Source organism: Cornus florida, unplaced genomic scaffold, assembly GCF_030987335.1.
Source record: "Cornus florida cultivar Cherokee Brave unplaced genomic scaffold, ASM3098733v1 CherokeeBrave_3.0.0_Hap2_Chr07, whole genome shotgun sequence".
Classification (NCBI taxonomy): domain Eukaryota; kingdom Viridiplantae; phylum Streptophyta; class Magnoliopsida; order Cornales; family Cornaceae; genus Cornus; species Cornus florida.
This window is the reverse complement of record NW_026775577.1, coordinates 22,838,130-22,899,077: the sequence shown is the minus strand read 5'-3', so window position 1 is coordinate 22,899,077 and position 60,948 is coordinate 22,838,130. Positions and strand designations below refer to the sequence as shown.

General features: G+C 34.5%; 4 protein-coding genes across 5 annotated transcripts; 3 read left to right on the top strand and 1 right to left on the bottom strand.

Moving 5' to 3' along the window:
- Nucleotides 1–17,564: 17,564 nt before the first annotated feature.
- Nucleotides 17,565–20,264, top strand: LOC132266791 (cytochrome P450 CYP82D47-like). The gene is made up of 2 exons (XM_059767771.1): nt 17,565–18,856; nt 19,486–20,264. The coding sequence occupies exons 1-2, from the start codon at nt 17,909–17,911 to the stop codon at nt 20,119–20,121; spliced, it is 1,584 nt and encodes a 527-aa protein (XP_059623754.1). The 5' UTR covers nt 17,565–17,908; the 3' UTR covers nt 20,122–20,264.
- Nucleotides 20,265–21,320: 1,056 nt separating this feature from the next.
- Nucleotides 21,321–26,635, top strand: LOC132266794 (protein root UVB sensitive 4). Of its 2 annotated transcripts, none has more exons than XM_059767773.1 (10): nt 21,321–21,970; nt 22,529–22,675; nt 22,946–23,092; nt 23,940–24,002; nt 24,092–24,168; nt 24,528–24,633; nt 25,344–25,446; nt 25,530–25,696; nt 25,808–25,873; nt 26,030–26,635. In XM_059767773.1, the coding sequence occupies exons 1-10, from the start codon at nt 21,476–21,478 to the stop codon at nt 26,267–26,269; spliced, it is 1,611 nt and encodes a 536-aa protein (XP_059623756.1). In that variant the 5' UTR covers nt 21,321–21,475; the 3' UTR covers nt 26,270–26,635. The 2 variants fall into 2 exon arrangements, with proteins under 2 accessions (XP_059623756.1, XP_059623757.1); XM_059767774.1 differs by having other exon boundaries at nt 21,322–21,970; nt 25,545–25,696.
- A 921-nt stretch (nt 26,636–27,556) lies between these two features.
- LOC132266792 (extra-large guanine nucleotide-binding protein 1) lies at nt 27,557–41,608 on the bottom strand. Its single transcript, XM_059767772.1, has 8 exons — nt 39,930–41,608; nt 39,697–39,834; nt 39,507–39,611; nt 39,147–39,332; nt 37,507–37,678; nt 34,967–35,208; nt 29,768–29,931; nt 27,557–28,583 (listed from the first exon to the last, which is right to left on the bottom strand). Exons 1-8 carry the CDS (start codon nt 41,235–41,237, stop codon nt 27,986–27,988), a joined length of 2,913 nt encoding a protein of 970 aa, XP_059623755.1. The 5' UTR covers nt 41,238–41,608; the 3' UTR covers nt 27,557–27,985.
- A 14,433-nt stretch (nt 41,609–56,041) lies between these two features.
- On the top strand, nt 56,042–56,840 carry LOC132267576 (uncharacterized). Its single transcript, XM_059768718.1, has one exon. It carries the CDS (start codon nt 56,360–56,362, stop codon nt 56,675–56,677), a length of 318 nt encoding a protein of 105 aa, XP_059624701.1. The 5' UTR covers nt 56,042–56,359; the 3' UTR covers nt 56,678–56,840.
- Nucleotides 56,841–60,948: the final 4,108 nt, after the last annotated feature.

The following is a 60,948-nucleotide window of genomic DNA, read 5'->3' as shown; positions in this document are numbered from 1 at the left end:
GTTGGTCCATGAGTCCAAAATGACAAAAATGCCTCTTAAACTTTTTTATAACTTCAACCATGCCATAAAATATCACCCTCCATTTAATACCACTAATACAACATACATACATGTAAATAAATACACATACACATGTGAAATGTCGATAACGCCCCTCACTTAAGATGAAAAAATTGGGAGAAGTTCCCGAATGCGAAAATCTTCCCGACTTCCAAAAATTCTAAAAATAATACTGTCGCTTCTAATTGACTAAAATGATTAAAAATACACTTCTAAAACCCTCGGCTCAAAAAAAATGACCAAAACGTCCATCGGGGCCCGCATGGCACGTAAAACGAGACAAGAATTAAAATAATTCAGAAAAATCAAATAAATTCCCGAAATAGAAAATAGAGAAAATCGGTAACATTATAGGATCATTCCATTTTGGGGGAAAAAATACAATAACAATAACAACAGCCAAACCATAGGTAAACCATGCCATGCCAATGGAGTGCAATGTCATGCAATATCGCTCCCCTTTTTCAAAATATTTTTGTTTTACCGTTCCAAACCGTTAATGTAACCCGACCGATAACAGCTCTATAGCATCACAAGAGAAGGATTGGCTAAATATCCCTGACGCAACTCCAGGGTGTCATTTCAGGCCTAGTTAGCTCAACCACGCTAGGGTATCTCTCTAATTCTCTCTAGATCACATTAACACCACGGACCACTAGGCAGCTCTTAGGGGCACAGGTTTTCACAAAGCATTTCAAAACTTTTTCGCAAAATAATTTTTATTGCTGTTTAAAACATTTTTTTTCCCTTATTCATGCCCAATGGTAATGTATGAATTTTTGCAAGCCTTTCAATGCCATGATAATACAAACTTCTATACATAATATCAACATCATGCAAGCATGCTTAGAACATGAATTTTCACACAACATCACATTCTCATATTTATAAATCAGAGCATTTTAATAAGAAAGGCATATAATGATAATTCAATCAAGCTCATATATCTTTACCGCAACTCAACTAAACATGTAATTTAGCATATTCAACACATAGAATACCTCTTCATGCTTGATATACATACAAAATTATAATAGTCATAAAATAATTACACAATTTAGCATGCTTTTAGTCAAATTAAAAGGGAAATCCAAGAAGATGTGGCTTAGAAAACCCCTACCTCACAAATGGAGAGCAAACCAAGGAAAACCCCTAAAATCCGTAGATCTTAAGATTCTCCAAATGGAAGTTTGGTCCGATTAAAACGAAGCCTACGTCGTGCTGGTCAACTTTGCCTTCAGTGTCAAAGTCAAATTCACAATAGCTTGGTGTAGATCTAAGGTTAAATTGGTGGAAGAAAAAGAAAAAATAAAAAAGAAACTATAATAACAGAGGGAAATGACATGGGAGAGAGCTCATGAAAATGATCAACTAATGACCCTTTGGTCATTAGTTAAGGCTAAGGATGTTGGGTACGATGGCTTATATATATAAAAAAATATATCTTCCTTAATATTAATATACATATACACACACACACACACATTAAACACTTGTAATCACATAATTAATCATACAACCAAGTAATCATATACAAAATAATAATGCATGAAATGCAACAAACCCGAAAAATAGTCCCCGTGCGCTACAACTCCGATTGCGGGTCCCGCCTAGGACCTCTCGGCTCGAAAATTAAAAAATGCCGACATGGCCAACAATACATTTCTAAGAGTCTTAAACTCAAATAAATGCCCCAATCAACTCTCAAAACTCACCCGGCACACCCCCCGGTGCCCAACATGCAAAACAAGGCAGAGTCTAAAATAATCCAGACAAATCAAAAAATCCCAGAAAAATGAAAAATCAGAAAAATGGGAAATATTACAAGGTGTGTGAGTACCAACTAGGAAAAAAAAATGACGGTGGTGATGGTGAATCTAAAAGGCGGCGATAGTGTAGATAGTGATATTGGAAAGCAGTGATGGTAGTAGTGGTGGAAGGCGGCAGTGGAGGCTGTGGTGGTAGTGGAAGATAGTAAAGGTGTAAGTGGTGGTGGAAGGTGGTGATGGTGTTGACGACAGCGGCAATGTAGGTGGAAGGTGAAGGTAGTGTTGGCGGTAACAGTGATGATGGTGGTGGGAATGACGATGGTAGAAGGCAATGAAGGTGAAGGTGGCGGAAATCGATGTGGCAGTGGAGCTGGCGGTCAAGGCCAGCCTAAGGCCTCCAATTTGGGCAAAAAAAAAAAATACTAGGCCTAGGGCATCTCAAAATTTTGGGCCTCTCAAATTTAGGATATTAGCCTATGGCCTCCCAAAATATTGGGCCTCTCAGGGCCGACTCTGGTGGCAGTGGTATCGATGGCGAGAGAGGTTTGGTGATGGAGGAGAAAGGCGGCGACAATGGTTGTGGTGGCAATGACAATGGTAGAAATGGCGAATCAATGGTAGTGGAAAGTAGTGGAGGTGGCGATGGTAATTTTTATTCAACGGAAATGATCATTGCCCCTTTAAATTTCATATCAAACATAGAAAAAATTAGAATGGTTCTCCAGTGTACACAACATAAGACTACTATTTATTATCCTCAAAGTTACTGTAGGTAGGTAAAAAAAAAAAAAAAATCTTATGTTTGTATAGTGGAGAAGAAAAGAGAGAATAACAATAGTCATGAAAAAAAAAAAATGAAGTATATGATAATATTAACTACTTATGGTGTTTATGAAGGAAAAGAAATGAAATAATAATAATCATAGAAAGAAAGGAAAGTAAATTATTTTCATAAATTTACAACCATACCCTTTTTTCATAGAGTTCGGCTTTTATAAAAATAATCAAAAATTTGGTATTAATAAAATTTTATTAAAAATACTACTTGAAAATTCCATTAATTGCCTCCTATTTTTTAGAGATAGCAAAAATTACCATTCATATCTTATTATATCCCTCCAAATCTTTCATTCTCCTTCTAATATTTCATATCAAACACAATTTAGCATCACCCTCCATTACCAATCTTTTCATTTCCTTCCATTTCTATTGTACCAAACGTTTCAATTTGTGCTTTAATGCCTTTATAGTTGGGGGCTTTTTTGGTCTTCTATTTTAATTTAAATTTTTTTATTATTCAATTTGTATCCACGTCTTCTACTTTTTTTCTTTCATTTCTTTTTTTTTTTCCTTTGTTTTTTTTTTTTTTCACTTTATAAAATAATAATTACTACACATGCTGGTTAAGCCGCAAAACTCCCTGTTATCCAACAGAAATCATACGACATCGTATATCCAGCATCTTTCTTACACTGCAAATCAGCATTTGCCTCCTTCCTTAAACCCTCCACCAGTTTCATTCAGTTCAAAGAAGACCAAAATTCCTCGGAAAAGCTGTTAGTCTTCTGTTGTCCTTCAACACACAAAACTCTCTCTCTCTCTCTCTCTCTCTCACACGCACAATTTCATCGATTCTCATGCAATCCACCGTATACACTGCTTCCAACTTTGCTCCTCATTTCCAGTATCCATGGAAACCACACAAAACCCACATTCTAATTCCCCAAAAAATCATACCCATTCATTCCAAGTCTTCTCTTATGCCCTTAACTCTCTCAAACTCCTTAAAAACTGAAGAAGAAAAGCTTCACGTAGAAGATAATGCCGCCATTCCGGCACTCCTCCCTGTCGTAATTTGACATTCCAGTGGTGTTTCTCTGTGTTTTGGGGATGGAAAGTAGGTGTTTCTCGGTGTTTTGGGGATGGAAAGGAGTTCAAGTTGGTTTCTGTTGATGGAAATGCATTTTATTTGCGGTATTCCGGTTCGGATTTTAAAGATGAGTTTCGAAAATTGTCGAGGGTGTGTAGTTCTGCAATTAGGAATTTTTTTCTCCCAAGGGAAATTAGTGGGAATTACTTGGAGTATGTGAAGTGGAAATTCTTGCATAGGGATAGGGTCTTCAGTTATGCATTTTAAGTTCTTGCTACTCAGGTAATATTTTGTCCATGATTGAGGTTAAATTTCAGTGCTATAAGTGTGTGTATGTATATAGTACTAGTTTTTGTGTTAAAGAACAGTTTTGGTGTTTTTGATTGCTTAACAATTTGTGAAAGGTTAATGATTAGTTAAAATTTTAAAGATATTTTTTTCTTTTTCCTGAATAATTTTAAAGATACTTTTCCATTAAATGTTTAATAATATGGACTTTTTTTTTTCATTCTTCTTTCAGAAGTCCTTTTGATGGAAAAAAAATGGTATACTTCTAGGCATTGTTTTGAGCAATTGGAATTGGGTACTCCCATTCACTTCCATCAGCTGCCCTGAATTGGGTCTTGAAGGATGGGCTCGGACGGCTAAGCAGGTGCATCTTACTGCCAGCCTAGCATCAGCTTTTGATACCAATTTGAAGGTATGGCTTCTATTCCCATCAAAATGTGAGTCACATACTCTGCTATTACAGTTTACTAGCACATGTTGCAATTGCCAATCACTGCAATTCGTTGTTCTGTTTGGATGATAATCTTGTTATGTCAAAGAAAATATTTGAAAAACCCATTCACTTCCATCAGCTGCCCTGAATTGGGTCTTGAAGGATGGGCTCGGACGGCTAAGCAGGTGCATCTTACTGCCAGCCTAGCTTTTGATACCAATTTGAAGGTATGGCTTCTATTCCCACCAAAATGTGAGTCACATACTCTGCTATTACAGTTTACTAGAACGCACTTGTTGCAATTGCCAATCACTGCAATTCGTTGTTCTGTTTGGATGATAATCTTGTTATGTCAAAGAAAATATTTGAAAAACTCATTAATGATGGTGTAAATGATAATTGCAGAAGAATTGGATGGAAAGACATTGCAAAGTATGTGCCCTAGGAGGCTAGGATATGATGTCTAAAGCTTTTGTAACTAATTGCTTTCTGTTATCTTATTTAAAGAGAGTTGGGTTCTAGACATCCATGCTGTTCAGTTTGAGCATTGGAATTGAGTTGCTGACTCTTGGGTTTTGTTAGAGTGTTTCTCGATTTCATCATAGTGCTTTATTGAGGTAGAGAAATCTTCAGTTAAGGTGGAGCTATGAGGAGATCCCTATTCGAGGTGGAGTTATGGTGGAGCACGTGAACAAATAGTCTGATCACGTGATTGATTATCTGAATGATTTGGGAGATTAAAGTTGCCTATGGACTTTGGCTATTGCCAAAGTTGAACGGGTTCAAATGGGGCTGAACCGGTTCAACTTGGACAGTGAGTTTTGGAAGCTGCGGGAAACAATTTCCTAATCAGTTTTGGAAGCCAGATGACTGGGAAAAGGCTGAAGATTTGGGAAAGAAGTTATACTTACTATTTTACAGTTAAAGACTGATATGATAATTCCTTGTAAGCAAGTTGGGGAATACTTGTCCAACAAAAAATTGAGTTTTGAAGACTATATAAATAGAGATGGGTATGAGGGGTTTAGAGAGAGAGAAAAAAAAGATATAAGGGGTTTAGGGTGAGTGTTGTGAAGAGAGGAGTGAGTATATGTAACTCCCAATTATATAGATGTAGCCTCATAAGAGACGATAAGTGAGTGAGTGAGGTTTTGACATGCTATTGCATATTCTCTTTCTTGATTCATAATAGTGAAATCTCTCTCTCCCATTGACGTAACCCTAGAGTTGGGTGAACCATGTAAAATATTATGTTGTTCATAGATGTGTATAATTGTTATCTCCATATATGCCTGTGTTGATATGATGTAATGATGTTTCCACTGTGTATGATAAAGGAGGGATGTAACTCTCAACAACAGCCAACCGTCGAGTGGGTTGGAAGGAGTTAATTTTATCCCCAACAACTGGTATTAAAGCCGATGGTTAGAGCCGGTCCTGAAGATCAGTTGAAGAAGATTGTTGCAAAGTTTGTCAGAGCAGAAGATGATCGTGAGGTGCTATGGAGATTCAATCAGAGTTGATGATGACACGAAGGTATAAAGAAGGTGATGGTGTGAAGCCCATGAGGAATAAGTCTTGGGAAAAGCCGGATGATGCTCGTTTTCAAGATGGGGCAAAGGTGATAGAGTTGAAGCCCACGAGGAAAAAGTTTTGGGTACAATCTAAGAGTGAGTGCTAGTTCTTAAGTGGGGGCAAGGGGTGTGAAGAATGAAGGAGTTTGCACTAAGCCCGATAAAGAGCAAAGGGGAATATGAAGAGTGAAGATAAGAGGTTTGTTGCTTTGAGCTAGAAAAGCAATTGATGAAGATGAGTTGAAAATTGGTGGGTTGGCATGCGTGAGCAATTGAAACACCAATAGGGTGGCTAGAGAAAAAGAAAAATGATAAAATTTGAGAAAATATGGAGATTGTTAGAGTGTTTCTCAATTCATCATAGTGCTTTATTTGAGGTGGATAAATCTTCAGTTAAGGTGGAGCTATGAAGAGATCCTTGTTCGAGGTAGAGTTATGGTGGAGCACGTGAAGACATAGTCTGATCACGTGATTGATTACGTGAATGATTTGGGATATTAAAGTTGTTGATTCTTGCTATAAACTTTGGCTACTGCCAAAGTTGAACTGGTTCAAGTGGGGTGAACTGGTTACACCTGGGCGTGTAGTTTTTTGGCTTTGGCTACTGCCAAAGTTGAACCGGTTCAACTTGGACAGTGAGTTTTGGAAGTTGCAGGAAACAGTTTCCTAATCAGTTTTGGAAGCCAGAAGACTTGGGGAAAAGGCTGAAGATTTGGGGAAGAAGTTGTACCTACTATTTTAGAGTTGAAGACTGATATGGTAACTCCTTGTAGGCAAGTTGGGGAATACTTGTCCAACAAGGAATTGAGTTTTGAAGACTCTATAAATAAAGATGGGTGTGAGGGGTTTAGTGAGAGAGAAGAGAGAAAAGATGTAAGGGGTTTAAGGGTGAGTGTAGTGAGGAAAGGAGTGAGTATATGTAATTCTCGAGTGTATACATGTTGCCTCATAAGAGATGATGAGTGAGTGAGTGAGGTTTTGACGTGTGGTTGTATATTCTCTTCCTTAATTCATAATAGTGAAATCTCTCTCTCTCATGGACGTAACCCTAGAGTTGGGTGAACCATGTAAAATATTGTGTTGTATATAGATGTGTATGATTGTTATCTCCATATATGCTTCTGTTGATATGATGTGATGATGTTTCCGCTGTATGTGATGAATGAGGGATTTAACTCTCAACAACAGCCGACCGAGTGGGTTGGAAGGAGTTAATTTTATCCCCAACAAGTTTTCCCAATACTTCTTGCTTCTTGCATCTGTAGCCAATATTGCTTCCGAATTATTTTCTGGAAATTGGATTATTCATTAGACATGATATAAACTGGGCACTGGGCAGTACTTTATATCTTAGAATTGATGAAAGATGCTGCTTCTCTATATTATTCATTGCATTTTCTTGTGATGTCAAAGAGTTCAAATGCTAAAAGAAGGCAATTACTTAGTGCTAAGACCCACCTATGTGATTGGTGCGTAAGAGATTGGAGGCATGCTAAACCTTTGTCATTATATTTTGTTTATGAAGTGGTTGTTCTCAGACAAAAACCTAAGTACTTGTGTTTGTTAGCCTGAGCTTTTATCATCCACCGAGTAGTGCCCCCTAATTTAAGTTGCTAAATGCTATTATAGTGCACATAAGCTTTTAGATGAGAAGCGCTACTCCTTGCCTACATGGCTACTTTGTCAATTTCATATAGTATTTAGCTTCTGTTGCTTGATTTTGTCAAATACAGATTGAATCTTAAATTGTGGTTTGGACAGACTTGGATGGTGGATGTATCTTAGTGCATGGTCATCTGCCAACCCTGCTAATGATAAATAAAGGGTTTATTTTCTATAGACTTTTGGTTCTACTTGTGTATTATTTTCTATAGACTTTTGGTTCTACTTGTGTATTATTTTCTATGGACTTTTGGTTCTATTTGTGTATCTGAATGAATTTTCCTGATTCACCTTCACAATTTTTCATTCAAAATGATTTGAGGTTCAGTAAAAATATTGTATTGCTGATGAATAAATTAGGTTGGGATATATAAATATATATGTATATATAATTAGGTTCAACTTTTCATATGGAGTTTGAGTTGTCACATTGGTGTTAACAGTCAGCTGTTCATCGGAGTTTTGCAATAGCTAATAACCTTGGTGTAGTATCTGCAAAGGCATAGGTTCATTATGATTTTTACTAGCATGTTCCTTTTTATCGTGCTTAATTAATTACTATGTACATCATAAAATGATCTTTGGTTCTGGTTTCAGATTCAAGCAGTCTGCTTCGATAATGTTGGTGTAACGACCCGAACCCGGAAGTCCGAATCGTTCACTGGGTCCTTACCCGAACCTGAGGTCATCTAAGGCATTACCGTCCTTTCTATGTCAAAGCATAAAATATATACGTCATCCCAAGACTCATAGTACATCATGTCACTAACATCACAGAAAACTCACAAATGCAGGTAGAATGGCAGCGACGTCTAAGTCCATGGATACAAGTCATACGTCCATACTCCTCCAGTTTCTTGAAATTGTTAAGATAAGGGGTGAGCCAGCTCAGTAGGTAATGCCTAAAACATCGGTTTTGGACTCCCTTGAGCCAACAACCAAAGAACGGGAAAAAAAGATGTTGGGATCATCCACGGAGAATTGTCAAAATCACAATCCACGTCATTCAATTTAAAAGATTATCATCACATAATCAGTTATAATCATAGGTTTCAAAATGCCATGAAATGCAATGCTTTGCATAACCGTTCCCGAGCTTAGTCTCAAACCAACCCCAAATCCCCACCTATGCTAACTGACTTTACCGAGCCGGGATTGGCACTCTTAGTGTCAACTTTTTCACGCCTTACACTGGACTGCGCCCATTCTAAGCCAAGTTAGCCCAGGGCTCGCGATACCCGGTTCGTTTCTAAATCCTTTCCTCACAATCCTTTCCAAACACATCTCTTGAAAAAGAAACATTCCAACCTCACTTTTCCTAAACCATGCCCATGCCATGAATGGAATCATGCATGAATGAAAGTGATGCAAACATGCCTGCACTTTATCAATTTAGCTATATATATTCATCATCATATATATGTAATCTCAAGAAATAAATTCAACGCAAGGCATGTTCATTAAACAACTTTGCAATTAAGCACATATATAAATATACGAAATTAATATCATTTAGGTCATGCTTCGTCACATAAACAAGTAAATACATTATCAACATTAAATCCCGACGTTTATCATTTTAAGCATTGTTATCAAGAAATCAAATAAACGAACTCAACTAAAGTCAAAATGTGATGGTTAAGACATCCCTACCTCAAAAGTAGCCAAAACGCATCCCCGGCCGGAAAAGTCAACGAGGTCAACGACAGTCAACGCCAGCGGAACAAAAAACTGTTTATTGGGAACGTAGCCATCGACGAGGAGATTCTACTGTTCTAAAGGCTCAGCTCTGGAATCCAACTCCAAGTAGCCTAAAACCCACTCCGTAGCCTTAGATCCAAAATTTTTAAAAATTTGTAAAATAATCACCGCTCCTCTGAAAAATAAACCCTTTCACGATATGATAGAGAAAGACGAGAGGAACATTTTCTGTCAAGGAACCAAGACCAAAAACCCGATCGATTGGCCGAAAAATGGAGGAGAATTTTTTAGGCTTAAAAAAAAAAAAAATGAAAAGGAAATGAGGAGAGAGAATCTGATGGGAGAGGGAGAATTAGTGGCTGTGTAATGGCCTTATGGCCATTATAATAGTTGTAAACCAGTGGGTCCCACAAAAGAAAATAATATCTCTTTTAACAATATAATATATATACACCATCACTTACCACATATTAATCATTTAGTCATATAAATATGCATAATAAAACAATGCATGAAATGCAATGGACCCGTGACACAACCCCGTGCACAACAACCCGGGTAGCGAGTCACACCCGGGACTTCCCGGTCTGAAAAACGGAAAAATGCCGAAATGACAACCCTTATATTCCCAAGAGTCCTGAACTCAAGGAAATGCTCCAACCAATTCCCAAACACACCCGGCACACCCACGGTGTCCGGCACGTATATGGAGACAAAACGGAATTAACCTAGAAAATTGAAAAAATCCCAGAAAATGTAAAATGGTAAAAATCAGGATTACAGTTGGCCTTAAACTTGTTGCAGGCTTGAACATTTTGTTGAAAAATAGTCCAAGGTTCTTGTTTTCATTCTCTTAATTTTGAATTGTTGCCATAGCTACTTTTAATGTTCTCAGAATTTATTCTTACTGATTTTCATCTAATTTGCTACTATTGACCCGACAATCTGATGCATCTTATTGTTGCAGTCCGATCAGATTTTAGTGTATTTTTCCTCCCAATCTAAACTTCATTATAATTTGTTACTATAGCAATTCCTGTAGGTACTCTGCAAAACTTCTGTTGATATATACTATTATTTTCTTTTGCCACATTATTATTTATAATTATGTGATTATTGTGACGGCCCAAGTTTTTCAACCCGGTGCGTCAGTGATAAACCGAAAGTTGATCCGATAACGGATCCGAAATGCTGAAGCAAAAGGTAAAACCAAAGTCTACAGAGATATAAATCATCCCCAAGACACCAATGTGATCTTCCATGAAGTCAGGGAACTCAAATGAAACGAAAGCGGAAACAAAGGTCAAAATGGGCAAAATCCATTAACCAAGGGGCAAAATGGTCAATTCACAATTAAGAAGAGAAACTTGACTCTAAACAAGTCAAACAAGGTGAATACAATCGAATCTAGTCATTTTACAACATTCCAAGAGGTTCCGAGAACATTGGACAAGAATCCCATAAAATGCTCTTTCCCGGTTTAAGCGAAAACTGACCCTACCTTACTAAAAACATGAATAACTCCAACTGTAATTTGAATCTGAGAATGGTATTGGTACCATTGGAAATCTGAATCAAAATCCATGAATTTAGGCTCAAGAATCACCCCATTTGGATTAGGAGTAAAGGAGATATGACCGTTTGAAGTCGGAACAACAGTGCTGAAACAGAACTGAAGAAGCTGGAATATGGAAGCTATTTAGGTCGACCGAAATGACCAGAAATTTTCCTGAAATCCTAAAGGTGAAGAAAAATCCCTTCGGTCGACTGAAATGGACCTGAAACTCGAATTTGGCTACTGGAATGTATGTTTTACTGTACAAATGAAGTCCCAAAAGGCTCCGGTCGACAGAAATGGCATTTCGGTCGGCCGAAATGACTCGAGAAAGAACTGAAACACTTGCAAAATGCCAAAAATGAAGGAAACTTCTTAAGTCTCAAATGAATTCCCCATGGAATGATCAAACTGAATTATATGCAAATGTGTGATGATGTGAACATGCACGCAAGTGTAAAATGACATTTTGAACATGTTACAATGGCCTACGGCCTCATTACATTTCATTTACAAAATTTGACACGCCAACCATCCAAAGTTAGAAAAGTTACATTTTAAAGGCAAAACTTGAAGTTTAAATACATACACTTGAACTTAAAGGTTTATGGCCCTTGGCTTCATGTCATACATATCAAATAGGTCTAAATAGCGTATCCAAGTACACTTTACATGTTATAAGGCAAAAATGACATAATTGAACCTAACTAAGTATTACATCTTTATAAGTAAAACTTAAACATGCTAACACTTGCATGTGAACAAGAATACTTTAAAAGAAGCTTCAAATCTACGAATCACCCAAGGCAAGTGCAAATCTCTAATCTTGAATCATGTACATGAACAAATCCCCCAGTAACTTCGGGATGAGTAAACAAGTTTACTCGTAGAGAATGAGCATGCATCGACTCGATTTCTTATAGATTTTTACATTAACATGAAACAATGTAAAAGGGTCATGCCACCTAACATCTATGTCAAAGGTTAGACTCAGGGAGCATCCTAAGCTACCTTAAATCATTTCTAATATAAAACACATCCTTTATGCAATTTAAACCATATAGAAGCATGCTATACGAAGCAACACTATATAGATTCTCAAAGTCACCAACTTGAAATCTAAAATGCAATAACAACTAAATATAACAATTTAGTGCAATTAGAATTTCTAAACCACACATCAATACATAGATTCTCTAAGTTATCAACTTGAAATCTAAAAGTGTGAAAACAACTAAATATAACAATTTAGTACAATTAGGATTTCTAAAACCACACATCAATACATAGATTCTCTAAGTTATCAACTTGAAATCTAAAAGTGTGAAAACAACTAAATATAACAATTTAGTATAAATGTACTTAACAACATCAAATCGCCAATAACCAAAACCACAAGCCACAATTAAACATGATTGTCAACTTAGAATTGAATGCGAAATCAAATAGTGGAAAACTTGGACATCACGTCTCGGACTAAACCAAGAACAAAATGGTTATTCCGGACATTAACCCGCTGGGAAGACCACCCTAGTGCGCACTATCTCAATTGGGGAGAACTCATTCCTCCAGCACTAGAGCCAAACTCTAGCCATGTCACTTGTAACAATGTCCCAAGACTCCAAAATAAACCAAATAAGTTCACAACTTATACATAATTTATACAATGCACGAAAACCACCTTTCATGCACAAGTATGTTGAAACCACACAATTCATGCCTTAAAGTTTAAATTCTAAAATAACATATATAATGTCAAACACAAAATGTACAACTCATTACACAAGTCAATCATATATTCAACATTGGAAACAAGTCCTCATTAATATAATTTTAACAACAATGTACTCAATGCTTAAAACATAACCAAGTGACTACACAACAAGTCCAAATCCATGATTTAAATATAGAAACAACTTCTACAACATAATTAAAATCCATGGAACAATGAGATAGAATTTAATTAAAGTAAGATAATTAAATCTCTAATTTCCAAATCAACTCGAAATGATCCCAAATCAATATATGCTAGTACACAAGTCCTAGTCATCACAAATATTAAATTAAAACTTAATTAAACCAATGGAACCACTAATTAGATTTTAATTAACCCATTTAATTAAAATCTTTAGATTTTCAAACTCATCTAAATACTCTCAAATTAAAGTATGTTAAAGAACAAGCCAAAACTTAATTTAATAGCATATCACAAGTTAATTTCATGTAAGGTACGTCCATGAGAATTAAACTTTCAAAACTTAATTTTCTAGTATGCCACAATTTAATTCTAAGTTGAATACCATCATGAGAATTAAATCTTAACCATAAAAAATAATTAAATTAAATTCTAGATTCTTAACAAAAGTATGCATACCAGTTGTATAAGCATCAAAAACATGCAAGACAACTAAAATATGAAATTATAACACCCCCTACCTCCATTTGAGATGAAATCTCAAATCTCCACCAAAATGAAATCGCTCCGAATCCGACGAAACTTTTAGGTTTTGTCGGGGACAACTTGATGAACATAACCCCCAAGGAAGTCCCATCAAAATCACAACTTGACTTCAAATCCGAACTCAAGAATTGGCCAAAAACAAATTCTAATTAGGGGAAAAGGTAGAGCATGGCAAGGCAAGCATAAAACACTATGGCACTACACCTTTTTACCTAAGGGAAGTGGCCGGAAAAGAAGAGAGAAGGGTGGCAGCCCCTTGGCTGCCATGGCTGCCGGCCAAGAGAGAGGAGAGAGAGAGAGAGAAAAATCTGAATTTTTCTCTTAAGACCTCCTATTTATAGAAAACCCTAAAAGTGTCCCGAACGGGTCCCGCCGGGTCCGGAAAAGTGGATTTGAGCAGACGCGCTCAAACGGTAAAACACTGTGAACAAAAAAGAACCAAAATAAGAAAAGATGAACAACGGAAGAAACGGCCTCGAAAACTGAGTTTCGAGCAGAGAGATATGCCCCGAACAAGTTCGACGGCAACTAAGGCCAGAAACCTTGAAACTAGATAAAAACAATCAGAAAGAAATTCCATGAGAACACGACTCGACGAAAAGTGAAAATTAAACCCGTACGAGGATCTAGGCTCAAAACAAGGCATTTATCAATAACTTTCATTAATTGCATAATTGCCCCTCTCGAAAGTGAAAACTGCACAATTGGCCCAGAATGAAAATATCTTCCAAAAATATTTTCTTAAAAACCCCTGAAATAAAATATCTTCAAAAGATATTTACAAAAAACATCCCTAGAAAAGAAAAAGATTCTGAAAAAGTATGCATTTATGCCCCTATAGACACCGGGAGCAACCAGAGTACGTTCTTACAAAAGTAAAGATACATATTTCGTGAAAACCACTTAAAATGAAGATACGTGAAATCAAAAACCAACTCCGAACACAAGAAGTGAGGTTACGGCAACAAAGTGACAAACGGGGAAAAGACAGAATAGGGAAAATGATGAAAAGTGAATAGTGTCCAAAAAGTGAAAATATGGAAATGACTCGATCCTCAAAGGAAGTTGTCAATCCAAAAAAAAGTCTCAGAAACTATTTATGAGCACCCGAGACGACACTATGTGATGAGAAACTGAACTCAGAAAGGAAAAGATCAACGGGAAAAAAAATATATATATATCCGTGAAAATCTGAGAGAAAGGAAGGAAAATAACCGGGTTATTACAATCATTTTAAAGATTTTTAACTCACCGACTGAAATGATAAATTTGCTGATAGACAGTAGGAATGTGTTTGGAAAATTCTCTAATTTTTTAATAATTTGAAAGATTGCAAGTAGGTTTACCCTTTGTTGTATACCCAATCTACTCGGCAATTGACCTTTTTGGAATTTAAAAGCGCTGAAGCACATCCATCTGCAAACACTAACTAAGGTGGGTCTTTTCTTCTTGTACTGATATATTCAGTAGATTTAGTGGTATTTAAGAACTTTTAATTACAAAATTTCACATCTTAGGATAAATTTTCACTGTAGAGGTACACGGATTCTGTCTTTCATCTGTTCGCTGTGCTGCCATCTGATGGTGTGCCCCCCCTCACCAAATTACTTAGCTTTTTTGTTTGCTAATCATTCTCACAAGAAAGGATTATTTTGGAACACAATGTATATTTCATTCCGAATTAAATCATAAGCCGCCCGGATCTCACGAGTGAATCAAAAGTATAATTTTTGAAAACACTAGGAAGGTCCATGTAATTTTGCTTAACAATAGGGGAGGTCAATGTAATTTACCCTACATTTTGAATTCCCTTTCACTTGCCACATTTTAGCAAGTCAAGTCACTGTTGACTCAATTTAGATCCTTAGCGAAAATTTTCTTTTTAATTGATAGCTAATTCTGAGTTATCAAACCTGATAGATTAAGCACTGAAATTTTTAGTGTTATTGCTAAGCACTTAATTAGATTATCAAATGACACCTAAGTATAAGACAGTCATATAGCTGAGCTGAGTTCCCATTACCTTAAGTCATATAGTACGAGCATAAAATAGTGATTACTTGTGTAAAATGGTGGCTCTGTTTGCAAGACCCTATATATGAAACTGGATTGTTACTTAAGGAGTTTCTGAACATTTTATAATCTGTTGATAAATAAGGTCTCTAAGCAAACTACTTTAGTTTTATTTTTCTACATTCCATGATATTCCTTTTCAAGAATATCAAGAAAGCGAAACTTTTATTAATTTCTTTGTCTTTGTTGTGAATTATATGCCTCCAACTTGCACAATCTGTCATGCTCTCCTATTAGAGGAAGACATTTTATATGCAAATTGTGTAGTAGAATGGGAATCACTCGACGCAAATTAATGAAAGTTGTGTTCTGCTGTTCGGGGCTCTATTTCTTTGCTTTATTCATTTATTTTGTATCCTATCAAATTATATTTCAATAAAATTACCCTTCCTTCAGTTGCTAGTTCCAATGTTTGGATTTCCAGAGATACAGATTAAAAATATAGCTCATTAGGCTAACCCTCATTGAGGTTTTGTTCGCTATGGTCCCAAATCTTTGACCTATAATATTTAATTTCTTTCCTTTTCCTGAATTTTCTGAGCCACAAATCCAAACGGGAGCAGCTGTTTCATTGGAAGAGAAACAGGCCAATATTTATTCTTTACTACTTTCTTATTAAAAAAAAATTGGGCTAGCGTGATGGTGAAAATTAGAATGTTAAGCAGAAAATTTTCCTAGTTGCAGTTTAATAGTTTATCTGCTCTTTGAATATGTAACTAGTAAAGTTAAATATCTCATTTTTGCAGCGTGTACCACCAGATTTTATCAAGCATTTTAATGGAACAATACCGTCTGAGGCCATCCTTAAAGATCCCAGTGGGAAATTTTGGCATGTGGAGATGGAAGATGTTGAAAATGGTTTCCTTTTGACATAATTCTAGGGATTGCTATCCCAGGCTATATTATTGAGTGTGTGTATGTGTGTCTGGTTTTTTATTTTTTTTTATTTTTTATTTTTTAATAAAAAAATATAAAGATCATTGCAGGGAATTCCAGACTTCTTCTCATCTTGGCTGAGATTGCTCTTATCTTTAATGTTTTTTAGTAGATGTGAAACCAATTCGTCTGTATCTTAACGAACCCTATTGTTGACATTATGCCCTTCTCTATTTTGATGTAATGTACACATCAGAGGCTCAAACCCCTGAGATATTACAGAATAGAGTTGATTATTGGAGTTTGTGTATGTTATCCGTTCTTAGTTGAATTCCAATCATATCATGCTGCTTATTTGGATTGTTAATTTGTAGTGTAGATTATGTTTCAAGGAGCTTGAACAATAGTTGCTTTAATAATAAGTTGTGGACACCAAAGTATCCCCTTAATGATTGCATTGATCTATCTTTAAATTACAAAGTAGGTTCCCTTTTTAGACAGAAGATTCTGTTGCTCAACCAAGTAGAGTTGATTGAAATTTGTTTGTGTGGTAGAACACCTATTAGGAGGTTTCGGTTATGAATTTGAAATTACAATGATCAGTTATGAATTTGGTAGTTTTTCTTTGTCTGTGACTTTGATATGGTATTTTTCTTGTGCTTGTCTAAACAAGATTTACTTATTATTACATTTAGCTGTGGCTGCAGACAATTCCTAAACGCATAGTGACCAATAATGATATCAAACTCAAGCCACAAATGGTGTTGCGTGATCAGAATCGGAATTCATGGCCTTGAATATTGTTCCAAGAAAGGATGCTTGGCTGGATTTCTCCCAGGGGCTGAGGAATTTTTGAATAATTACAGTATTGGGTTAAATGACTAGTGCATATTTGAGTTTGTCCCTAGCAGAGGAAGACGCAGAGGCAGAAGCAAATATATACAGGTACAAATTATCCAGGGTCAAGAACCCGAAGAAAAAAAAACACCATAACAAGAAGAATGCCGTGAATTTGGGGCATGAATGCGAAAATTTGAACGTATATTTTCACTTGAATTGCTTTAACTCGTTGTAATTAGATCACTTTGTGAAATCTATTTCATGATCAGAATTTGGTTTTTGATATGCTTATATTTCTCTTTTGCAATCACTCTACAGAACTTACTAATCCTCATCTTTGGTCCAGATTAGGAACAGGTTTTAGTCTCTCTTGAAATATAGTTTCTCAATTCCCAAACTTCGAAGTATAGTAGATGGGGGGCTTTGGTAGGCATAGCCAATATTATTAATGTATGCTGACTTGCAACATGGCAAAGCCATACTTTGGGGTCTGGATCACTACACATGAACGGTACCTTTGGGAAATGGTTTAAATAAAGCACAGTGATAGTCCTACAACATACTTTTAAATTGTGAGCTAAAAGTCTTTGACTGTTTAATTTTCTTTAAATAAAGCGCAGTAACTCTAGCAACAGATCTTATCTTTCAAAGAAAATGAAAGACTTGAGAACTATAATAAGGCTAGATATGTGGAAGTCAGCTTTAGACAAACTGAACCTCATCTGCTACTGCCACTACCAACTCTGATGGATCCTCTTCTCCTATACCTCATAACTTTGGCCTCTGGCCTCCTTGCTCTGCTAGTTTTTGTGTACAGAAAGAAACAATCTACTTGTACAAGGAAGAGCTGTGGTGTGCCTCAAGCTGGTGGAGCTTTGCCTATTATTGGTCACTTGCATCTCCTGGTTGGTGGTCAACTGACACATAAATTGTTCGGAGCCCTGGCAGATAAGTGCGGACCAGCCTTCACTCTAAGGCTTGGTTCACATGAAAGTCTGGTTATCAGCAGTTGGGAAATGGCCAGAGAGTGTTTTACTGTCCATGACAAGGTTTTCTCCACCCGGCCAAGCATATCTGCATCGAAGCTATTAGGTTATGACTTTGCTATGTTTGGCTTTGCTCCTTATGGTCCTTACTGGCGCGAGATGCGCAAGATAGCCACGCTGGAGCTTCTATCTAATCGACGGATTGATATGATCAAACACACGAGAGCTTCAGAAGTTGAGACTTCAATAAGAGAACTGTATGAGTTGTGGGCTGATAAGGGAGGTGCCAAAGGTGGAGTTTTGGTTGATATGAAGCAATGGTTCGGCGACTTGTCAAACAACACAATAGTGCAAATGGTGGGAGGGAAGCGATACTTTGGAAACAGTGATGAGTGCGACAAAGGGGAGAGACGAAGGTACAAGAAGGTTATGAGGAATTTTGGTTATCTGTTTGGGGTTTTTGTGTTATCAGATGAAATTCCATTTCTTGGGTGGTTGGATTGGGGAGGATACAAGAAAGCTATGAAGAGTACTGCGAAAGAACTCGAGGCTCTGATTGGGGGGTGGCTGGAGGAACACAAACAGAAGAGGCTGCTGGGAGAAAAGGGCAAAGGAGAGCAGGATTTCATGGATGTGATGCTGAACATTCTTGAAGATGCCAAAATTTCTGGTTTTGATACTGATACCATCAATAAGGCTACATGCCTGGTAAGTGATGTCCCAACTGAACGTACTCTAGTGGTATTGTTTTGGATATAACTCAAAGTAATTTCTCTGAGACGGGAGAACATGCAATTCACGCATGTAAATTTGCTCCATTGTAATCTCGAGGCAGGGACAAACCTACCATGTATTCCGTGTGGGAAATCCCCCTCCCCCTAAAATCACAAAAAAAAAAAATCTCACTATTGCCCCCTCAATACAATTTCTTAGGTCCGTCCCTGACTAGAGGTCACGGGTTCGAAACTAAAAACAAATTCTCCATGAGATAAGACTCTGAACGTCCAATTCTCCCCAAACCTAGTAATGATAGGAGTCTCGTGCACTAGTTTAGTCTCTTTTATTATTATTATTATTTTTTATTTTTTATTACAATTAAATATGGCCGGACAATTTTAGATTAGATTGCTGTGGAGTAGAATTGTCAAAGCCATGTCCCTTCCAATTGAATCAAACCTCTTTCAATTTCATCTTTAAGTAGAATATTATGGTGCTCGAAGTCAAGATTGTCCCTTTGTATATTTTTGTTCTTAGTTCATTGGCCTGACGCTATCAAGATAGAGAAAGCCACCGAATTTTGTTTTTCATGCATGTTATTGAGTTTTTGTTTCTTGTAGAATTTAATCTTAGCAGGAAGCGACACCACAATGGTTACTCTCACTTGGGCTCTAGCTCTACTACTAAACAATCGACACGTGTTGGAAAAGGCCCAATATGAGTTGGACACCCACGTAGGCAAGGACAGACACGTGGACGAATCGGACATCAAGGACCTTGTCTTCCTCCAAGCCATTGTTAAGGAAACCCTGCGCCTGTACCCAACTGTCCCAATCATTGGTCTTCGTGCTGCAATGGAAGCGTGCACCTTATCATCCGGCTACCAAGTCCCCGCCGGAACACGCCTAATGGTGAATGCATGGAAGATCCACCGGGATGAGCGCGTGTGGTCTGAGCCACACGAGTTCAGGCCGGAGAGGTTCCTGACAAAGCACAAGGACGTGGACGTGAGGGGTCAGAACTTTGAGCTCATTCCTTTTGGCTCGGGGAGGCGCTCGTGCCCGGGAATATCGCTTGCACTCCAGACAGTGCATCTCACACTGGCTAGCTTGCTGCATTGTCATGATATAGCCAAGCCATCCCACAAAGACGTGGATATGACTGAGAGCTTAGGCCTCACAAACCTTAAGGCAACCCCGCTTGAAGTTTTACTCACTCCACGTCTTCATTCCAAGCTCTATGGACATTCAAGTTGAATAATTTACATAGACAAAACCGCCAATCTTGTATTAAAATAATTATAAAGGTCTTTTTAGATTGACATGTCCACTGGATTTTTTGATATTTTCAGTTGGACGTGCAAGTAAATGTGTCAATTTTATTCAGCATGTTTTGTTTACATGTCAGATTGTGATTCAAATTTCTCCAAGTACAAAAATTTTACTGAGTTGAATGATTGCGAAGCGATGTTAACTGAGTGGTTGTAATGTTCGTCCCTGTTCAAGATAATTTCATGGCAACAATTCGTGGGAAGGATCTTACCCCCAGTGCATACGAAGAATTGAACTCAATCTAGAAAAAAAAATTGATAAATAACTAGGGGAAGAACAAGAAGAAGAAAATTTAGAGTGGAAATAATTCATATAAACTTATTGATCTAATTTTTATTTTGGTTCATTTTAAAAGTAGTAATCAAGATCTGTGCGTGCATTTGACTCTTTTCAACATGATCAAGTTAACATTGTAAAATTATTGTTTGCATTGATTTTGTTGAAATTTTCAACATGATCAAGTTAATTTTGTAAAATTATAAAAATCATTATTGATATAAGATAGTTTATTGACCTTTTTTTTTTTCATAAACAATTTGACTCGAGAATACTATGCGATCAAAAATGACCCAATAAACAAAATCCACTAACTTTAACTACTAATTCATTACATTTTTTGGCCACATCCTATTATTTGGAGCCTCCTGTTTTTTTTAATCCTATAAGATTCCATTGAATATTCAAAGATTTTTGTTGGAGATTTAAACAACTCGAATTATTTTGATTACGCACACAAGTGACACAATTCACCATTTTAATAAAATCAAAATTAGCTCCTTAACTTTATGATTCAAAATTGTCATTCTGTTCTTTTGTGAACATATTTAGCTTCCACTTTCTCATTATTAAACAATCATAATTTTAGTGCATATAACCCAAAGGTTCAATTTGTGCATTTATGCCCATATACTAGCTCCTCTCTTTTTTTTTCTTCTAATTTAATCTTAATTTTTAGTCTTTCATTATTCAATTTGTATTTACATCTTTTTATTAATTTGTTTTTCACTCTGTAAATAACAAACCATGCTGGTTTAGCTGCAAAACTGTGCAGTTATTCAAAAAGAAGTCAAACGACGTCGTATATCCACCATCCTTTACTTACATTGCGACCCAGCATTTGCCTCGTTCCTTAAACCCTAACAATATGTTCAGTTCAAAGATGACCAAAATTCCGCGGAAAATCTGTTTTAGTCTTCTGTTGTCCTTCAACGTAGAGCTCGCTCGCTCTCTCTCTCTCTCTCACACACACAAATATAGAGAGGGAATTTGATCGATTCTCATGCAATCCACCTTATACACTGCTTCCAATTTTGCTCCTCGTTTCCAATATCCATGGAAACCACACAAAACCCACATTCTAGTTCCCCAAAAAATCATACCCATTAATACCAAATCTTCTCTTAAGCCCCTAACTCTCTCAAACTCCTTAAAAACCTCCTTGGGTTTCGAATTCGAAGAAGAAAAGCTTCACGAAGAAGATAAACCCGCCGTTCCGGCACGCCTCCCTGTCGTAATTCGACGGTCGGGTAGCGTTTCTCGGTACTTTTGGGATGGAAAGAAGCTAAATTTGGTTTCTGTTGATGGAAATGCCTCTTCTTTGTGGTGGTTCGGTTCTGATTTTGAAGATGGGTTTCGGAAATTATTGAGATTGTGTAGTTCTGCAATTAGGAATTTTTTTCTTCCGACGGAAATTAGTGGGAATTATCTGGAGTATGTGAAATGGAAATTCTTCCATAGGGTCTTCAGTTCTGCACTTCAAGTTCTTGCTACTCAGGTAATATTGTGTTCATGATTGAGATTAAATTTCAGTGCTATAAGTGTGTGTGTGTGTGTGTGTGTGTGTGTGTGTGTGTGTAGTACTAGTTTTTGAGTTAAATAACAGGTTTGGTGTTTTTGATGGCTTAACAATTTGTGAAAGGTTAATGATTAGTTGTAATTTGAAGATACTTTTCCACAAATGTTTGATAATATGGACTTTATGTGAACATCGCTCCTATGTTCTTTTGATGAATTGTTGACTCTGTAGGTATATTGCCAAAAGGGCAAGCATTGTCATTCTCATGCAGAAATAATTATTTCAATTGGAAAATTGATTATATAATTGCTCATCACATGTAATTGCATTGTACATATGTGGCTATCAGGTTTGATTTTTATTTTTTTTCCCCTCAGAATGTACAAGTCATACAAACAAAAGCAGATAAATTTATTGATGTTAGGGCTATGCTCTTTGTGTTTTTTCTTTTTCCTTTTTATTTATTTATTTTATTTATTTATTTAATTCTTGTTCTTTCAGTAGTCCTGATGATGTAAAAAAATGGTCTATTGCTAGGCATTGTTTCGAGCAATTGGAATTGGGTACTCCCGTTCACTCCCATCAGCTGCTGCCCTGAATTGGGTCTTGAAGGATGGACTTGGACGGCTAAGTAGGTGCATCTATACTGCCAGCCTAGCGTCTGCTTTTGATACCAATTTAAAGGTATGGCTTCTATTCCCACAAAAATCTGGGCCACATACTCTGCTATTACAGTTTACTTGCTCATGTTGCAATTGGCAATCACTAGCAACTCATTGTTCTGTTTGGACGATAATCTTGTTATGTCAAAGAAAATATTCAAAAGAACCCCATGTGAATGGTGAAAATGATAACTGCAGAAGAATTGAATGGAAAGACATTGCAGAGTATGTGCCCTAGAATGTGATGTCTAAAGCTTTTTTAACTAATCGCTATCTGTTATCTCCTTTAAAGAGAGTTAGGTTCTGGACATCCGTGCTGTTCAGTTTGAGCATTGGAGTTGAGTTGCTGACTCCGGCGTTTCCCCAATACTTCTTGCTTCTCGCATCTGTAGCCAACATTGCTAAACAAATTAGCCTTTCATGCTATCTGGCAACTGGTGTAAGTTTTAAAGCCTCAACTATCTCTTGAACTCTTTTCCGTAACATGTGGGATCTTCGTTCCAAATTGTTTTCTGGAAATTGGATTATTCATTAGACATGACATAAACTAGGTAGTACTTTATATCTTAAAATTGATGTAAGATGATGCTTCTCTGTATTCTTCATTGCATTGAATTGCATTTTCTTGTGATGGCAAAGAGTTTAAATACTAAAAGAAGGCAACTACTTGGTGCTAAGATCCACCTATGTTATTGCTGCAACTGCGAGAGTGATTGGCGGCAGATCAAACCTTTGTCATTATTTTTTTTTGTAGGAAGCGGCTGTTCTCAAACAAAAACCTGTGTGCTTGTGTTAGTTAGCCTGAGTTTTTATCATCTACCAAGTAGTTCCCTATATGAAAATTGGCAGTAGCGCTTCTCATCTAAAAACCATGTGCACTAGAACAGCATTTAGCATCTGCTGCTTGATTTTGTCAAATATAGATTGAATCTTAAAATGTAGTTTGGACAGACATGGATGGTGGATGTATCTTAGTATATGGTCATTTGCCAACCCTGCTAATGATAAATAAAGGTTTTTCTTTCTTTTTCTTTTTTTCATTTTTTTTTTTTTTTTTTTTTCCTATAGAATTTTTGGTTTCCACTTGTTCATGTGAATGTATTTACCATATTTACCTTCACAAATTTTCATTCTGAATGATCTGAGGTTCAATAAAAATTTTGTATTGCTGATGAATAATAAAATTGGCTTAGGAAAAAAAATATATATATATATATATATATATATATATATATTTGGGTTCAACTTGTCATATGGAGTTTGAGTTGTCACATTGGTGTTAACAGTCGGCTGTTCATCGGAGTTTCGCAATAGCGGATAACCTTGGTGAAGTATCTGCGAAGGCACAGGTTAATTATGATTTTTGCTAGCATGTTCCTTTTACGTACTTAATTTTCTACTCTGTACATCATAAACTGATCCTTGGTTTTGGTTTCAGATTCAAACAGTCTGCTTCGACAACATTGGCCTTATGCTTGCTGCAAGCTTGAACATTTTGTTGAAAAACAGTCCAAGGTTCTTGTTTTTCATTCTCTTAATTTTGAATTATTGCCATGGCTACTTTTAATGTTCTCAGAATTTATTCTTACTGATCTTTCATCTCATTTGTTACTATTGACCTGACAATCTGATGTATCTTTATTGTTGCAATCCGATATGATTGTAGTATCTTTTTCCTCCTGATCTATATTTCGTTATAATATATTGGTATAGCACTACCTGTCAGCACTCTGCAAAACTTTTGCTGATATATACAAATTTTTTCTTTTGCCACACATTATAATTATTTGATCATTCCAAAGATTTTTGACAAACCATCTGAAATGATAAATTTGCTTGCTTGGAAGTTCTCTAATTTCTTAATAATGTGAAAGATTGCAAGCAGGTTTACCCTTTGTTGTATACCCAATCTTCTCGGCAATTGACCTTTTTGGAATTTATCAAGGGCTGAAGCACGTCCATCTGCAAACACTAACTAAGGTGGGTCTTTTCTTCTTTTACTGGTATATACTGTATATTTAGTGGTATTTAAGAACTTGTAATTACAAACTTTTACATCTTAAGATATTTTTTCACTGTAGATGAACATGGATTCTTTCTTTCATCTGTTTGTTGCGCCGCCATCCGATGGTGTGTTCTCTCACCAAACTACTTAGCTTTTTTGTTTGCTAATCATGCTCACTAGAAAACATTCCCTAAAATGTCAATTGATAGGCATGTTGTAGCTTGGCTTTTCTAGTATGCGTTTTCTTGTCATAATTCTCTCTTCTGCTCATTCATAAACCAATTTTTGACCAGATTTGCTTAGTTTACCTGCTGATATCACTTTGGTTCAATCTGATCGATCTTCTGCTTAATCAGTAATTGATTTGCCTTGCCTACATGAAGAGCACACTCAGAATAGCCACTTTGTACAATTAATGTCAATAGTCGTGTCAAATCCATTCTATTCCTCTCAGCACACTCGATTAACAGTGACCACAGTAAATAATTACCCTTTTGCCTTCATCAAAACCACCCACTCCTCCAACTTCCTCCCCTTGTGATCTTCCCTTCGCAACATCTTATTTAATAAATTGGTTCTCCTCTGAAGCATACATGCTCCATAACCGATTTTATTTGTTCAGCAATGAAGAAAAGTGTATAAAGATTCCCATCTCACATTTCCTTTTTTTTTTTTTTTTGTTCAGGGTAGGCTTGAGATTATAATTAATACATGGATTCAGTTTGGATATGTTCCTTCCCCCGCAGAAGTGAGTAAAGAGGAAGGAATCGGTTTGCTGTGCAGCAAAGGTGAGCACTCAACCCTTTTTTCTGTAGCTGTGATCTAGTGCTTTGATATGAGCTGGTTAGTATTAGATAGTCATTTTTGTAAGATCTATCTACATCAGGCACAGAACCGTGGCCTCTCAGAATCGGTTGCTTATATTCCAAGAGTCAAATACCAATGTTGTCAATGATGACAATGCGATCTTTGAACGATGAGGATTTCTACTTCATTTGCTTGGAGACCTTCTGCAGAGGATTGTCAAGAAATGAGCAAGTGAGTATATTAAATGTGTGTTTATCTTTACAGTCGCATAATATTAGCAAAAACAACTTGCTCTTAAAATGCACACTCTCACATTTTCATTTTTAATAAATAAAATTGCAGCAAGGTATTCTTCTTTGTCTGCGGGAAGGGGCAGGCACAGCAGATGTGATCATGGGTCTGTTGCAGGTATAATGAATTCTGTTTATGCAAATTTGCCATTATAAATGCATGCACCACCGAGCCAATAGGTTTCGCTGGAGGAAAGGAAGCAGTCTCTTGTTCCTTTTCGCACATTTTTTGGTGATCATTAATTTCATGTGATATATTTATGTTGTTATGCAGGCATGCTATATCCGCAAGGGCCTCCTATCGAGTAAGAGCAGCTGGGAGAATATTCTGGACGCTCATGACATATCCGATTCAGTTATCAGGGATTGGTTTAATTTATTTGAAGATAGCAAGCGATGCGCACAGGGGGATTTGGTCTTGTTGAATGAAAGAATGTTAGGGTTAGGGTGGGCTTGTAAAAATATCCTACTGAGTACACAGGAGCAAGCTCGGTATAGTTTTGTAGATGACTGATGATATTAGGGTTTTTTTTAAAAAAAATTGCCTTTTGTTTACTGACGAGTTTGGATAGTTGTCTTATAGGAAGGATTAAATTCACAAGTCCACTCCATTAGTGGTCAGTTACTCTATTGTATAAGCTTTGGAATAGCTTATAGTAAAAAAGCTAAATGTGTGAACTGTTAAGTCATCTGTAACATTATGTTTGGACTGCTTGTACATGTGGGATTAGTATTTCCTCCCACCTCTACCTCCTCATTCTCTTCTTCTTCCTTGCTACGCGGGAAGCTATTCACCTTTGTGAGATATTAGGATCTGGTTGTATAATGTAATATAAATTTTCTAATTTTACAGATTTAATAGCAGCGTCTTGTTCTTGTTCTTGTTCTTTTTTTTTATAAAAAAATTTTTTTGAGCAAGTCTACTATGATGAATCGCACTCTCATAACTGTTGGATGGAGAGACTGGCTCTATCACTTTTCTTCATTCAACACTATGAGACATTCTCATACTAGTATTTTTTATGTCTTTTAAAGATACTGCAACTCAAGACTTCAGACTCCATTTGGTGTGATAGAAAATTTAAAGAGAAGCAAGGAAGAGAGAGGGGAAAGAAATGACACAAAGAATGGATTGTTTCATGAATTTATAATTACACTCTTAAATTCTAAATAAATAGTGCTTAAATTAAAATAATGTAACAGAAAAAGAATAAAAATTAGGAAGTTTTATTTTTTTTTTCCCTTACTCATTCCAATTCTTATCGCAAGAATGTGATTAATATGATGGGCTTGCATGGAAATGCCTCTTCCCTTCCTTTCTCCTTCCCTCTTTGCCAAAACCTAAGAAGCCATTGCCTAACCCTTTCTTGCCTTTCCCTTCTTTCGACTCTCTGCTACTATTCCTTTCCCTCCTGTCCTTTGGAGGCATGGAAGGAAAACCCCTTCTTTAAACAAATGATTGAAGGGCTCTCCGTTGTACAACACTACTACATCCCCCCTTGAAGCCCTTAAAGGAAAGGCTCTCCATAGTCCATTCCACATTCTCTCCACTTCCCCTTTTCCCCTTCTTCCTCTCAACCAAACAGCAGGCTTACGTGTGGATAGCAATGAGAGCCCTGGTTTGGGAAATGGACTAATAGGGTTGATGTTCAGCTGAGAAACATTAAAATAATAATAATAATTAAATAACTGCAAAGCTAGAAAGCCTAGAATGGACTAACAAAAGAAATGGGATGACGGATGATGGGTGGGAGGCCATATTTTGTGAGGCATTCGAAAGTATCTTTTTAACACGACTATATGGGTAACAACAAATATTTACTAAATCAGATGTATTGTCCACCTTATATTACAATTGAATATTGCTAAATCATATTCCAAAATAGCCCAACTACACAAACATGTGACAACACGGGAAGAGAATGTCAGAAGATGGCATTGTTCAACAATATAACTAGAATGGAAATTAGGGCATTTCAGCCAACTCTGAAAATTTGTAAAATGCAGTATAGAGGCATCGCCTTGGATGACTCCCCAGTCAGTGTCTGACAATCCGACAGCTGCGAGCCTGCAACAGTACATGGTTGAAAGGAGGAAAAGGTAATAGGAAGTAATGTCATTCATTCAACCATCTCTTCTCTTAGGTGATCTATACGTCTTCATATGTACACAGGGATTGACAATCGGTAAACAGAAATAGGATCCATTTACGCCTTCTCTGATTTATACTTCAATGAGAGAAAGAGCTTGCCTCGGTGCTATAAACAGAGTACTCACTCCAGCTGAAGTTGGGTCTGTCTTCATCCCACTTCAAGATCTCCCTTGCATATTTAAGAGAATCGTCGACAGTGTCAGGCTCCAAACCCTTAACCAGTGAAACATATAACTTCCGACCAGTGAGAGATGAATAAAGCCGCTTGAATTTAACTGCAATGTAATGGTAAGCCAGCTGGCCGAGGGAGGGGCTATTATTGATGCTGCTGCTCTTGATGTTGCTGTTGGAACTTTTACGGCTTATTACCGGACGAAAATCATCAAACCAATCGCATAGAGTAAGAGGATTCTGTTCAATCTTTTCCTCGAAAAGATCAAATTTGTTGAGTATCAGAAGGAAGTCCATCTGATCAAATGTTGGATGAGTAACAATGCTCTCAAAGAACTTCTTGCTCAGTAACATCTGGTTCACCGAAGCCCCATCTCCATCAGTGACAAACTGGTCATAGTCACTCAAGGAAACACAGAACATGACAAGTCGCACATCTTCAAACATCTCTAGCCACTTGCAATTTTCGATGAAGCCTCTGGCTTGTACTCTAATTAGTTGGTATCTGAATACCAATAGAAGGGAAAAAATAATGGTCAAAGAATAACTTAACATCCACAACCGTCAACAATGTAGTGTGTAGAGTATTGAAGACTATAAAACACAGCAGTGCCATAGTTGAATCTATATAACAATTTATAAGCAAGCCAAACAGTAAAGCTTGAGGGGTTTGGGCTGGTCACCACTTATTTTTCCAGTATAAACATACCTCATCAACACCGCCAAGCTAGGGACTTGGCAGCATTCATGCAAAAGTAAATTCTACTTGAAATCTTCAATAGTAGTAAATCAACAATAGAATTTTCAGCAAAATCACACGGACTTTTAATAAGAGAACAAAAAAACTCATGATCTGCCAGTTAATTGGTCGTCCAAAGGATATAATATGGTAAAATGGCTGGCTAAACAGGTGACTATATAGTTGCTTTTTGTTACAAAAGCATGTTGAATTTAATATGGCATATCGCTGAGATATATATGTGTGTGTGTGTGTGCATACCCAATCATATCATCTCTTATTCAGCACAACTTCTGGTTGTGCAAGGACATGTTTGGCTTTGGGTTTTACCTTCTCTTTTTCAGTCAGTCTGTACCACTTCCTATTAGCGACATGTTTTAACACTACAGATTAAAGTCCCACGTAACCAAATAGCAGATCCAGTGCTTGATTTCTAGCTGTTATGGTGTTACCAAGGCCCAAGGGTCACCCAGAAACAACCGCATGACCCAGGAACAAAAGGCAGGGATGCTGCTAGGCAAAGGCAACACCTTAATAATGTTGGAATTTACACCATATATTGTCCTAAGGTTTCAACTTGAATAAGAGATGAGCCAGCCATTGGCCCATATACAACACCTCACAGGATGCTCCTTCAACAATCTCCTAGGAAGACTCGAGCATTCTCTTTCATGATAATATTATCGCATGAGGCCACAGTTTCTAGGTCATATGTTACAAATCACAGAGCTTTACTTATGTGTGTGTTTGTCTACTCATTTGGACACATCTTTCTACTGATTGGGATGCGAAAATCTGAAATTATGCTTGCAATTAACATGACAGGTCCTGGAAAAAGACTAACACGCTAACATGACAGGTCCTGGAAAAAGGATAACACACTCATAAACTTCATAAACAAATAGAGCACAGAGAGGAGGAGGAGGAGAGAAGAGAGGAGGGCTAACTACCTGAGTAAAGAATCATGCTGATCAGCAGTGTCATTTGGATCATACGGTGCTGGCTGGGGAAATGAGAAGTCCACACAAGAAAGCCCATTGGATGAAGTAACACCCTCAGCATATAGAATGTCAACATCCGAGGGTACATAGTCTGTTCTCAATATTTCAACAGCCTGAAGAGGAATAATATAATTGTAGGAATATTAACAATAGATTGCAAAAAATAGCCACAATTATCATCCCCGCATATATTTCAGGGAAAAAGAGAGAGAGAATAATACTTTAGCACAACTCATAGCTTGAGCTTGGCTCATAAAAGAGCTCAATCAAGTTTGTACATGAACCCAAACAAGCTGATTTCAAGCATTTCTTACCAAACAGCTTAACTCAAGTCACATCTGGTTCAGCTCATATGAGCTCTAGAAGAGATGCATCCCTTCCAGGCTATCATGAGACTGTTCTACTAGACCAGATTTTCACCATCTTGGAACATGTCCTGAGTAAGCAGCAAGTTTAAATTCGTTCTATTAATAATTTTTTCAGATCCAATCACCACCTTGTGGAGAATTCAAAAGAATCCCTTATGACTATCTGTTCTCCATATGGAAATGTAAAAGTTAAGTGAACAACACATACACACTAACTAATCCTTGTACAGTTTTTCTAAATATTTTTTGGTTTACACACTGACTAATCATTGTAAAGTTTTTTGTTGGTACTCTTGGAATTGTGTAACACCGATCATTAACATAATATGGAAAACAAATAGTAGTAATAAACATGTAAGGGCATATAAAACTTTAGTTTGTTGGAGGCAAACACACGAGAACCAACCTAACATTGGTTTTGAAGCATGAACCAAATGCTAGGTTGGTCAAATACTTCCAAAAGTGTAGAGCTTCACTTTCAGCAGTTCAGCCATAGCAGCACCTCGGAAACCGTAAAGCACAAGAATGAACATGGCTAGTGTATACTCTCTAGTCTCTTCCCAAAGCTAGAGGCTCTCCCAAATGGGTTAAAAGAGCACTAATAGTATGAGAGTAGGGACATTAGACATCTATCTATATGCTTTATCCCCTTAAGAGTTCTAAAAACAATCAGGAACACCTCAGAGAAAGCCTTTACACCTTTCTTATCTAACACCTAAAAGTACAGTATACCATCATCCCAAATGTAATTTGTTGCTGCTGCTTAATGGCATATTACTATTTTGTTTCTACAAGGCTGAGCAACAAACCAATCCTGTTTTTAGTAAAATTAAATCGATTGACATATTATATTAGTGCACATTAAGGTTGATCATCCAAAAAAAGGTTTAACCTTATCTTCTTAAGCTTATATTCTCTACCATATAAAGCATGACAAATAAAAACTCCTTAGTTGTGGGAAGGTTTGGCATCATTAAGTTAATAGAAGGGCACATTTGTTGACCATCAGCACATCCAAGTAACCAAAGGAGAATCGTGATAAGAACCCAAGTCTGCTTATCATCAGAGAAAGGAAAGGACAAAAAAAAAAAATACTAACATGGAGTGGTAAAACACTTGTACCAAAGGCATTGTCCAAAATGGACCAAATCTTCTAAATTTAATTCAAGAAAACCTTGTCCCAATCCTTTGGGGTCGTTTACACAAATCATGTTTCTATTCAACTTAATGCCATAACTTTAGTTCACAACATCCACCACCACCAAGCCTTTTTCCCAACTCCTTGGGGTTGGCTACAAGAATCCTATGTTTTCATTTCACTCTATTTAAGGCCATATCCTCAGTCAATCCCCATGCTATCATATCCTTCCTTACAACTCTACCCACATTTGGTCTTCCTCTTCCCCTAGTATTACCCTCAATGTGGAGATCGTGGACTATGTCACAATGCCATAACTTTAGTTAAACCACCAATATCATATATTCCCATGCATACTATCTCAATCTATGTTAATTTTGGTCTTCATTTTCCCATGTTACCTTCAATGTGGCCTGTCATTTTTCCTTACTGGTGTAGTCATTGGTCTTTTTCCGAGACACATGATCAAACCATCATAGTCAATTCACACTCATCTTTATCTTCAATGGATGTTAATTCATCATCTCACAAATTTATTTATTTTTTATTTTAGCATTTCTTATCTTACCATATATCCATCTCGGCATCCACATTTGAGAGAAATATTACAAACACATTTTTTAGTTGCCCAACATTCTTTCCTATTAAGTGTGATTGCTTTAATAATTGTTTTATGTAATCTACCTTTCAATTTTAGAAGTAAACAAAGATCACACAATACGCTAGCAGCACACCTACACTTGACCTATCATATTTTAATTCTATTTGCAACAATCCAACCACCCCGCTCTACTATGATCAAAGTATAAGGTAAAAAAAAAAAAAAAAAAAAAAAAAAAAAAAAAAAAAAAAAAAAGAAAAAAGAAAAAAGATTTTCTTCTTCATACTTTTCCTTGCCTCTCTTGGCCAAGTTGACCATAACATCCCCATCAGTTTTCCGACCTTTATTTAAAAAATCACATTCCATATTATCAGTTTCATTCCTAATTATATTAATCTTCATGATTTCTAAAACTTCTTTGAAGACTTCTAATTTAGCAGTTTTGCTACATTAGTTTCATAAACCCAAAACATGAAAACCCAAAACCATATATTTTATACATATGTGTGTGTGTGTATATATATATATAACCAAAAATAGTATATGTTATGAAACTTCGTCATAAATGTGTCTTGTCAGGCCATCTATAATTAAGGTAAAAGGACATGGGCTTAACATTTATCCGTCATGCACATTTATCTGTCATACAGAAATTCATTTATTTATCTGATGATTGTTCTTCTATAATCACAACTCATTACAATATCCTTTACCATGTCAACATATATATATATATATATATATATATGACTCGTTTATTAAATAGAACTATCACTGTACCCTATTATATCTTTATCCAAACTAACAAACCATATAAAAATCTTACTTCTCTCATCTTTCCATCAGTCCTCTAAAAAATACATGGATTTTTTTTGTCAAGATTCACGACATTATCAAAATTGATCATTTTCCTAACACTCTTCCAAAATTTCATAGTCAAACACATTAAATTAATACCGAAATAACTTCTACGACTTTGAATATCCATTTAATTAAATTACTTTTATCAATAAATAGGAAAAATTATTTTCTCTTCAGGCATTTTCTTAGATTTTATTTTATTCTTAATTTTTTTTTTAAGTAAATCAAAGACACATATTATTGAGGACTTGAATTCTCAACCTTCCATTTGGGAAGACCCTTGGTGGTAAGGCATTTACTTAGTTGTTATAATCTTATTATACAATATTGTTAGCTAAGACACGTAATTATCCCCTCGACAATTCCAAGCCTCACTAAAAATTTCATCTTCTTACACAAATCCTTTCTATTTTCTTCCATAGTATATTTCTTACCACGTATCCTGATCCAATGAAAAAAGTTTTCTTCTCTAATCACCCTACGGTCCCCACGGTTACAATATTTTTCTAAACCTAAGTTTTCTATATGATTTTCCTTCAACTTACCAAATTAAGTTTTCCACCTTTTTTTCTTTTCAATTTCACAGTCTTTCACCAAAACCTGTTACATGAACTCTTCAAAAGTAGTGAAGTACCCGTGTCGGACACATATCCCTCAAACATGGGTATGGAATATGTGTCCGACACTTTTGGTTGGACATGTACTTAAAAAGCATAGCCAATCATTCAATTACATTATATTATTACTTTAAAATGAGTTAAATGCCTATATTGAACATTATATTAGATAAAAACATTACTTTACTCTAGAAAATAAAATAATTAATAAAAAAAAAAAATTTAGCAATGTCTGTGTGTCCTTCTGTTTGGATATTTGACATGTCCGACTCATGGATACACACCCGTGTCTGACACCCGTACCCGAGTCTATGTAACATAAACCTTTAGATCCAAACTTTTGATGCACCTAATATAATTAAAATCTTTATTGTTCCTCTTCCTTAACTTAGCAAGTTTGTATTCTTTTCTCCCTATCATTTGTACCAGGTTGGATTTAAATTGTTGATACTCTATTGTATAACCCGTATCTTTCTAATTTCTTTAATTTCCTTCATCACACATCTGAAAACTTAAAAATGTTCTTCAATTCTAGTTTCATGCTAAATCTTGACCATTCCTTATTTTTTTTTGTTTTTACTACAACTTAACATTCTCATCCCATAGTATTAAGTTCTCTTACATATTGATCCTTTTACTTTCAATCCTTCAATAGGCCTTATATATATATATATATATACACATATTCTTTTAATGCATTTCAACATCCTATTCCAAATTACATTAATTTAATCTTCTAAATTCAATGCAACTACTCTTAACATCTTATTATTAAAAGTTCCATTTTTAATACTTTTAAATTTTACTATCTAGTTCAAGGATTTCTAATCACCCTTTAGTATATAAATCTAAATTAATCAACCTATAGTAAGATGTTTTTTCGGTGAAAAAAGTCTTCAAGGCTAATAGAATTGAACCATAGACGATTTAAGACCCTATATTAAGACGTTAATTTCTCTAACAAACAAACTTAAAATCTTTGTATGTTTTCTCTTATACAATCTACTTTTCTCTAGCCCAATGGTATGATCTCTCCTGATAATTTCAAGCACTCTTGACTCTCATTTAGAGTCCCACTAGGGACATGTTGTGGATAATGGGTGTGTTTGCTCTAACTTAACCTGATTTCAAAATTATTAAATGTTATTCTATTGCAAAAGGTACAATTGCCTGGCGTTATTCACATCTGCAAATATGTGCACATCACAAATCAGCCCATACTCTCCCATTATAATTCTATTTATTTTCCCTTATACCCTTTTCTAGTAATGATTAAACCTTATCATCTATTACCCCTATTCATCTTGCTTTATATCTATTATGATGTAAAGTGTCAGGGAAATGTCAATGTTCTGAAGATTTCACTGCATTGTTCATTCACACATTTTTCTCAGGCATGTTACACATCTACCTTTTTGTAGCCACAAAATACCAAGCAAACATGAATATCCTTCATGCTGAAATAGATTAACAAGCAATTATTTATGAGAAGCATTAATTTAACTAAAATTTCCGCATTTAACTAGACAAGACAGCAAAAGATTATGAAGCATGATATTTTACCCGCTCTAAGAAATAACTAGCAATATTAGGTAGCATTTCCAATTCACTTCTCCGGCTGTATGTAGTCTGGATGGCTGCATCCTTCCACAGCTCCTCAACTAATGGTGCATACTCCCGAGTAGCAGCCGGGAATATCACTTCCAAATTACCTGACACCATAACTTTGAGAAGCCAATCGGAGAACGCTTTTAACCTTGGGCAAATGGAATAGATAGTTTTGGTATCCTTTGCATCGGTATTCCCTGTGGTAACCAGAAGGCAGAAACCATTTTCATTGTGTTATAACTTGTTCCATCTTTTTTTTTTCACTAGATAAAAGGATAAGATACTTAATAAGATATCTACCAAAATTTAGTTATTGACATGATCATGTTGCAAATTGCATGCAATCCTCTAAAACATTTGTTATGAAAAACCTTGACCAAAGAACTGTATTGAATATCACCAAAAAAAACCATAATTCACAAACCATCATGACTATTAGGAAATTGAGAGCATATATGATAAACCATATAACACCTAATAATAATAATAATCAGTGCTCTGATCAAAATTAACATCCCCGCCACTCAAAGTGCCAACCAGAACATAAGATGCCAATCAGCTGCCATTATGTTAAGCATCATTAGAGATGCACCAAGTTAAAAGTAGTAGCCATGTATTAAAAAATTAAGACAAAACAAATATGATTGACTTGCATATTAAGTTTTTCTTCTGATGAATATAGTTTATACCATAAAAGTAGGAGCAACTTCCAATCCTGTTTACTTGTTCCACAAAAGTGTTTATGTTTCAAACAATACGTAATTTATAATGAGAATAATGTAAAAGACTTAAGAATATGCAAACATAATTTATTTCTTGCATTTCGGATTTTCAACTGGTAGCTCAACTTCAAATTAGGCTCAAGGCAGACACAAAATGCTGAAAGTCTTTAATTAGTGTTTAAAAAGATAAATAGAAAATGAAGAACAAAAGGATATAAAGTGGTTCAGCCACTAGGACCTACATCCACGGCACAAAGAGCCCAAAGGGCTACATCACTATTATTATATTCTCTCTTAAGTTTGTTTACAATAAGCACTTCTATTTATAGGTGAAAGTATACAAGTGATAAAGATGGAAAATACATTGATGGATGATTCATAAAATCAATCCCATAAATTACTTCAATCAATATTCTATCATAGGCTAAAATAATATTCTCCAACAATTAGCAAAGTACATAATGGCAGACTCAAGCATATGTTCAGCCCCTTCAGAGTCTTCAAGCTCTATTCAGCAAAGCAATCTTAAAATTTGTGCCATTAGAAACAATTTTAAAGAAAATTCAAATTATAAATGATAATATATATATACAAAAGTTTACCTCTTTGTTCAAGTGTATAACTTCTTCCAGTAGATAGAAAATTAATTGAACCAATAAAGATATTGACATTTCAAACATGTATTGTACTTGATGGTATCCATCTATACCTTATTCTAATCAAGTCAACCCCAAAATAGCACAGTTAGGGCTAAAAATGCTTTACAAACTCCAATTAGTGCCTGTTTGGCGTTGCAGTTAGAATGAAAAAAAGTGTGTTTTATCAGCAGAGCTGTCATAAAATTATTGCAAGTAAAAAGCATGTTAGGTGTTTGGTGATCCATTATATAAAGTACTCTTCACAATTAAAGTACTTTTCAATTTGTATGGTAACAATATTGTTTAAAAACTTCTATTACTAATTTTACAATAATGTCCTTTAATAGAGCGCTAATATATTTTATAATAGAACGACTTTATAAAAGAAAGGATGAAATTATCTTTATAACAAATATATAGAGATAAAATTGTCTAATGAAAAACAGTTACCTAAAATATGAAACATCTACCCAAAACACAGTTTTAAAAGCTGCAAATTTTAGCTTCATTCAAAAACTCTACTTAGCTAAAATTGGTAACTAGTAAAAGTGTTTTTAATGGTTACCAAACACGTATAAATGCAATTTTTTAAAATAAAAGTGCTTTAAAGTGGTTGAAAAGCAATCCCAAATGGGCTCTTAGCGATTTTCAGTGAATCTTGCTTGGCATACTCCAAATTAAGAAATATCTAATTGTAGATCGATAAAACACCTGACAGAACTTATTAAAAAGAATAATGCTTCCCAATCTAGCTCATTTTGAAGACAAACTATCATTCAGATCCATTGACCTTGAAAGTATATATTTAAAAATAAGCTCTGGGATCATGAAATGCAATGGCATTTCCTTCAAATTTGATGCATAATAATTGATTGAATGCCTTAGATTCATCTATACTCAATGCTTGCAAGATACTATACCCACATAGACCCCGGCCATGTAGACTTGAAGAATATTACATATCATTTTTAATTTCCACAAGTCATAACAGTCGGTATTAATTCCACTAGAAACGAATCAACATGTCTGAATCAGCACTAATTGAATAAAGGATACACATATGCATTGAAGTAAGACTGTAAGAAAGAAAATGAGTAAAAAGTAAAGAATAAAAAAACATTAATACTTATCGCACCAGATCCATCAAAAGACTGATTTTTCCTCGTATCATTCAAACTTTCATCTTCAAAACGTTCACGACCCTCAAGGAGTATACCAATGTAGCGATACACATTGCTCTGGATCAATAATTTGATATTCTCCCGCTCATCCTCCGAGAAAGGGACGTCTTTATAAAGGATCTTGGCCTAATAAAAAAATTTAACGTAATAAATACACTGTCTTCAGATTTTATTCAGCATACTAAAAAATAAAAGATATGCTCAAACATAATACCACTTGGAGCATAACTAATGCCAACATTACCACACACACACACACAAAAAAAAAAAAAATTGAGGAAAACAGAAACAAACCTTAAGCACATCTACCACATGCCATAAAGAAAAGTCATAGAAAGAAAAAAAGAATCTCCTTTAACTGGCCACTTATGATTTGAAATTATAAAACAGCCAGTCTAGCAATGCAGAAGAAAGTCATATCAACAAGAGCAATTTTGCATCACTCTCATTTTGCACCAACAATAAGATATTTAAAATTTGTCATTCTGATTGTTATATAATTATAGTAATTTTAATCGCAGCAGCAGAAGACACCATGGTTGAGACAGATAGGAGACACCAAAGAGTAAATCTGCGTATCGGTGAACCTAAATGCATGCATACAGCAAAAGCGGAAGCAGAACAGAAAATGTAAGCTCATAACTCCCAAATTTGAAGATCCTTTAAGGCTCTTTTTACTTCACAAATATAAATCTATATATGATGAGGAAATAAGTTCATTAAAAGAAAAAAGAAAGGAAGCCCTGTAGTTTTCAGCATGTCTACAATTTGTGTCAACCCATATATGTATATGGAATTCCATTTGGTTTGGTAGCACACGATACACCTAATAGTCCTTGTTACAATCTACTAAGGGTTGCTGCAACTACAATCACTATTGCAAGGAAAGTGCTGCCATGATAAACACTCCAAAGCCGTTGCCAAATAGAGGGATCCACTCATCATTCCACCTTCTTCCTGCAACTCCATAAAACATGCAAACCTGTTTTTTCTAAGGCAAGTAAAACTGTATACCTCAACTTCCATTATAAAATAAATAAATAAACTCCTCCCAATTTATTCCATCTAACATATCTTTTGAACATAATATATAAATTGACCAAAAGAAACAAAAGAAGTACTCAAATAAACAAAACTTCGACCACGCCATCTTCTATGAATATTCTGATGAATCCTATGAAAGACACTTTTTTTTGACAAGTGGTAAAAAAGACATTTTATTGATCATACGAGATAAGAGCAAAGCGATGGAGTCCATAAAAGCATCTTTCAAATATTAGACAAACCTATATGTAATCAATTATTACCGAATCAATCACAACACAATAAAAAATATATATATGTTCAGGAGGACATAGAGAGCGACGAAGGGAGCCAGAATGAAGGGGGTGATACGGGAGCTAATTCTGATAATATATATTAGCAAGATCACAACAGAGAACTCTGCAATAAGCCACAATACTCATAAGAATGACAAAGAACAAAGCAAACATAATATTGTCACTGCAGCATCAAATGAGATGCGACAAGGAATTGAGCTACTTAGTATAGTAAGATAATCATACACGGATTTGAGCCCTCAATTGGAAACTACCTGTTTAAATATGGTACTCGTCCCAGATCCATTATATCCAATTAAAAGAAGTTTTTGAAGTGTTCTTTGCTCAAGGTAGTCAGGCACAGTTCGACTAACCAAATGATTCACTTGTTCTCCACAAGGATTTGTGGACTTGGATGGAACTGGAAGTGACAATACAGCACAAACCAGCTTTGTTCCAGCCTGAAAAAGTGACATAAATTTAAATTAACATAATATATATATATATATAGTTGTGCATGAGCTCTTTTTTTTCTTCTTCTTCTTCCTTGCTAAACGGGGTGAGGGGTTGAAAGGGTGGAGATATTGGAGGATCAGGGAGGAAAACACAAAAGTACATGCACCTCAGATACGCACCTTGCCCCAGATGAACCCTCTCGTATTTTTCTGTCCCTCTTCCTGGTATGAACCATCATCATTCACCCAAAAGTGTGGGTTGCCAGCACATTGGACTCCTGCCAACTGCCACATTCAACACGATAATCTTAACAGAAGAACGTGCATGAACAAGTTTCAATAATATGTTTACATGGTAAGAAGCATCAACCTGTAACATTCGCAGCTCTACTTTTGTGATCTCCCGACCATTTATAAAAACTTGTGTGTTTCCATTGCTAGCATCTGCCTTGATAGGACCCCCAACATTTAGGTGGGGACTAATAATTTTGGAAGGCTTTTGTCCTTCCTGTTAAAATTAGAAGAACCATCAAGTTCCATAATTATACAACAAAATCAAGAATAACAGAACCAAAATAAATGTTTCAAGGGCACAGTATTCACCTTTCCCCAAAGACCAGATACTTTATCATACCAATAGCTTCCTGGCTTCAGCTTCTTTGGCGGGTTCGGACAGCTTTGCAATATAGCTAGCTCCTCTTGACAAAGAGCCTTATCATTCACGCAGACATACTCTGGTGGCAATTGGTTTACTTCACACAACTTCTCAGCCTTCATTATCTGTCGAATCTCCAACTCATTAAGCAGCCTCTTGAGCATTCGAGAGGATTTTCCCAGGTTCCCTCGCTTCGGCTCATCAATAGGATACCCAATACAAGTAACACACTTTCTGCCTTCTGGCATAGATCCCATTGCTCTGAGTACGCAATTACTGCAGTACTTTGCATCACAAACAATGCAGACCTCCTTTTCAGTGAACCTATTCCCTTTAAAGCATCGATAGCATGCTCCTTTCCTTACCTTAACCCCAGGTTCTTTCTTTTCTCTGATAATTTCAGACTTGGTACGATTAAATTGCTCATGAAAATCTTCATCCTCTGACTCAATATCACGAAAAGTTACAACCGGTGTCCGTCTTGCATCAGCAGCAGATTCATTATTGCAATCCCCAACTTTAAGAGAAGAAACCCGAGAAGATGGATAATCCGTGCTTAACACAGACTCACTTGAGGCCCAATCTGGTTGGTTCAATTCATTCAAATCTACGCTATCCTTGTAACGATTTGAAACCCTCAATGGCTCACTTGATTTCTCAAAGCTATCCGAAAACCCCAAGGTTCCTGAGCTTCCCGCCACGCCCAATAACTCATGTGACAGTTCATGACTAATGGAGGAAGAAGACCCAAGACCAGTTGAGCTACGAATCATATCAGACAATTCTCCAGACACATAACCACCATTAGGAAACTCTAAAGTACCTGAGCTACTGAACTCACCTGATAAGGCACAATCACAATTATCCGCAGCAGCTCTCTCCTCAAACGCAATCACAGAAGTTGGAGAAACAGTTGATTCAGACCCCAAAGCCAGCTCTTTCGACACAAGGTCATCACCATCCGTTGCTCCCTGCTCAAAGGCAATCACAGAAGTCGGAGAGACAGTGGATTCAGAACCTAGGGTTAACTTCTTCGAAAACTTGGTACTGATATCTGACGCCGAGATCGGCTGAACAACCGGCAACGACAATCTATCGGAGAAAGCCACTTGCGCCACCACCGCAGCCACCGGAATTCTCTCCACATTGATCGGAACGGCTCGGGGAAGATCGCCAATGATAGGCGGACCATTGTACTCCACCGCGAACGAGTACTGCACTCCATCATCAACTGTAGGTAACTCTTCCGGTGGCATTTTCTTTCGCCGGAAACAAACCTAATCACCTTTTAAGGTTTCAACATCGGAAGAAAAGTGAGAAAAAATCACGACCTGTTCAAGAAAATAGAAAACTCAAACCCTAACCCTAACCCTAATTTTGGTTTGTGTACAGAAGAGAATGAATGCTACAGTTAACAGAGAAAATTCTTGGGAAAATGGAAGATTGATTTTGAATTTTGTTTGGGGATGACAAAGCGATTGGAGAAGGGGAATGGGAAGGAGAGGACACGGGTTGGGGAAAATTCAAAGCGTTTAGAGTGGATGATTGTCGTTTGGTTCGGAGGAAAATGCATTGGGAAAGTGTCGCTGTTGTGGACACAAAAAGACAGCAAAGGGAAAACCAGTAGTGGGTGGACACTGTGTGAAGATGGCATCTTCTTTTATTTTTTACTCTACTTTTTTATCTATAGCTACCTAGAATCAGGATGCTCTGTCACACCAAGATTGAATATGCTGCATGTGACAGATTAAGAAAATAATTAGTACAAGAATAGAGTTATAGTACAAGAATAGAGTTATTAGATAAATTAATACTATTTTACTATAAGGTAATATAAAGTTAAAAATTTGCAGTTAAAAAAGAAAAAAATAGATATTTGACTCTTTCTCATCATCATCAAAAAAGAGGTGGATAAATTGTGTCAATTTTCACCAAAGTTTAAAAAAGATTAAAAAAAAAAAAAGTGTTAATTTTCTATGATGGGTCATTTAGCAAAAATAAAATTAATTCAAAAGAGTAATGACACGGAAGTTAGAAATTTGGATAAATTCTATTAATTTTAGGATATTAATAACATCATGTCAAGGCTTCCATTTACATAAATCTTTAAATAATTTTTTGACTCCAAATTATTATTATTCTAATTCAAAACAAAAGGCATATTAGTAATATGATTTTAAAACACATTAAATGTTAGATTTAATGAACTTGTAAATAACTTAAAAAATTACTTTGGTTACCAGAAAATAAATGGATAGAGAAGCATTTAAAAGTTGCTAAAGTAGATATTTTCATAATATAGTGAGTTAGTACCTTTGGTGAATAAATAAAAATATAAACAGTTATTAGACAATAAGCTATTGAATAATACTACATATATTGAATTTAATAATGCATGTGGCCCAAACAGGGGAATTAGGTGAGGAAGCATAAAATATAACTAGTCATGAATATTTAAAATACTTTTATAGAATTTAAGAAGACATTAATTAACTATAAAAAAAAAATTAAAAAAAGAAAGAAATTTATTTGACATAGATAAAAGGATAAATTATATTAACCTCCTCTGAAGTTTGAGCAAATTATACATAGATAGATCGTTCAATATTTATTACTTTGATCTCCTTGATATTTGACATATGTACTCAATGACAACTTTTTCTTCTAGATTTGTCACCATATTTTATAAGATGATAATTTTCCTTTATTTGTATAAAATGTAATATAATATATTATTATAATAATAGAACATTTTTAACCTTTCATATTTAATATCATTTTTGGATAATTAGAAAATGAATTTAAGGGTGGTTAAAGTAATAAACACTTAGTAACCTATCCGTATGTAATTTGCTCAAATTTTAAGAAAGGTAATATAATTTATCCTAAATAAAACACAAATTGATTATTGTCTGTTCAAAGGGATGGAGGTGTAAATCATACAAGGATTGTAAAGTAATTTTGCAAGAATTAGTAAGCAAATATCTAAGTATAAAAAACCAATAAAAGGATATCAGAATATAAAGTGTGGGGTCCCACACCAACCAACACTTCCCTTGTTTAGGATTCAGACGATGGGAGGAACCTATCATGGCTATGATGATTATATATGATGCATACTTGGCAGCCTTGCACCCAAGTTTTAGGATCTTTTTCCTTCACAATGCATAATCGGAAGCAACAACTTTTAGCCTTTTATCGAAACAATTATAAATTCATTGAACCCCATGTGGAATCCCTTTTTCTAAAACAATAGCCTGCTTAAGGGTATATTTGACTACTGAAGTTTTAGAATTAGAATTTGACCATTGAAGTTTTAGAATTTGAATTTGACCATTGAAGTTTTAGAATTTGAATTTGAATTGAAAGTCTCAATGTTTTTTTTAATTAGTACCTTCATTGAGAGATTCAAGACTTAAATTTTTTATCTTTCTTTAAAAAATAAGAATTTAACACCGTTAGGTTACTGGTTTCAATTTTAAATTCACTTTTTGAATATTAAAAATCATTTTGAGATTTGAATTGCATTCTAATTTCAAAGACAATTTGAATCATATGATTCAAGCAAAGATTTTCAATACCAAAACAATTCCAACACCTCTCTCTCTCTCAAGCCCACCCGACCCCCAAAGGTAAATGAAAATTTCAATTGTAACATTTAGAAGTGTCTGGTTCTTGTGTGTGCGTGTGTGTGTGTGTTTATATATATATATATATATATATATATATATATACATTTACAAGATTGTTTGACGTTAAAAAATACGAGAGAGAGGAGAAAAAGAGGGTAATGCATAAAGAAATAAGAAAGGTGATGTGGTCGCTGACATCCTATTTTTTCTTTCTTGTTTTTGTTCGCGCTGTTCTTTCTTCTTTTTTTCTTGGACTCTTTTTTTCCACGCTGAATAATAAAAAATGTTTTGAGTGTTTTAATTTTTTTCCACGCTTAACATGCATATAGTTTAAAGTGACCTAATTGCATTTGGAGATTTTTCTTTTAAAAAAAAAGGTTTAAAGTGATCTTGTTTCGATTATTAAGAAAGAAAAAAAAATTCAAATGCATTTATGTCTAGCTAATTGTATTTTTATTTTTATTTTTTTTGTATATATATATATGTATAACTATATATGCATATAGTTTAAAGTGACCCTTTTTCAATTATTAAATAAAAAGAAAGAAAAATAAACCTTCAAATGGTTGGGAGGGACAATTTCGTTCCATAAAACGATTTTTCTGATTGAAGAGGCAATGTTGCAACAATAAAATACTTAGGGGTTTATAGTAACTTTTTTTTTTAGAGGGGTGTTTTCTGCCAAAATTAAAACTAGAGGGGGTTTAATGCAATTTGTCCTTATTATAATTCAAAACACAAAGTTATAATAGTAGTAATATGGTTTAAAGACACATTAAATGGTAAATTTAATGAACTTGTAAATACCTTAAAAAGGAGAAAAATTAACTTGGTTACCAGAAAATAAATGGATAGAGAGAGATCTAAAAGTTACTATAACATACATAAGCAGCTGTTAAAACTTGTGATGAATAACACATATTTTGAATTTAATCATGTATGTGCTCCAAAAAGGGGTAGTAGGTGAGGAAGTATAAATTATACCTAGTCATGAACATTTAAAACACTGTTAGAATTTAAGAAGACATGAGTTAACTATAATAAATAAAATAAATAAATAAAAATTAAAGAAATTTATTTGACATAAATACCTCTCTTCAAGTTTGGGCAAATTAACCGAAGTTGTGTGTATGCTTAACGACACACCCTTAACATTTGCATTCTGATAGATCTATTACCAAATTTTATAAAATGATAATTTTACCTTATCATTAAAATACAAGAACATTATGGACTTTTTAGGCTCAAAATTACTTTTCGACAGTCGGTGAACGTGTTTAGGAGAGGCCGAATGACCTACCTTATATAATTTGCTCAAATTTTGAGAGAAGCAAGTATAATTTACCTTAAATAAAACACGAACGGATTATTGTGTGTATAAATCATACAATGATTGTAAAGTAATTTTGCAAGAATTGGTAAGCAAAAACGAATAAAAGTATATCAGAATATAAAGTGTGGAGTACACCAACCAGCCCTACCCTTGTTAGGAGAACCTATGATTGGCTCTAAGGACAATGATGCATATTTTGGTAGCCTTGCACCTAAGTTTTAGGATCCAACTTTTCCTAAAACAGTAGCCAGATTATAAATTTATTGAACCCCATGTGGAGGACTCCCTTTTTCTAAAACAGTAGCCCAAAGATGCCGATAATAGTTGCTACCTTTCATTCCCAATGTCTTACTCCTCTTGCGGGTCACACAAGTTAAGATTCTAATTTTTTATTTTTTTATTTTTTTATGTCAAAAAAAAAAAAAGTACACTCCAAAGAACAGATTGCAAAAAGTGTACTCTAAAAAATATCCTTAGTCATCCTCATAGGAACAATAAATACATCAATTGCAATTATTGTTTTTTATATTTTACTATTTTTCGTTCCTATTCTCCCCTCTATAAAACAAGATTTTTTTAAAAAATAAATAAAAAATAGTGATACTTACGCTAAATACTTATAATAAATTGTCTAATAAAATAATTTTTAATTAATTATTTATACCAAATATAATTAGGGCTTCACTTTCTTATTTGTTGCATAAATGAATAATTAAAAGAGTACGTCTAATAATTCACCGTAACTATTCGATAGAAGAATCATTTTCCATAAATAAATAAATAAGGGTAAAGTGTCAAAAGAAACACCTTATTATATATAAAAAAAAATTGTAAAAAATAATCCCACTACTTAACATGTGCATATGAATTCTTGACATTTAAAAATACGTGCAAATTACTCTTTACTATCAATTGATTGTCAATTTTGACAATTTTTTTTAATAAAAACTTTAAAATGCCCTTTAAAACTAAAATTAGTGGGGTTTTTTTTTTTTTTTAAATGTACTTATCTGCACAATTTGAAAATTGTAAGAGAGTTTTTGAAAGAAAAAAAAAACTCCTAGGGAGTTTTTGAACACGAGGGGGTATTTTTTTTAATTTTTTTTTATATATAACAGAAATTATTTTTTGCACTTTACCTAATAAATAATTATTTTATTTTTAATAATTATTTAGTAAATAAGTGGATATGACATACTAAATGGAATCGCGGGGGACCAACTAGGACAGGAAGATAGCATTTGGTCGAACTCTTATCTGTTATCAAGGTAATTATTATGAATACTTGTTTAAGAATCAAAGAGTGGCATAGCAAAGTGAAAAAAATGAAAAACAAGCAGTTAGAATCGTTTTTACGTACAAATTGAATCTTTTAAATGCATTTACATGGTCTCCGTGGCGACAATGTTGGTTGTTGTCACCGCAATATTTTTGATAGTAATTTTGCTTGTCCGGACAGCTTGAACATTTCGAGTAACCATTGATGACCAAAAGATGAAGTTTCAAGATTTAATGGAGAAGAAATGAGAGTCAGTCCCATCATACGTGCCAAAAATTTGTACATAAATTTTAGGTCCAAATTCTAGGACCGAACACGTGGACAAATATTTAATTTTATTAATCACCAATAAAGGGGTACAATATGTCTGTAACGACCCACTTCATCACATGGTATGATATTGTCCGCTTTAAGTCTGAGCTTATACGGTTTTACTTTTTGGCTTTATCATAAAAGGCCCAAAACGGGTAATATCATACTATGTGGTAAAGTGGGTCGTTACAAATAATATCAGAGCCTGACCCAGCCGGAAGTGTACCGACGGGAACGTTGGACCTCCAAAGGGGGTGGATTGTGATGACCCTGTGGGCGGGTGTGCCATGGACGAGTGCAAAATACTGACAGGTTATCACACTGACGAGCTATGGGTGCATAATCCCACGTCGCCTGGGAAAAGAGAAAGGTGAAGTGCTTATATGTAGGTGTGTCACTCCAATTGATATGAGACCTTTTGGGGTAAAGTTTAAGAGCAAAATCGTGTGGGTTCAGATCAAAGCGGACAATATTATACTATGTGGTGAAATGGGTATTACAATGTCTCTACTTATGAAACCAGTTGAGATAAATTAATTAAAAATATGATTTTTTTTTTTTGTTCAATTGGTGAATGAATTCATAATGTGAATTTTCTTCCATTTCAATTTTTATGTGGCTTGTAAAAAATAATAATAATAATAATAATGTATCCGTGCCGTAATTTTTACTAAATTGTTGACGCCTTTTACACGGCAATGACAAAACTAGTTTGGCAAATTAGCTCCAAAAATGATTAGTGGCTTTATTAATTTTATGCAATTAAATGTGTTGATAATTTAGTCACTGGCATTCTTTATGATTAAGACTTATCTATCATATTTATTATTGAAGGATAATTATTTTGGGGGGCAAAGACTTCAATTAAAGTGGGTCCTAATTTCTACATCGTCTACGTTTTTGGACCAACGACTCGAGCATGAACATAATTTATTATTCACAGTGCATTAGACGACAATAAAATAAGGATAAGCACAAATAAACCAGCCAATTTTATTATTTTGACTTCTCTGTGTGTGTTCAATGACACTTCTAATAATTTATTTTCAATTGTTGACCACATAATCTATAAAATGACCACCTCTCCTCATAAAAGTTCAATGAAACGTACAATTTATAACATTCTTTATTTTTATATATTTTACTACACGGAGGTTATTTTCTTTGATTTGTTTCTATAATTTTATTTGGACTTAGCCCAACGTGGACCATTAAAAAATATATATATTGAAATCTAAATTTTGAACTTCTTATATTTTGTGAATTTTTTATGGAACTAAATTATGCCCTTCGTTGGTTTTGGGCCTTTCCAAATTGATATAGATAAATTTTCTATGGAAAGTCCACATGACGTGTTTTTTAAGCATGAGCTTCTGAATTCCAGTGTCGTTGTGCTTTTGCACCTACTTTTGATCGGAATAAAAGTACTCTTTTTCTAGTATTAGATGCCTTCTCATTTATATTTAATTACTTTTTTATTCGGATTCGACGTGAAACAAATGACTCTTATTATATTCTTTTCCATCCAAACTCGCAACGCCCTAGACGTCTGCCTATTTATATAAAAACTCAAGTTATTAGATAATGCTGTCTAGCCACCGATTTATAACCAATCACTTTCTCATCCGAATTCAATGTAGAACAAATGACCCTTGTTACAATTAGGCTATTTCGATGGAGTTAAAACATGCCCAAGTACTAAATATTATTACACGATTCAAGATTATTTGGTTTTCGAAAACTATTTGGTTTCCAAAAACTATCTCTAATAAATGTGCCAATTTTTTTGTTTGCATAATAGTTTTTGATTTGTCGGACCATCAAAACTATGAGCATGTTTGGAATGTGTTTTGTTTTTGTCGGGCACTATAACAGTGAATAGTGGAAAAAAAGAATTGTGGTAAAAATTGTTTTGTTTTGCACAGTGCCGCAAAGTTTTATAAATAGTTGCCACAAATCGAGACACCAATTTGGTGTTTTTATATGTGTTTGATATTATAGCGATGAACAATAAATTTTATTTTTTGAAAAACTCTTAAATGATATTTTAAAACTAATCATTATATTTTTCCAAACTTACAACACTTTTTTAATAAACATTTTTTCATTTTTTGCTTTCAAAAATCTTACAACAAATAAACGTTACGAAATATACTTTCGATTACTATTCAAAATACTTTTGTTTTAAGTTAAAATAAAATGCTTACCAAACAAAACCTACGTAAGTACTCCTTCATTTCTAAAATAGATGTTTACTGACAATTTTTAAAGTGAATATTTATTTTGGGACTTACTCTCCAGAAAAATAGAGTCTTGTATGGACCCACTATTGTTGTGGGCCATGGTAGGGCCCCACAAAAACCAGTGGAATCCTGAAAAGTTAAGAGTGTGCCGGTATGCCGACTAACGACAATGTTGGTTGTTGGGAACGCAACATTCTTGGTAGTAATTTTGCTTGTCCAGCTTGAGCATTTTGAGCATTTTCCAGATTTCACGGAGGAGAAAGAAATGATAGTCTGTGCCACGAGACGTGCCAAAAAATCTCGGACCGAACATGTGGACAAATATTTCATTTTATTAATAACCAATAAAAGGGTGCAATCCTCTATGTCCCTGCTTATGAAAACAGTTGAGATAAATTAATTAAAAATATGATTTTTTTTGTTCAATTGGTGAATGAATTCATAATGTGAATTTTCTTCCATTTCAATTTTAATGTGACTTGCCAAATAATAATAATAATAATAATAATGTGTCCATTCCTTAATTTTTACTAAATTGTTTACGCCTTTTTAAATGTATTGATAATTTAGTCCACTGGCATTCTTTATATTTAAGACTTATCATCATATTTATTATTCAAGGATAATTATTTTTTGGGGGCAAAGACTTCTATTAAAGTGGGTTCCAATTTTTAGAATGTTTACTTTTTCGATCTAGACTTTGGTTGACACTTGAGTCTGAATAACATAATTCATTATTCGCACCGCTTTAGACGATACTAAAATAAGGATACACGCCAATGGACCATTCAATTTTATTATTCTGACTTCTCCTGAATTTTAATATGTGTGTTCAAGTTCAAGTTCAACTAATCATTTCTTTTCAATTGTTGACCAAAATCTATAAAATGACCACCTCTCCTAAAAAAAAAAAAAAAAGCTAAATGAAAACGTCCAATTTATAACGTTCTTTATTTTTATATATTTTACTACACGGAGGTTATTTTCTTTGATTTGTTTCTATAATTTATTTGGACATAGCCCAGCATGGACCATTAAAAAATATATATATATTGAAATCTAAATTTTGAACTTCTTATATTTTGTGATTTTATGGAACTAAATTATGTCCTCCCCTTGGTTTTGGGCCTTCCAAATTGATATAGATTAGCCCGAACTAAATTATATCCTTTGTTGGTTTTGGGCATTCCAAATTGATATAGATAAATCTTGAGGGGACGGCGGTATTGGTAGGGATCTAAGAAATAAGTTATTAAGATCTCGTTTTTGAATCACATTCTTAATTTAAATAATAAGTGTGTTGTGAGACAATTACACAAACTTTAAAAAAATAAAAATTGACATAAATAAATTTCTCGGAGAAGTCCACATGACGTGTTTTTTAAGCATGAGCTTCTGAATTCCAGTGTCGTTTTGCTTCTGCACCTACTTACTCTTTTTTTTTTTTGTTTTTTTCTAACAAAAACCTTATCCATTCTGATACCAAAAGTCAATTGATCGGAATAAAAGTACTCTTTTGCTTAATGGACGGGGCTAATTGGATGGACTTAAAGCATACCCAAGTACTAAATATCATTACAGGATTCAAGATTATTTGGTTTCGGAAAACTATCTATAATAAATGTGCCAATTTTTCCGCATGATAGTTTTTTATTCATCGGACCATCAAAATTATAAGTATGTTTGGAATGCGTTTTATTTTTGCTACCGCACTATAATAGTAAATAGTGAAAAAAATACATTTTGATAAAAATTATTTTGTTTTGTATAGTGCCGAAACGTTTTATAAATAGTGGCCACAAATTGATGTTCAATTTGGTGTTTTTATTTGTATTTGGTACTATAGCGATGAACAATAAATTTTATTTTTTGAAAAACTCTCGGATGATATTTTTAAACTTATCTTATATTTTTTCAAACTTGCAACATTTTTTTACTAAATATGTTTTCATTTTTTATTTCCAAAATCTTGTAACAAATACGCGTTACGAAACATACTTTCGAATACTATTCAAAACACTTATTTTGTTTTAAATTAAAATAAAACGCTTACCAAACAAATCCTATGTAACAAACAGGCTAGTAACTTAGCGATATCAAGCTCCTACTTTTCAAAGAGAGGTCAAGTATTCGAGTCTCAGTGAAAATATGTGTGTGAGTATCAACCGGAGAAAAAAAAAAAAAAAAAAAAAAAAAATCCTATCTAACTACACCCCGTCTCAAAATAAATCCTGTGTGTGTGATGGCCCCACCATTGTTTGGTCCCCAAACTGTTTGTAGTGAGTGCTGAAGCAGCAGCCCATTGTTTTTCGCTTTGGGAAATTGTTCATCTTTTCGCTTTCAAAATACTTACCGTAAATGGTCCCTTCAACTTCGCATACATAGCCATTGGACGATGCTTGCTCTCAATCACTATGCACTGTGAATCTCTGCATGTACTTTGTCTTCTACCATGTCATATTAAACTTTACTGTGCACATCATGAAATCTTATATTATGTATGCTTTTCATATCAAATGTGAAGTTTGTATTCAATCTTAAATTTACTTCTCTATAATACACTAGGGAAAAAAAATCACCAAATAAGAGATCGAACTGTCTTCAATTGGTTCCGATCGATCATCAATTGGATGGCGAGTGTCTCCCCACCACTCTAATCATTAATTAAATAGAGAATGTTTGACGTCTTATTCGATTTCGTAATAACAGGAGGGGTTAGCCACTCAAATAGCTGCCTACGTACTGAATTTGTATGCCTATGCCAATCATGAGGACCAGTAGAACCATGGACCATATTGTCACCTATTCTTTAAAGTAGTATGCAAAATGATGACTTATATTCATCTTGGACGATCTAATTTATCCTTACAATAAGATTGATCTTGTTAAAGACATAAAAGGTGCAAGAATCATTTTTCATAAAATAAATCAGGGTAAAGTGTCAAAAGAAAACCTTACTATATATATAAAAAAACATCCTTACTACTTAATATGTGAATCCATGACATTTGAAAATACGTACAAATTGTCCCTTACTATCTATTGATTGTCAATTTTTTTTTTTTTTTTTTTTTTTGTTTTTTTTTTTTTTAATAATATCTTTAAAATACACTTTAAAACTAAAATTAGTTTTTATTTTTTTTTTATTTTTTTGGGTCTTAAGAGCATTTTATGTATTTCAGTATTCAAATAGACAAAATGTCCTTATCTGCACAATTTGAAAATTGAAGAGAGTTTTTGAAATGTTTTTTTCCTAGGGAGTTTTTGAACATAAGGGGGTATTTTTTTTTTACAATTTATTTATTTTTATATATATAACAAAAGTTATTTTTTGCACTTTACCTAATAAATAATTATTTCATTCCTAATAATTATTTAATAAATCAGTGGATATGAGAGTGGTGGGGGACCAAGATAGCATTTGGTCGAACTCTTCTTTAGCATCAAGGTAATAACTATAAATACTCGTACTTGTGGGTCTTATTCTACGATACTTAATGCATTACACATATTATCTTATCATTACGCTTCAACTGAGTTATTCTTCAATTGACTTGATCCTAAAAGGAATCGATTTTATCACCTGTAAGTTGCAACTTTCCAGCTAAAGCTACCCAATTAGGTCAGCAATTTGCATTTCTAGTTCCACATTGTACTAGTTGAGGAGTATTTGGATTTTACTATACATATTCCAGCAGGAAAGAACCGTGCTTTAAAAATCAAAGCAGGTAACGTTCAAAAGTGTGGTATGGCAAAGTGAAAATAGAAAAAATGTGCTTAAGAATCGTTTTTATGTACAAATTGAATCTTTTAATTGCATCTACATAGTCTCTGTGACAACAATATTGGTTGTTGCGACCGCAACTTTCTTGATTGTAATTTTGCTTGTCCGGACAGCTCGAGCATTTTGAGTAACCATTGATGCCCAAAAGATGAAGTTTTTAAGATATAATAGAGGAGAAAGAGATGAGAGTCGGTCCCATTAGACGTGCCAAAAATTTGTGCGTAAAAATCTAAGACGAACATGCGGTCAAATGTTTCAGTATATTAATAACCAATAAAAGGATACAATCCTCAATGTCCCTACTTATGGTCTTCTATGTCCCTACTTATGAAAACAGTTGAGATAAATTAATTAAAAATATAATTTTTTTGTTTCAATTGGTGAATGAATTCGTAATGTGAATTTTCATCCATTTCAATTTTAATGTGACTAGCCAAAAAAATAATAATAATAATAATAATAATAATAATAATAATAATGTGTTCATTCCATATATTTCACTAAATTGTTGACGCCTTTTACAGGGCAATGACAAAACTAGTCTGGCAAACGAGCTCCAAAAAGTGATTAGTGGCTTTATTAATTTTATGCAATTAAATGTATTGATAATTTAGTCACTGGCATTCTTTATGATTAAGACTTATCATAATATTTATTATTCAAGGATAATTATTTTTGGGGGCAAAGACTTCAATTAAAGCGGGTTTCAATTTTTAGATTGTTTACTTCTTTGATCAATATCATAATTTATTGTTGGCACCGCATTAGACGACACGAAAATAAGAATAGACACAAATAGACCATTCAAATTTAATTATTTTGACTTCTCCTGAATTTGAATTTGTGTGCTCAATGACACTTTTAATAATTTCTTTTCAATTGTTGATCAAAATATATAAAATGGCCACCTCTCCTAAAAAAAAAGGCTAAATGAAAACGTACAATTTATAACATTCTTTATTTTTGTATGTTTTACTACATGGAGTTATTTTCTTTGATTTGTTTCTATAATTTATTTGGACTTAGCCTAGCATGGACCATTAAAAAATATATATATTGAAATCTAAATTTTGAACTTCATTTTATGGAACTAAATTATGTCCTTCGTTGGTTTTTTTCGAAAATTATGTCCTTAGTTGGTTTTGGGCCTACCAAATTGATATGAACAATTTTCTCCCGAAAGTCCACATGACGTGTTTTTTAAGCATGAGCTTCTGAATTCCAGTGTCATTTTGCTTTTGCACCTAATTATTTATTTATTTATTTTTTACCAAAAACTTTACCTATCTGATACAAAAGTCCATTAATCGGAATGTGGTTGAAAAATAAAAAAAATTAAAGATAATTATTTAAAATAAAATAATAAATATAAGAATTTAATTATTTGTGAATTGTCTGATTCAGATTCTTTGATCGTATCCGTGCTTTCTAGATTACCATAGATGTGGGATCAGAAGAAATAAGAAAAACTGATTTACTTTATTTTCTTTTAAATCTTAAACGCAATAATATATATAATAGGTATTTTTAAAAATTGAGTGGGAATATCAAAGTGTGTGGGAAAGAATCATGAATGTGGTGAGCGGTAGAGAATGAAAAGAGATGATTACTTTTTGGATTAAAAAAATAGTGAGGACAATAATGTGAAGTGTGGTATTTTTATCAATTGAGAGGGGGTATTTTTAAAAATTTTTACAAATTGAGAGAAGGAATTTTATAAATTTTAACAAAAAGTATGGGTAATAATGCAAATAAGAAAAAATCCAGTCCTTAACCAGGTCCATGCTTGACTATAACAGTGAATCGTGGAAAAAACGTATTTGGTAAAAACTGTTTTGTTTTGCACAATGCCGAAACGTTTAGTAAATAATGGCCAAAAATCGAAACACGAATTTGGTGTTTTTATGTGTTTGGTACTATAGCGATGAAAAATAAATTTTATTTTTTGAAAAATTCTTAAATGACATTTTAAAACTAACCATTATATTTTTTAAACTTACAACACTTTTTTACTAAACATGTTTTCATTTGTTGCTTCTAAAAATCTTGCAACAAATAGGCATTACGAAACATACTTTCGATTACTATTCAAAACACTCTATAACAAAACACTCGTTTTGTTTTAAGTTCAAATAAAATATCAAAAATAAAATGCTTACCAAACAAATCATATGAAAGTACCTTAGTTCATCTGTTCCAAAATAAATATCTACCAACAATTTTGAAAGTGAACATTTATTTTAAAGTGAACATCTATTTTAAAGTAGAAGGAGTAATTATTACTCGAGAAATAGAGTCTTGTGATGGGCCCACCATTGTTGTGGGTCATGGTAGGGCCCCACGAAAACCTGTGGAATCCAATGAAACGCCCTCTGTTTGGTCCCCGAACTGTTAGTAGTGAGTGCTGCAGCAGCCCATTGTTTTGTTTTTTTACTTGGGAAATTGCTCATCTTTTCGCTTTCAAAATACTTACTGTATATGGTCCCTTCAACTTTACATACACAGCCATTGCATAATGCTTGTTCTCAGTCTCTATGCACTGTGGGTCTCAGCATGTACTTTGTCTTCTACTATATCATATCATGAGATCATATATTATATATGCATTTCATATCAAATGCGAAGTTTGTATTCAATCTTAAATCTACTTCTCTATAGTACACTAGGAAAAAGAATCACCAAATAGGAAGTTGAACGGTCTTCAGTTGGTCACCCATTATCTTCTTTGAAGTAGTATGCAAAATGATGACTATATTCAACTTGGACGATCTAATTTTAGAAATTCTAATCAATTATGAGTCCGACTGCGTATGGACAGTCTCAAGAACAGCAAATGACACTCTTCTTAGAGACACTCCTCTTAGAGCATTCGGGACCCAAGCCACTTTAGAGTGACTGTGTGTCAGTATAGAGAGAGAAGGGGCCGGTATGCAGTAGCAAGTAGAGGACTTTTTTTGTAGGTCCTACAATTACTCTCTATGGAGTTATTTACAGACAGAGTGGGCATTAGACAATTCGCTAATTTTTTTTTTTGTTTGTGTAATTGATTGTGTGGCTTCTGTCTTGACAGAGTGTGCCTTTTTTTGTGGGCCCTACAATTAAATTAATAAAATAATAAATAGAGAATGAGATAATTGGTTTCACACCATTGAACATATGGATAAAAAAAAATAGAGTACCATATCATCATTTTTTAGTTTATGTGACACTCTATTTTTTAAAAAATAAATAGATAACCTTATATGCTTACATCACTTGCCCTTAATCAAATAAAAAATTAACGACATTTTATTTGTCTTAACGACAGAACTCTCTATACACGAAGTTAGGCACTCAAATAGTTGCCTAAGTACTAAATCTGTATGCCTATGCCAATCATGAGGACGAATAGAACCATGGACTATATTGTCACCCATTATCTTCTTTAAAGTACTATGCTAAATGATGATGACTATATTCAACTTGGACCATCTAATTTTATCCGTACAATAAGATTGATCTTGTTAAAGGCATAAAGGTTGCTGTCACATGCCACTTTTGGTGCACTCAAAACCAACCCCAGCCCAAACTTCACAAATACAACTCCTAGTTTGAAATACAAAGAACCCAAAAACCCAATCCTAGCAAACAAAACAAAACAAAACAAAATAAAACCACTGGCCAATCAACCCACAGAATTACTGTAAACCTCTCTCTCTCTCTCTCTCACACACACACAGATATATAGACACCACATGCCAATCTCATTCTCTCATATCCAAAATTAACAACACTCTGTATCAGTTCTCACAAGAAATGGCTTTAAACGTATCCAAAAACCAACCAACAACATTCTCAGAAGCTAGAAATGAAGGTGAAAGTGTGAACTCTGTCACAACACACCTGTATTTGAGATCATCATCATCATCAGCTGATCATCATGCATCAAAATCACTAGACAAAGATGTCGTCCTCCGCCGCATTCGTCACCACAAGTCCTTGTACAAGCTCCGAAGCACTTTCCATGCTCTGATCAGCACCTCCGACGAGGCTTCCCCGGAACATGCCGGTGACACGGTCTCCGGTTACAGGCAGATGTGGCTGCAACAGGGTGATGCCTTCTCTGCCCCGTGACTGCACCCACTAAGAACATGTCACTGGTTTCACCGTTGTATTAAAGTTAGTTTTTGTAGTCTGCTTAAATCTTGTTATATATGAAAAAAATTCTATCAAGCATATTATAATGAAGTTTTTTTTTTTTTTTTTTTTTTTTTTTTTTTTTTTTTTTTTTTTTTTTCCTTAAGCAATTTTATATTATTGTAGCATAATATTACAAATTTTAATTTCCTATCCTTCTAAAATTAGCAACATTGCATGACAAGGTTTAAGTCTCAGTCGCATAAAATTTCGGACCAGCAGTTCAATCATAAATTTTTTTTGGTACTCAAGCACTCATTGAAGAAATAAATGATCAGTGAAAAAAAATAAATAAATAAATAAAGAGCAAGATCAAGGAATAACAAGGGCTTATAGTGCGGAGAATGACTTGTCTTTCAATTGGGTCTCACCCCTATCTTGGGCTTTCCATGTTTGGAGCTTAATCAGTTCCTCATTCCCTCGATTTGTTAGCGTCCATTACTCTTCAGCTGTGTTGGTCAAGGCTTCAGGTCGGGCTTTTCGGATTGGGCTTTCCTCATCAGGCCAGGTTGACAGTTGAAGCTTCCCTTCGGGGCCTTCAGTTGTTTAGTGGGCTTCTTTCTTAGGCCTAATTTATTGGGCTGACATCCTTATTTGATTTGAGTACACGAGTAAAATAATTTTGTGAATGGTGAAAAAATTTCCCTTCACATTCACTCACACATATGCATATAATATATATATATTTTTGGTAAGCAAAAAATAAAAAAAAAAAAAGAAAAAAAGGAAAAGTCCTGTTTTCTTGTAAGAAAATTTGTTAAAAATCCAAGTGAAAGTTGTTTCAGATTCACTTGTATAATTGTGTATAAATTATATAAATTAGTGAACGGTGCCTTCCAATAATTTTTAACACCATTTTCAGATTCATTGTAATGATATAAAGTTGGATAGTACCTTCTTGATTGATAGTAGGAAACTATAAGGAGGAATTAAACACCTTTGATATTTTATCCCTTTTTTTTTTTTTTTTTGAAAGGAAATTGAATTTATCTTTTGTTTGGTAGTGCAGATGCAGCTAGGATCATATAGCTTTTAGTGATTTTATCAATCCACCCTAATCGCATATTTTCTATATTATATTAGGTGTGTTCTTATAGATTAAGATAAGATATAATTAGGTCAGTTTCATTGCATAGATGGAGAATTTTTCAAAACTGAGCAATGTGTGACTAAGGGCGGATTCAGGGGTGGACTTGAGCCCACCTCAATATATATATATATATATATATATATATAGTCGAGTTAAAAAAAAAAAAAAAAAAAGTATATATAGTAGTAGTAGTTCATCCCAAAATAAATTAGCTTACCCCATTATGCATTTCTGGATCCGCCTTTAAATTATTTATGTGTCAGTGGAACGAATTCTTGTTTCTAGTTCATCGCCATAAAATGGAAGTGAGAAGCCAGTATGCCAGTGGCACAACAATTGCGAAGACACAGCAAGGAGTCGAAGATTAATTGTTCCACAAGGAGCAGCTGGAAGTTTACCTTCAACAAACAAACAGTTTGCTGTTGGTTTGTTTTTTCGAAATTTCTCGTTCAAGCAAATGTCACACTCACAATATGGCGATGCGTATGCAAAAATACGTTTAACTTCAAAAAATCAAAGAATCTTTCAATAGGCTCACAATAAAAACGAATATCTTGGGAGGTTTATATCCCTATTTATAATGATTTACAAAGATTGAGTTAGCTTAGAACTCGCATTACTCATCCCACAAGATTTACTATATAGTATTTGTTTTCATATAATACAAGTTTACATAAATGATTTAGAGTAGGAATCCGCTTGCCCATGGGCCGGACCTTTGTTTGAGGACGGGCCGGTGTATGCACTTTTATTCTTTGAATCGCTGCTGGACTGGGCTTCAATTATGTGCCTTGTGGCCTGGACATTGGGCTTTGGCTTGGTGGTCTATCAACTGGCCCACTCTGGTTTCATGTGAGTGGCTCCCACATTTTGACATGGCATGTTTCTATTGAAGATAATTCTGACTAGTCACTGGAAAAAATAAAATCTTCAAACTAGAGTACATATAATGGTGTAGTTTATATGCTCACCCAATGAATGTGACAGTGATTACTAAACTTGTGATGCTATTGAACAAAAAAATAAGTTTAACTTGTCATGCTTAAGAATTTGGGATTTTTGTAGTTGTTTTTAGGTAATCGACCCTTTGAGGTATGTCTATATATCAAGGAGACCACTTAAGGTTTGCATAATTTCAGTCTTGCTCTTAACTTTTTTTGACACACATCAGATTCAGCTGACTTCATAAAAAAAAACGTACGTAGTAAGCCATAATGCCGAGGTTACCCTTTTCACTCCCCCCAATTATTGTAACGACTGTGTTTTCTTTCTCCCTTTCTGATTTTTAGACATTAATTTTTTATTTAATTAATTAAATATTTGATTTAGGGTTTTGAGTTCGGATTGGACTTCCGACTTCACGTGCATCTCCGTTATTTTATTTCCATGAAATATGTGTTTTTACTTTTGTAGGAAAACATGCTAGTTGCTTACTTTTTCGTAAAGGGTATGGATGCATAGTTTCTTTGAAAATATTTTTAATTTTTGGAGTTTTAGTGTAATTAAATAAAGTAATTATTTTTCGTCTTAGGGACCATTTTGTAATTTAATTTGGATGATATTTTCAAGAAGGAACTTTTTGCAATTTCTGAAAAGTGTGACAAGTGTCACACTCCCATTGGTCCATTTGTCATCATTTCATTGGTGACACTTGGAGGCCTTGGATGATAACATGTAAAGGGTGAGGATTCACCCACTTGGTGGCCTAGGATTGATCCACTTGTTGGCTTTGGATGAGGGCAAGTGTAGGGCTTGGATTAAGCCTTGAGAGGAAGCTTTAGATGGTGACAAGTGTCGGCTTTTGATTTAATCTTGTGAGGAAGCCTAGATGAGTGACAAGTGGAGGGCTTAAAGTCTTGCATATGTGTGTGAGAGAGGTGGTGTTTGTGTGTGTGTGGTTGGCCAACATAGGGTTTGAGTTAGTGGAGGAATTAGAGAAATTTCCCTTTTCTTTAAACTTCACCCTTATAGCCAAATAGGAGCTGATTTGGGGCTTTTGATTTTTGAAACCCTTGCCTTAGGATTTTGATCTTAGGCCTCGAAGATCATAACTTCCTCTCTTCTTGATCTAGAACACCTTCTTTCAGTTTCTCCATTGGAGGGTGTTTGTCTTGGATTCCAGAAGTGTAAATTTCGTGTAGGCAATTTGAGGTATCCTGAAAGCCACTTTGCCATTTTTAGTTTTTGAACCCTTTGCCTTGGGAGTTTAGTCTTGGACTTTGAATATCATAACTTGCTCTCCTTTTTATCTAGAACAGCTTTTACATTTTTTCATTTTGACCTTGTTTGCATGGGATTCCAGATAGTTAAATCTCGAGTTACCAGTTTGGGGAATCTTGGGAGCTGTTTTGGGACTTTTGAAATTCGACCTCTTTGTTTGAGGAATTGGGTCTCCAACATTGAAGATCATAGTTTCCTCTCTTCATAATCTAGATGACCGTTTTTTAGTTTTGCATTTTGAGCTTGTTTGTCTAGGATTTAAGAGGAACAATCCTCTTGTGAGGTAGGGGATGTTATAGGCTTATATAACTTGTATGCATGTCTTTGTATATAATCTAGATTTTAATTTAATTATTTTCTTTGTATGAAATTTAATTCACATAGTTGTATCTAGTGTGGAATTAAATTATGACATGATATTAAATTAGGCATCGACATGTACCTTGACATACATTAAATTGAGAATATTTGGATGAGTATTGAAATCTTTATTTAATTATTTTGTTTGCATGAAATTTAATTCACATAGTTGTATTTAGAGAGGAATTAACTTGTGACATGATATTAAATTAGGACTTGGCATGTTCTTTAATATATGTTAATTTGAGAATATTTGAATGAGTTTTGAAATCTAGAGATTTTAATTAAATGAATTAATTAAAATCTATTTAATGGCTCCATTGATTTAATTAAGTTTTTAACTTGATATATGTAATGACCTTGACTTGTTCGTTATCATATATTAATTAGGAGTCATTTGAAGTTGATTTCAAATCTAAAAAAATTAATTATTTTAATTAATTAATTTTCATTTTGTTGTATTAATAATTAAATCATGTATTTGATGTTGCTTGCTTGTTTAAATCATGATTTCGATCTTGTTGTATGTTCATGTGAT

Bases quoted from the DNA above. Each gene is read 5' to 3' on its own strand.
- LOC132266791 (XM_059767771.1), top strand. From the start codon at position 17,909: ATGGATCCTCTTCTCCTATACCTCATAACTTTGGCCTCTGGCCTCCTT. The intron at 18,857-19,485 runs GTAAGTGATGTC...TGTTTCTTGTAG, and splicing joins TCAATAAGGCTACATGCCTG to AATTTAATCTTAGCAGGAAG.
- LOC132266794 (XM_059767773.1), top strand. From the start codon at position 21,476: ATGCAATCCACCTTATACACTGCTTCCAATTTTGCTCCTCGTTTCCAA. The intron at 24,169-24,527 runs GTTCTTGTTTTT...ATAATGTGAAAG, and splicing joins TTGTTGAAAAACAGTCCAAG to ATTGCAAGCAGGTTTACCCT. The intron at 24,634-25,343 runs GTGGGTCTTTTC...TTTTTTGTTCAG, and splicing joins ATCTGCAAACACTAACTAAG to GGTAGGCTTGAGATTATAAT.
- LOC132266792 (XM_059767772.1), bottom strand. From the start codon at position 41,237: ATGCCACCGGAAGAGTTACCTACAGTTGATGATGGAGTGCAGTACTCG. The intron at 35,209-37,506 runs GTGCGATAAGTA...TGGTTACCACAG, and splicing joins TCAGTCTTTTGATGGATCTG to GGAATACCGATGCAAAGGAT. The intron at 29,932-34,966 runs GTAAAATATCAT...ATTCCTCTTCAG, and splicing joins CTAGTTATTTCTTAGAGCGG to GCTGTTGAAATATTGAGAAC.
- LOC132267576 (XM_059768718.1), top strand. From the start codon at position 56,360: ATGGCTTTAAACGTATCCAAAAACCAACCAACAACATTCTCAGAAGCT.